Genomic DNA, 72089 nt, shown 5'->3' on the forward strand with positions numbered 1-72089 from the left:
CCTTTCATAATAATGATAATCATAAACGTGTCAGGTTGCGGTACACTAGCGGTAGCACTGAAAGCTGTTAAACTGAATGGGCCCTGTCTGTTATAGCGCCTCTGGTCTCTGTGGCCCTAAGTGGGTGGGAATCTACCTCAAACCCACAAAAGACTATCCCGTTTCCACACTCACAGACTCCTACCAGGAGAACAGAAGGCAGTCCTAGATCCATCGTCACTATGGTAAAGCCATCTAGTGGAGTTGGCCATACACCATCAAATCAGGTTCCCAATCATGTTCCCTTCTCCGGCGAGGTGGAAGTGCCCTATAGCAGAGGCTCAATATACCTACATAGGGTCACTAGGGCTCCTTGACTGTCTGCAAATAACTATGAAACCAAGGAAGCCTTGATGAATACGTGTACTCGCTGGCTCAGAGCTGCATGGGGCTGCCTTTTCATCACATGGGAGAGGATTTTAAGGTGCCAGGGGGAAAGTTCCTATGAGTATGTGAAAATTGACTTCAGGGAGCCAAGTGTGGGGAAAATATACTTAACTTTTTTAGGAGATGTCACTCCCCCCTCAACACTGTGATTGAAGTTAGAGCCCATCATGGGGGTAAAAAGGGCACTCAAACTTGGAAAACAGCTCCTGCTGGCCTGTGCTTACTGGTACAAACTCAGTCCCTTTGGGGAAAAGGACAATGGGTAATTTTTACTGGGCCAGATCGCTGTAGTATGTGAGGAGATTGTTCAGCTACCCCTCTTAGGTGAAGGAGTCACTAATAAGGCAAGAAACCCCAAGGCTGCGAGCCATTACCGCATAAGGTAATGCCCCCGGGGACCATAGTTAAATGCCCGAGTGCCATTAGTAACCCGGCCCATTAGACTGGGATACTAATGGTGTTTTTTTTGTTCCGGCTGCGAGACGCGTTGCGTTTCACAGCCGGTAAAAAAGTAAACACATTGGCTGGCGTGGACTGTAAAACATAGTCAATTTTCTCTTTCCGTGGTGGCCATACTAAACAAAGAAAATGGACAACATGGAAGGGGAGAAGGGACTACACTGGTCCCTTCTCCTGTTCCATGTTGGCCATGAAAGTAAATTGAAATTGAAAAAAAAGTTTAAAAAAAATACCCACCAAGGAAGAGGGAGAAGGAACTATGCGTAGTGCCTTCTCCATTTCCATGGAGGCATGGAAAAAAGCAAGCGGTGCGAGGGTCACCTGAAAGCATGAGTGGACTTACCGTAAGGTAAGGCTTGCAAACAAACAATAGGTTTTTTTGTGAGAGTAAAAGAAACCTGCACGGGGTACTAATGTAAAAATATGGATGTATTGTGTAATTTAATATTATTGCTGTTGTCTGATTTGTGTCATGATGTATTTGTATGGCCTAATAGACGAAATAAAGGTATTGATTGATTGATTGAAAGTACTTAACCATTTTTTTGAACAAGTTGAATTTAAAAGGAGCATGCTTCTGACACTAATGTTTGATTGGTGCCTCGTCCCAAAATACACTGTTAAAGCGCTTGTCATTTACAATGAAGCCAAAAGGCAAACACATCAATAGCGCTTCCCTAAGGATGTTTGTGCACATGGAGTAGCAGTGGTTTCTTAAGTGGAAAAGATCTTCTACTCAACAAAATGCCAGAAAGGGTCTAACATTACTCTGTCCACAGTCTCGTCACGCTGCACCTGTTCCTGATCAGCGGTGAGGGGATGATTTTTTGTTTTCTCAGCATTTCCAAGAGAAAACCAATTGTAAATGTGCGATGTACTTTGAAACACACAGACACACCCTTTCAACAGTTTGCACTGCACAATTCAATAGAGGAATTGTTGGGGCTTTGCATCCGCAGATCAAATATAGGCACATACATATGTCATTTATGAATTGGGCAACACTTTTTCCACACTATTGAAGGAAATGTGATAACAAATGCATTTCAAGACTTGATTACAAAAAGAGTGTTGAGAATTGGGCTCCTATTTTTAGGTCTAGCTTGAGATAGAACAACTGTAGTTATACAGAAAGTCTGATCTGCTGTTCATTGAAGTGTGTATAACTTTTGGTTAGGGGAATTGTAAGTTGGACCATGTGTTCATTACAGCCAGGAAACTTGTCTGGAAAGTCAATCCTCATTACAGCCCTGGTGGTAGCCGTGCTTGTAAAACAGGCACGGCTGCCGCCGCAGTTGCATTTTTTCTGGCGCCCAGAAATGGGCAATTTCCGGGTCATTACGTCCTTGACAGACCCGATATTTGCCCATTCCAGGGCACCAGAAAAAATTCTTCCCTATTCCCATTGAGCCACATAGGGCTCAATGGGAATGGGGAAGCCGGATGCACAGGCACCGTTATCGACAATGCGTGTGCATCCAAAATGCTGTGCTCGCGGGTGCTTTTCATTCCGCCAGGTCAGACCTGGTGGAATGAAAGGCACCCACGAGCACAACTCGAGTTTGCCGGTCCGGATAAAACAGTACAGCCAAGCTTACCAGTACCGTTCTATCCAGACCGGCAAACTCGTAATGAGGCCCAATGTGCCTATTAAACTCTCACAAATTCACATAGCATGCACAATCATTCCTAAGGAATCGAATACTTATATTTCTGAATGCTAATCCTAAACAATACAATACAACTTCTAAGAAGCACATTATAATTAAATGTTTACATTGGCACTTGTTGGCCAATGCGTTTACACATTTTGCACTGAATATACATTAAAACATAACTTTCATTTAATGAATGACAGATTCTTCAACTATGTTATTTTCTCCAATATCAATGGTATTGGTATTTGAGAAAGGTTACATAAACATCACCATTTATACAAATAACATTCAGTGTGAATTCCTCCATGCATCGATGTAATGCTGTGGGTTCCAAGTGAACTACAAACTATGGTGGGTTGTAGCCAAATCGACAGGCTTGGATTTAAGGAAACTGTGCTATCAATTCAGAATCTACAGAGTATTAATGAGTCTAATTTACAAAGGATTATTTTCTTAACATTTTCTGGTAGTGTAATAAATAGCCCTCCCCCTCACTTTGCAGAATGGGTCTTACAAGCAATGGGTTCTCCCCTTTCTGAGAAGTTTGACGAGAGAGAGATGAGAAATGTATATATTATCAGGTTAGCCTTAAGCTACTCCATTTTGTCTCCTCAGAGGAATCCATTTTGTCGTATGTATGCAACTGGAGAGGACTTGGGAACTCTAATTCTGGTGTGTAGGGATATGTGGGTGCTAATTCATGCAAATAATAGCATATGTATACCGATTCTAAGGGAAGCAAAATGGGTGTTTTATTGGCAGTGTTTAAAAGCAGCCATTTCATAATGGGGGCAAATGGCAGCTTTTCTCAGATGCAGCCAGTAAAATGGATGTTCATTTTTAAAATACTCAGCAAGATTTTTCAGTAGCAGCCAGTGAAATGGATGTTCATTTTTAGGAATACTAACTGAACCAGGCAGTCATTTTAAAGTGGGTGCAAATTAGGGGTACAGTTCAGCATGGTAATGGGATTAGCCTGGAGGTAGAGAAGAGTTGGGACATTACATGGAGCAGGTGAAATGTCACATTAGGGTTACATAAAAAAACAGAATGCAGAAAAAGACAGGGTTTCAATGTGTATTATTACAAATTAAGTATTTCTATCTGTGACAAACTACATTGTGGAAATAACCTATATACGAGAATATACTAACCAAAAGCCCATTAACAAGTAATTGTCCCAAATTAACATTGTAATGCAGTTGGTAAACTCGGATGAAAATTCATTCGGTTTTAGTGCTCTTCTATGGAGAAGAGAAAAATATGCACAGTGGAAACTAGAAGGGTAACAGTTTCTTGCATAACTGAAGCTCCCATTGTTCTCGTCGGAAGTGAGGAGTTACATGCAGGCCCTTGTAATGTGATTGGTAGAAGTCTGGGGGTGTTAAAACCACATCAGGGAAGGCTGAGTTCATTTGTGATGGACAGCCAGAGGATATATAAGCAGCTGAGCTGGGGGGGGGGGTGTAGTGAGAGCTTCCTGAGAATCAATTTCTACCAGTGCCACCCTGGGACACTGGGCTCCGGGGGCTGCAGCTTGAAGAGAGCTTGAAGACATGGCAGAGGGAGTGTCGTCTTGGGTTCAGAGTGACTGCAATTCCCAGGGCTGTGTACGTGGGCTGTGTGAGGTCGTGCAGATAAGCTGCAGCAGCAAGAGATGCAGGCGGAACATAGAAACAGACTTCAAAATAATTGTAAATCAAGATAATTGAGGAGTACCTTGCATCAGTGACGTGATCAAGTAGCTTAGGATGCTAGGTTATAAAAAAAAATGCTTTATTTTTGTTGCTTTCTGTCTGCATTTGTTCGAAAGAAAAAGTGCACACTTGTGTACAGACTCTTCCATGTTGCCCTGTGCTTCTTTTCTTCTCTCTTTCTATCTTTTAGAGGGTCACGTTGTGATTGCTGTTGGTAAGAATATATGTAACTGTAATATTATGAAATGTAACATTTAACCCTTGATTGTGTATAATAAAAACAAATATCATAATAAAAGCAAAGCTGGTGCATTTGCATGCCTCTAATGATTACTGTTTCAAGGGGAAGGAGTGGTTGGGAGGTTTTGATGTTTATACCACGGTGGTAAAACATTTACCACTTTTGTTACAGCCAAAGGTAAATTTAGGCAACACAGAAGAATATAAATATGCAAGATAGAAGGTTGTGTGTGAATGGGTTTTCTCTGCATGCTGAAGAGAAAACAGTGCCCTCCAAGGCACATAGGTTACTGATGTTAATAAATCAGTAACATGAGCTACATGCAATAAGGTGCATTGTGTATAATCTTACTGGGTTACCTGAAAGTGTGCCTGGTCCAATGTTTCTTTATCGTCAGCCAACGGTGGGTCATAACTATAAAGAGGGAAGGTTTGTTTTATCATAGGGCTGTATGATGGAAGGTATGCTGACCACTAAAATTACCACCATACCACAAAAAATAAGATACTGCAAAAAATTACCACCAAAGTAAGCTAAAACTAGATTACCACCAGAATAAGATAGTTCTAAACTATTACCAAAATAGGGAAATACTGAACTACCACCAACGGTAAGGCCAATTTACTGCCAAAATACCACGATACTAAAATACTGCCAAATCAAGAATTAACCCACAAAGACAAAATCTCCTACATAATATGGTGTGTTGGCCCTGTTGGAATGGATGGTAGAGCGATTTCTGGGCATGGCAAGTCTGTCCCACACCACCATACGTGCATTAAAGGGAACTCATTTTGTGAGATTAGTTTAATGCTGGAAATTGAATTCCATGATGTCTCAAATTGAAGCCACATTCCCGGAATTGGTGAAGTATTAGAGGCAAAATAATATGCACATGGAATATGGTTGTCAGACAATGCCATACAGTGCCACGACCGCCTGTGTGGGGAAGTTCAGAAAGAACCGCTGGGCAGCATTTTTGAGGAGGGTAGCATAATGCAGGTGTGTCTTTTGAAATTATATAGAGCTGATAAAAGTTCTGAGAAAGACTGCTTGATACGGCTATGTGCCAAGATCTGGTTAATTTGAAATAGGTCTCCGTGAATAGAAGAAAATGATGCAGAACTGATTAGCAGACTAAAAATCGAATAAGATGGATCTAATGAGCAGGAGAAAAAGTTAATATCAGAACTATAATTATGTCAAAAAGAGATGCAATCAAAATGCAGTGAATTTGTTACCCAACTGTCTCAGAGAAGGAAGCAGTTTGAGGACAGTGAACAAGAATTAAAACACCTAAAAGAGTTGGTAAGCAACATTAGACAAGACGAAGAGGAGGTTATCTTGGAGATGCGAACTCTCCAGAGAGATAATATACACAAAGAAGGCAAACTCCAAGCTATTGAACAAGAAATCGCAAACATGTTTCGAGAAAGGGACAAGCGGGACAAAGAGTTTAATCAATGCCAAATGAAAATAAGTCAGATGCAGGATGTGATTAATAAAAGTGGCATTGAAAATACTTACCTATGTCAGGAGGCAGACCGGCTCCATAAAAAGTGCAAAGATTTGGAACAGCAGATATGCGATTTCAGGTCGCCGGACAAGTGACAAGGCACCACATTCAATGGGATTCAGGTTAGCCCCATGTGTACACAGGGTAATAATACCCCAGTGGCTGTACCGGTGGCCGGGCCTGGTTGTGATGCCCTTGGGGGTTTGACTTATCCACTAGTGGTTCTCACCAATCCCACCCACCTGAAAAGAGGAATGAACAACAGAATAATGCCACTTCAAGCATCGCGCCAAGTAACCCTATCAAAATAATTACAGCAATCAAGGCACTAATTTGACCCTTCAAGAAAGGGGGTGATGGCTGTATAGGGGACCACCTGGAAGCACTGCATTATATATTTAAAGCCTTAAACATACCCAATGAACAATATAAACAATGGGGGTAATTCATAGAATTCAGCGCACAAGTGGCGCATGCGGCTGGTGCACAGTGTGCGCGTGCGACAGTCTGCGCCAACCGCGTGTGCGAAAATCCATTTCCGCGCACAGCGTATTCATGGATTTCAACATCCATTACTAGCCGTGGCGCAGAGTGGCGCAGCGACCCTGCAGCAGCGCCAGTTACGCCCCCAACCCCTCCCCGTGCGCACAAATCCCGTACATGGCGCACAGGCCCCCAACCACGAAAAGGCCTGTAAAACTCCCCGCGCACCCCTCTGAATACACGTACCCCGCTGCGCAGGAAGTTTCACACACAATTGGCCCTGTGTGAGCAGTGTACGTGAATTTCGGGGGTGCGCGGGGAGTTTCACATGCGATTGGCCCTTTGCAAGCGGGGTATGTGTATTACTGTGGTGCGCACAAAGTTTCACATGCAATTGGCCCTGTGCGAGCAGGTTACGTGTATTACGGGGGTCCGCTTGAAGTTTCACACGCGATTGGCCCTGTTGCGAGTGGGGTACGTGTATTTCGGGGGTGCGCGGGAAGTTCCACACGCGATCGGCCCTGTACGAGCGGGGTACGTGTATTACTGGGGTGCGTGGGAAGTTTCACACGCAATCGCCCCTGTGCGAGCGGGGTACGTGTATTTCGGGGGTGCGCGGGAAGTTTCACACGCGATCGGCCCTGTGCAAGCGGGGTACGTGTATTACTGGGGTGTGCGGGAAGTTTCACACGCGATCGGCCCTGTGCGAGCGGGGTATGTGTATTACTGGGGTGCGCGGGAAGTTTCACACGTGATTGGACCTGTGCGAGTGGGGTATGTGTATTACTGGGGTGCGTGCAAAGTTTCACACACGATTGGCCCTGTGCGAGTGGGGTACATGTATTAGGGGGTTTCGCTTGAAGTTTCACACGCGATCGGCCCTGTGCGAGCGGGGTACATGTATTACTGGGGTGCGCGGGAAGTTTCACACGCGATCGGCCCTGTGCGAGCGGGGTACGTGTATTTCGGGGGTGCGTGGGAAGTTTCACATGCGATTGGCCCTGTGCTAACGTGGTACGTGTATTACTGGGGTGCGCGGGAAGTTTCACACGCGATCGGCCCTGTGCGAGCGGGGTACGTGTATTACTGGGTTGCGCAGGAAGTTGCACACGCGATTGGCCTTGTGCGAGCGGGGTATGTGTATTACTGGGGTGCGTGCAAGGTTTCACACGCGATTGGCCCTGTGCGAGTGGGGTATGTGTATTAGGGGATTTCGCTTGAAATTTCATACGCGATTGGGCCTGTGCGAGCGGGGTACGTGTATTTCGGGGGTGCGCAGGAAGGTTCAACAGCGATCGACCCTATATTAGCGGGATACGTGTATTTCGGGGGTGTGCAGGAAGTTTCACACGCGATCGGCCCTGTGCGAGCGGAGTACGTGTATTACTGGGGTGCGCGGGAGGTTTCACACGAGATCGGCCCTGTGCGAGCGGGGTACGTGTATTACTGGGGTGCGCGGGAAGTTTCACACGCGATCGGCCCTGTGCGAGCAGGGTACGTCTATTTCCGGGGTACGTGGGAAGTATCACATGCAATTCCGCTGTCAGAGCGGGTACGTGTATCCAGTGGGCTGCGCGGGGAGTCCTGCACGTGAATTGGCAGTGTGGGTCCTCCCAGGTGTGCCCTCTACCCCCTCCACGGCCCTTGCACCTGCACCCCATGTCATGTCCCGCACGCAGCCCATCCACCATGGGCATGCCCCCCAGCCAGCCCACATGTCACCTTCCACTAGTGATCACAACCCATGTCTCCCAACACCCCCAACCCCCAGCAGTGATGGGCACCTGCCAGCAGGCCCCGACTCATGTCCCCCTGCACCTCCACCCCCCAGCATTGATAGACACCTGCCAGCAGGTCCCGACTCATGTCCCCCAGCACCCCAAACCCCCAGCAGTGATAGGCACCTGCCAGCAGGCCCCGACTCATGTCCCCCAGCACCCCTACACCCCAGCAGTGATGGGCACCTGTCAGCAGGCCCCGACTCATGTTCCCCAGCACCCCCACCCCACATCAGTGATGGGCACCTGCCAGCAGGCCGCGACTCATGTCCCCCAGCACCCCACCCCAGCAGTGATGGACACCTGCCAGCAGGCCCCGACTCATGTCCCCCAGCACCCCCACCCCCCAGCAGTGATGGGCACCTGCCAGCAGGCCCCGACTCATGTCCCCCAGCACCCCCACCCCCCAGCAGTGATGGGCACCTGCCAGAAGGCCCCGACTCATGTCCCCCAGCACCCTCACCACCAGCAGTGAGCCTCAGGCTCCGACTCATTTCCCCCGGCACCCCCACCCCCAGCAGTGATGGGCACATGCCAGCAGGCCCCAACTCATGTCCCCCGGCACCCCCACCCCCCAGCAGTGAGCCTCAGGCCCCGACTCATGCTCTCCAGCACCCCCACCCCCAGCAGTGAGCCTCAGGCCCCAACTCATGTCCCCCAGCACCCCCACGCCCATCAGTGAGCCTCAGGCCCAGACTTATGTCCCAACTAACCACATGTCCTAACAAAACAGATCCATGTCCCGAAAGCCAACCCTAATCCCCCTTGCCCCCCAATCTAAGCATGCAACCATCCACAGAACCCACTCCCAAATTACCCATACCATGATAGATGAAATGAACCACCATGCCCATGCAGGAATGCACAACGTAGCCACACAGTGGCAACACGTGACTGAGGAAATGTTCAATGAGACATGCACAAAACCAATTACAGAACACAACACCAATTCTGAAGAAATAAAAAATGTATTAAAAACATAAAGAACTGACTCTGAGGAATAGTGAACTGAAAATCAATGCACAATGACCAAAGTAGAAAAATATTATTGTAAATCCAATGAAGTTAAAAAAAAGAAAAATCACGTAGAATAAAAAAGTGGTCCTTTGCCAATGTCCATAAAAAAAAAACATAATCCAAATTTTAGAAAAAAAACATTGATCCATGGGAATATAATAAAAGAAAGTATGTACAAGTCTGCAACTATATACAATGTAAGTCCAAATGGTCCATGATCCACAAACAAAAGGAAACCTACAAAAAAGTCCTAGGAAGAAAAATGTATATACACACGAAGTGGAACAATGTCCATTAACTCCAAATTAAAATAAGAACAAAGGAAACCTAACACTATCTAACTATATACAATGGCGGCGGGCAAGTCCTGCGGCTCACTCTGTGATGTCCAGGGCCAGGGCATCATCGAACTCCATGTCGAGGCCCCGAAGTCTTGCAGGGATGCACTTGTGGCCTGTTCCAACTCCCTGTGAGTTGCCTCGAGGCACTCTGCCCGCCTCAAAGCCCGACGCATGGAGAACTCCCCCCTGACCATGGTGAGCCGTGCCTTGTCCGCCTGCCGACGCTCCGCATCTATGCGCTGGCCCAACCGCAGCCACACGGAAGATACACCCATTCCAATGTTCTCCAGCCCTCTGGCCGATGCCTGTCCCTCTGATGTTGATGGCCCCGAGCCATCATTGCTCCCACCTAGAGCCTGCTGCTGTTGCTGCTGTCCATGTGCCCTGTCCGATGCCTGCACATCTTCCATCTGCTGGACTCCAGTTGTAGGGGTGTCCATCCCTGCTGGACCGCCGACTCCCGACTGTGGCAGGGATGGGATCTACACCAAGATGGCTGTGTTGGTCAGGCCAGGTCCACAGGGGGCCCTGGTGGAATCTGGGCCAGAAGACGGCAGGGAGAACGACTGGCGCATAGTCTCCACAGAGGAGGAGAGGTTCGCCAGAGTGTGCGACACATGTAGGAACCCACCGACCAGGGCCCCTCCCAACAGTGCCAGGTTGCGACGCTGCTGTTCATGATGGCGTGCGTACTCCGCCCAGGAAGCATGCACGTCATCACGAATGTCACGCGTGCGCAATACGACACCAACCAGGACGGAGCCCATATGGTTGTGGGATCCCTCGTCCGCAGGTAGTGGATAGGCAGATGACGTGGCAATCCCCCGTAGCTGCGGACGGGCCTGGGATGCAGCATCCCTGCTGGTGCATGGTGGTGCAGTCACAGGGTCAAGGACAGCGACATGCACAGGCCCCTCCGCTGTGACCTGTGCTGCCTCCTGACCCTGGCCCTGGACTGCACCACTTGCACCAGTGGTACTACCCCCACCAGGCATCAGGGTACAGTACAATATTCCCCTAGACAGGAAGCAATAACACATGAGATGTCACTTCCATCCTGTCCCTGCACAACACATGGGTGAATGCACGCAACACACATGCAGAAACAGTCCTGGCACCTACAATCAACATCAGCATCCATGTAGAAGGGCCTTTGTAACCAAAATGATGACTTCAAACTCACATGCATCATGGCTCACACTGGTCCCATGCACACAATTCACCGGAGGATCATGCATCATGGCTTGTACACCACAGACACAGTGGATAGACACAGTGGATATAACGGTGACCGTACTGCATTAGTGAATCTACACATCATCACGGACATGTGACATGATATGATATGATATGGCATTAATAACGCGCCTATACACAAGTGTTTCAAGGCGCGACGAGGCAAGGGGGGGAACAAAGGGAGGACAGATAACGATCTTACTAGGTCACGTGTCATTCAGATTGTGCAAGTGCATGGGAAGGTAGGGCAGGAAGAGTGCAAGGGGGGGAAAGGGAGAGGGGGAAGTGCAGTTCATGGGAAGTGGAAAAAATAAGATAAATAAAACACATAAAATAAAACAGGCAAGTGCAGGAAGTGCGGACAAGTGCTCGAAAGGGAACTGAAGGGATATAGAAACAGTCCCCAAGTGCAGGGGTTGCCAGGGAGGGAGTGCAGGTGGGCAGTTGACAGGGCCTGGCCCAGAGATCAGAGGGTTGGCCAGGTAACCAGTGCAATTTCAGTCAGGAGTTCAGCAAGGGAGGGGAGGGGAGGAGAGAAAGCAGAAGCAAAGTGGAAGGTTTTGAGGTGTTTCCGGAACCGGAGGTGATTCTCCTCGAGTTTCAGGGAGGCAGGAAGGCTGTTCCAGAGAGAGGCCCCTGCCGAAGAGAGTGATCTGCCACCAACTCGTGTGACCTGCCACCATGGCATTTAAAAGTCACACACACACACTTCTCAGACACACACACATGTGCACCATACATGTTCTTGACAGCAGCACTCATCCCTCACCCCCCCTCCATGTCCAAGAACAGAGACAGGCATGCATTCATGTGTGCATTCCGCATACAGCGCCCCATGTTGCATTGGAACGCATGCACCATCCATGTGGTTCACACATTACTGGTCTCACATGCATGACCATGATGTCCCTGCACACACACATCCATACATGGCCTATGTCACACATACAGGCACATATAAGACTATCAGCACACTGCAACATGCCCTGTCTCACACATCAATGCTTTCCCACTTACCGCTCAACTCCAGACGGGTCTGCCTCTGAAGGATCTGGGCGTGGAGCGCCAGGGCTACGTGTTCCAGGACCCTCATCTGGATGTTACTCATGCTGCCCCGGCCCCCCTCCGCGAGGCGCCGGGCCTTGTAGAGGGTCTTGGACCTCAGGTCCTCCCAGCACTTCTTGATGAGCTTGATGTCGTGGGTTGCCACCTCCTCCGTGTTGATGGCAACCACTGCATCCTCCCAGATCCTCAACCGTCCTTCCTTGTTGGCGCACAATGTTCATAATGCCCCAGGACATGCTCCACCAGGACACCAACTTCCTTCTCACTGAAACCTCTGCCTCTCTGACTGGGGGTCGCCAGTGGTCTCAGATGCCCCGAAATGGCGACCCACGAGGCAGGTGTGGGTGGGCAACTGGGTCCTGGGGCTGGGCTGTGGAGCGATGTTATCCCAGTCGGGAGTCTTCTGTTCCAGCAGGGGTGGACACAGCAACTGGACACCTGCAGATGGCTGACGTGCAGGCACCAAATAGCAGGGCACATGGGCAGCAGGCAGACAGCAGCAGATGGCTGGTGGGAGCGTGCTCGGGGCTCTTGGGGGCAGGAAAATGGCCTTTTGGGCAGGAGCGTGGTCTTCCATGTATATTCGCGTGGCCAGCTTGATACGGAGTGATTTGGCACGTGAAAAAATTGCACGTCAGCGTGTAATCCAAGGAAAGGCCCTTAGCGCGTAAGCGCATCAGTGACGTTACACGCGCAGGCGTTGCCCACAACACGGGTGCATAGTGAATCAGTACATGAGAAAACTGCACGTCACCGTGCTATTGTAGGAAGGGCCTTAGCGCGTAAGCGCGTAAGTGAATTTTCACGTGTAGGCTGGCTTAAAAGGTACGAGTATCACGCAATTTCCTTGTACCTGCTTTTTGTGGAGAGCGAGCGGGTGTATCTTGTACTTCTTGTCAGTTCACACACGATTACTTCACAACGTTTCCAGTTCGTACTCCCTGTTTCCTCAGACTGCGTGTCTTTTTCACGTTCTTTTTCAAGGCAGACGGTGATTCGCGCACATATTTCCCAACTGTGGTTGCCCCCGTGTGTTGCGTACCCCTTCAGTGGTCATTGTAGGCTGTGTGTAACATGCGTATGCTTATTTTTGTGTGTCTGGGTGCCACAGCGTAGTGCGGGTCTATTTTTCCACACACGTGGTCTACCAGGGGTTGCGTGCACATGTGCTTTTGTTTATGGGGTGCCTGTGCGTTTGCGTAACCGGTCATCTTCCCCCAGGGGTCACATACAGCCTTGCCAGAGCACTAGGGTACGAATTCCATCTAGTACCCTACCCCTATCACCCCAATTGCCCAGGACAATTGTTTACTGCAACTCCTATACGCACAACAACATCAGTGCCAAGGATGGGGGGCGACCAAGCAGTAAGGGAGGCAAAGGTGGCCGACCTCCAAAAGGTGGGCGTGGTGGGCACGGTAGGGGACGTGGCCAGGATTTGCAGGGTGGCCTAGGCCCCTGTGTGTGGAGGACCAATCAGGGACACCCATGCCCCCCATGGTTGTGGGAAACGTAGCTGACACCATCCCAGCTTAGCCCTTGTTGGACTGGCCCATTTTGGCACCTGAACCGGCACAGGATGACTCCCAGGCTGACTTCCAGGTCAGCAAGTCTAAGCCACGTGTGGCGGTGCAAGTTGCTGTCAACAGGCCACGTGGATCTGGGGCAGCAATGTCATCTGCTGCCCCAAGTAGGCAGGGTGGGGAGGCTGCGGGGGCAGCTGCAGCTCTATCCACCCCAGCTCTGAGTCTCCCAGTCGGGACAGTGTCGGTCCAGGTCCATCAAACCGACGTTGGCCCTGCCAATATCACTCTGCAGCCAATGCCTGTACCAAGACCTATGGTCATTATGCCTTTGCACACTTCTAGTACCCAGTCCACCTGCGCTTCTGCCCCTACTGACCAGAGCGGCGTAAGCCACTCAGGATCCGCACCATCTTTGAAAAAGAAGAAGAAGGCTGCTCTGGCACTACATGCTGAGACCCCAGACACGGCTACACACTCCAGCATGTCAAGGAAGCCTAGCTTTAATGATGCCAAACTTGATGCACTTGTGGCCTATGTGTCGGCACATAGCCGCGAAATGGTGTTGACTGCAGGGTGCAAGACCACACCTGGTCAACGTAGGGCACACTGGCAGACCATTGCAGACCACATTAGTGCCCTTGGATTTGTGAGGCGCACAGCTGATGATTGCTACAAGCGGTGGAATGACCTGAAACGCAGAGCAAAGAACAAGCTGGCCTAAAATCATGCCTCTACTGGTGGTGGGTCTCCACCAGAGTACAACCAACTCACTGAACATGAGTCTGTTGCTGGAACCTTTGTCACAGAGGAACAGATCCAAGGCGTGGGAGACCTACCAGATTACGACGCATTGTCCGGTGAGTGCCCATGCATGTGTGTGTAATCCATGTGTATGTTGTTTGGGTGACGGTTTCTGATTGAATGCCAGGTGAGGGTGTGTACTCCTGAGTGGTATGGGTCACCCATGTGCTTCCTCCAAAACATTCAGCGGCCTTGGATTTGGGTATGACAATATCCCTTCTGCCCACAGTAGCCAATTGGTGCCACATTACTGCAGTTGCCCTTGAACTGTCATCTTGCAACAACATTGTTCTGAATTTTTCAGTGTTCATTCAGGCTGATTGTTTCAATTTTCCCATTTTTGCAACGCATTTTTCATCCCTAATGCCACATATGTGACATGCTTCTGTCATTGATTACACCCCACACTGGCCCACATTTGTTACCTTGTTATGTGAATAATTAGACCATTCAGGCTGATTGAGTATTGGCCTGCTCACATTAATTTTTGGGGCCTGTTTGAATGTGGAACATGCTAGTTGTTTCCTGTCATGTTGAAGTAACCAACCATTGATGTGTACATCTGCCTGCAATCACTGTATTATTGTACACTGGATGTGTTGCAGTGTGTGGCACATGCGTATTTTGTCACACTATTTAGCATTTTTCATCTCATCATGTCCATCTCACATGGATGGGTGACAGTACTCATTCACTGACATATGGCTGTATTTGTCAAATGTACCATGGCTAGGCTACATGCCATCTGTGTGCTGGCATGTGTCATGTATGTGTATTGGACATGCCACTCACAGGCTAATGTGTGATGCCAGTGCTACCCAGCATGCAGCAAATGTGTTTCTTTTCCATCTTGGTGTCCTCAGTGTCTGCTTTTTGCCTCCCCTTCCAACTCATTGACAGTGCATTCATGCCAGGGTTATTGTCATGTGGGACATGTGTAAATCATGTACTGGATCTCTGGCTTGTGAGGCCTATGTGTGTGCTATGGTGCTCATGCCTGTTTCCATGTGTTGTATTTCATGTTTTTGTAGGTGATGACGCACTTGATGCTGTAGAGGCGGAGGAGATGGTGCTGACCCAGGAGGAATCTCAAGCACAACCGGGCACCAGTGGAGGACGTGGTGTGGTGGTGGGTGAAAACCCAATCTTATTGCAGACCATACTGTCCAGGGGTGTCTCAGGTTGCACCTCCCCAGACCTCTATAATTCAGGTGCTGAATCGGATGATGAGACTAATGTGCTGTCGCCGGTGAGTGTTTCTGGCAGGGATTCTGTTCTGTCCATCCCACCTGCACCAGGGGTAGAACCCTCTATGGGGATGTCATTGTTGCTAACTCTGCCTTTGGCGGTTACGGATGCAGGGTCACACTCCACAACATCTGATCCTGTTCCTGGGCCAGCAGATCAGAGGGGGAATGCAGTCCTGCAGCCTCAGGCAGTGCCGGCACAGCAAGGTGCAGATCGCCTTGCCCAAACAGGTGTGGTGCCCGCCGACGCGGTGGCCGTGCGCCACCAGGCAATACTGTATGGGAAAACTCCATGTACGGTATTGCAGCACAACAGGGAGCATCAGTTGAAATGATGGCTCAGGCAATGGAGAGGATGGCCACTTCCATTCTCCCCCCTGAAAGGCAGATGGAGCAACAATAGCAGGCAATAGACTCCATTTGCCAATCACACAGGGAAGACATCTTGGCGTCCAACAGGGACCGACGGGCGGCACTGGAGACTCTGCGGGAAGCCATTTCTGTGGAGTCACAGGGCCACAGGGAAGCCCTGAGATTAGAACTCCAGTTCCTCAGGCAGACTCTAAGTGAACTTGAGGCTTCCTGAAATTTAAGGTCAGAACAGCAGCTGGAGCAGCTCACACGTTCGCTCTCAGCTGAGCTGCAGGCAACTCAGGAGGAGATCCGGGAATCACGCGAGGGCATGCGTGCAGAAATACAGGCAACCCGTGAGGTGCTGCATGGGGATCTTCGCACTATCATCCTCCAGAATCAGACCTTCAACACCCGCATGCTTGCTGCCATGGAGGACCATACCAGGGCTTTGCGTGGACTGCATCCCATAGCACCACCACCTCCTGAAGCAGAAGCAGAGGGTGAAGAGAGCGACAGCAGCAATTCTCCCACAATAGCGTAGCCGTGCAGGCCATGAGCCCATGGAGGTATTTTTTTTCTCGCAACATCCACGCAGGTGGGTGTTGTTGTGCACCCTGTCCTCAAACCTCCTGGGTGGCCTCCCCCTCACCCCCTGACCCCCAAATGGCCATTTATTTTTTTTATTTTTTTACAGTGTGATGCCTTGTGTGGCTCCCGTGGGCATCACTGTGTATTACAGCTGGGCACATGCAGGCTTGTCCTGTGTTTGGGTTAGATGCTTGGGTTCCTGACACACACACCCCTCCTGCTTCCCTTTCCATGGGCTTGCAAAGGGTGTGACCAAGTGACAGTGAATTACACAGTGACAATGGGCTCCCATGAGCTGTGTGGGCAGTCTGTAGTCAAAACTGTGTGTACATCCCTAGTGGGGATTGTTGTTGTATTGAACACTGCATGGTGTATAGATATGTGCTTGTGCATCCATGTCTTCCTCCTTATTCACAGGTACCTTCTTGATTTCTTCACAAGGCCGTCTCCTTTGTGGATGCAGTTCATGTTGTATGCAGTACACTGACACATTTGCCTGACGTCAACACTCTGCAGTTGGAAGGGGTGTATGTGCTGGCTTATTCAGGTTGTAAAACTTGCACTACTTTCATTTGGTACTGTCATATTTTGGCAATTTTTCATCCTGTGTTGCTGTATTGTGTTGCTGGTAAGTAGTTGCTGATAAGTATTTGGTCATGTGTGCTGTTGTTATTGATTACTGGGAGCATATTGTCTGTGGCCTGTTTCCATTTGGGACAGTGCACTTTGTGACACTTGTGTCATTTGTTGTGCATTCCTTTGTTTGCTTTCACATTGCATGACATGCCATGGTGTGTTGGGTAGCGGAGATGGGGAGGGGTTGGGTGACATGGCGCTGTTTTCATGTTATATTTTGCAAGGGGGTAGTCATTCATCTAGCATAAATGTGTGTCTTTTTGTGACACAGCATTAGTTGTCTTTGGGTAGGTAGGGATGCACACAATGTAACACTTCCAGGTGACCAATCTCAGGCTGGTATGGTTGTGACAGTTGACTGTCCCTTCCGTCATCATCATTGATTGTCAGCTGGTATGTCCCAGGGCTGTGTGCACTCCACAGGGATGTGATTTTAGGTGAAGTAATTAGCCACCAGCTGCGTAAGGGCTGCCTCACCACATGCCCTTTCCCCTTCAATGCGGCCGTGCATGTGGTTGGGGATGTGGGGGAACCACCATGTCCATCGGCAGGCCCTGGTGGGTTGCAACATTGTGCAGGACACATGCTGCCACTATATTCCTGCACACTACTGGGGGCGTGTATAGCAGCTGCCCACCAGAGCGGTCAAGGAAGCGAAAGTGTGACTTGAGCACTCTGAATGTGCGCTCCACTATGCCCCGGGTTGCAATATGGGCTGTGTTGTATCTTACCTCGGGTGGTGTGGTGGGGTTCCAAATTGGCGTCATCATGTGGGTGCTCAGAGGGTAGGCACTGTCCCCTTGTTGTGACATTACTCAGTATCTGACATGCATGCATGTGCAGAGGCATTTATACTCACCAAGCAGCCATGTATCGCCATGCCGCCCAGCTTCTAGGTCCCGGTTTAGGGTTGACATTCTGTAAATGAAACTGTCATGGGTGGACCCTGGATAGTTGGCATATACTGAGGTGATGATTCCCTTGGCATTACATACTACCTGCACGTTGATGGAATGCCAGTGTTTGCGGTTTCTATAGATGTGCTCAGTTGCCCTGGGAGGATGTAGAGCCACATGGGTGCAATCAATGGCGCCTAGCACTTTGGGGAAGTGTGCCACCCCGTAAAAATCCTGGATGGCAGCCTGCCTTTCTGCAGGTGTTCTGGGCAGGTTTATGTGCCTGCGGACTGATGGGCGTGCAGTCATACTGGCAAACACCTAGTGTAGGCAGCGTGACTGCGTGGCCTGTGACACCCCCCCACTATGGCACTTGTCCGCTGAAATGAACCAATGGCCAAGAAGTGCAGTACATTGAGCACCTTTTCCAAGGGGCTCAGTGCTTGGAAGCACAGGGTGGGTGATGTGAGGTCATCCTCCCACTCACTCACCAGATCGAGTATAATGTGAGGTGGAAACCTGTAACTCCCATACACCTGGTCATCAGGCATCCCAAAAAGGCTGGTCCTGGGTGTAAAAATTCGGGCCCTGACTATCCTCCTCCTCCTGCGGTGTCCCACGACCACTGCTGCGAGGAACGGTATATTCATCGTAGCGTCTGAGCTTGTTTTTTGTTTGCGCGCACTTTAATGCTGCTTCCTGCTGGCGCACGTGTTTCCGGATTAGCGCATCTTTTTTGGCGCATGCTTTTCCCCTGTTCGATTCCATGAATACGTGTCATAGGCGCGTGTGTGTGCGTTCCACGCATTTGCCTCCTGTACTTCCCCCGTAACGCCCACATTTTCACGCGTTGTTCCCCATTCCGCATGTTCCGCCCCGTGTTCCGCCTACTTTTGTTGTGTGCTCCGCGCTATGTGCGCTTTCACTGTGCGCGTAGCACATGCCGTTTGATGTCGTGTGCGCCCGCGTGCACCACACAGGATTTTAGCCCACATCCCAGTATTTACACGTGCACTGACTTCCATGAATCGATGTGTGCGGCTTTCGCACGCTTGCACTGCGATTTTCGCACTTGCGCTGCGATTCGCACATTTTCGCACACTTGCGCAGAGATTTTCGGTGCACATTAATTCCATGAATCGGCCTGCATATTTTCAGTTAACTCTTGCATTATCAGAGTTTTGAATGAACAGGAAAATATGTGATGTGCAGAATTTGAAAAGGAGGTTAGGCACCATTTTTCTCCTTATCAGTCATTGCAGGATGCAAAGAAAGCTGCATATACAATGACAGCTCAGCCAAATGTGTCACCTCAACAATTTCTCCAAGAGCTGAAGAGAGCATTCTCTGGTTTTGATGTATCCTTTAGTCCCAGCTCCACTGAGTTTAAGACTGCTTACTTCTATGGATTCCAAAAAGATATTATATCACAGTTAATTTGTGAATTTGATTGTGAGAAATCACTGGATTGGATTGTAGAACATGGTACTAAATTATATTAGGTACTCTATTGCCAGAGTGGAGAGGGAGATACAATAAAAGAAACAAGGTCAAAATCTAAAGAATCCTCAGCAACAGTAATGGAGATAAGATCTGCTAAGATGTCACTTCAGTCAGCACAAACTCCAGGCAGAAATAATGTGGCATCCGATCAGAGGGTGCACCATAAAGGCTGCCAACCCAGGCGCTGATGTTTCAATCACACGATCCAAGCAATAGAGAGAGTTACATTAGTCCTAGGAACATGGGAGATAGACCCAGAGTGGGATACCGGGCTGATATGTCAGGTGTAAATAACAATCAGAGACAAAATCAAGATCCAAGAAAGAATAGTCCCTAGCAGATATTGGGGAAACAGAGCAGATTTGACCCCAATAATATGGTGTATGGCAACCAGGACAGACCACGATATGTTGATAGATTCATTGAAAATGGAAACCAGCATAGGGGACAGTACCCACAAAACGAAAGACAAAATGTGAACTATGCACCACTCCACTATAATCAATCACCACCGGCAATGGATCGCAACCAAAGAATGAGCACATCACGTTCCTCGCCATCCATGAATCAAGAGTTCAGAAACAATTCAAATAGAAATCAATCTCCTGAGAGATACCGGAACAGATTTAACCAGGGTGAAAATAACCAATACCGGTGGAGGCCACAAAGAGAAGATTCTAGAGAAATGGACAGATTTCAATGTCTTGAGGCCCAAGTAAAAATGTTGTCTGAACAGATAGGGAAGCTCTGTGCAGTTCAAAAACAGTCATAAAATGAAGGGGGAAAAAGTTGCAGAAGTGATCTGGCGGTCGCTCATAATAAGGGCCAAAATGCTAATGGCACCTGTAATGATAAAAATCCAGAACCCCATAAACCAATTTTGTGTAACGGCGCTGAGTTGCTTGCTGATTTAAACATGAAGATGCCTGCAAATGGGAATGTGGCAGGGATTGCAACCACACCTAAAAAAGAGGTTTGGTTTGACCTAGCATTGAATCAAACTATGGAAGTCTGTGCAAATAGAAAAAGATAAAGGAGAAAATAAACATGAAGGTCCAAAAGAGCAAAGAAACAGATTCAGAAAAGACATCATATGCACTGATAAAATAACTGATGGAGGAGCAAGTGTGACGGCTAAAACATCCTCCCTGAACGATCAGAATGCCTATAAAATACAAACAGGAAAAATAAGTACTAAAAAAGAGGGTACAGTTCAGTCACCTGAAGAGGTCTTTGAGCCACATATTTTTGAAGAAATCAAAAAGGCTGATACTGTGCCAGACAACAATAGGTGCTCAGAATTAGCAAGTGACAGCTTACCATGTGATGTTTATGAGCATGTTCAGTTGAAGAGCTGCAGTGTGAACGCTGATCATCCCCGGGCAGAGGGGCGAACAGTGGCTACTGAGCGTGACAAGACAAACCAAATTTTCCAAGATGAGATGGGCAAAAAGGAGGGAAAGATATCTATTCATTTACCCCTGTGTTTGGCAAAAAGTGAGAAGGGCCTGAGAAAAGTGTGTCCTGAAATCAGCAGAAATTCCCACTTTTTGTGTGTATTGGAGGAAGTTGAGGACAGATATTATGCTCCCATTAGTGTGGAAGATAAGTGCAATACATTTGCAATGATTGACACAGGTGCACAGGCCACGATTATGTCCAAAGAGTTGGTAAAAAGTATTAATGAAGGCAGATCCCCACAAAATCAGATCAGAGTGAGAAAAAATGAAGGCCAAGTACATAATTTTAATGGCGAGGAGGTACCTATTGAAGGTATCACTGAGGTTGACATAAAGATAGGAAAACACAGAATGAGACAGGAGGTATTGATTACGTCTATCAGTAAAATTCCATTCCTAATGGGAACAGATTGCCTGAAAAGGTTGTCACCCCTCATTGATGGAGTGAATGGTGCCCTGTGGTCTCTGACAAAGAAACCATTAAGGCCTAAGAAAATAAAGTCACAAAACAGCAGTGTAAATGAATGTCATACTGTTGGCAAATCAAATGATGGAGTGGAGGTATATCTTTAAAATGGCTGTATACCTAGTGTCAACGTCATCCTGATGTGTCAGGGTGAAAAGCAAAAAGGAAAAACAATCCGTGCAGATTTATTTGGATCATAGGAAAGAATGGCGAACTGAAATAGATGAAAATACATTGCGATTTTATCTAAAGGAGGAGAAGTGCAAGCAAAATACTGTTCCTGAGGCAACCACAGAAAAACATATCACAACCCTTGCTGAAATACACATGGAAGAGGAGCAGTCATGGATCCATATTGGTGTAAATGGCCATTCTAAAATGATAAAAGCCATGTCAGTGCTTGAACAAGAAAGGAGTTTTATTAGTGCGAAGTTACTTCAGAAAATAATGGAAAGGGAGAAGATCACAAAATTCAGAATTAAAAACATCACTGGATTGGACAATCCAGATTTTCAAAATAGAATTGCAGGAAGGTGTATGTTAAAAATCACTGTTGGACAAAAAACTACCACAATGTGTGGATAGTGAGTGGTACACAAAAAAAACGATTTTTACCTGGGAAATGACATTATGCACAGGATGTGTATGGTGTTAGATTTCCTTAACCAAAACGTATGGTCCTGGCTAGGTGGACATGCACCCGAATTTGAAGACAAAAGAAAGGGGTATCATTGCGCAGAGCTGGTGCCATATGCAATTGAGCTACAGGTGAAGAAGGATGTTACCATTCCTGCATTCACTAGACAGGTTACTATAACATTAAAGCGCAAAAGTGGACGACAACAGATGAAGGATTCGGATGCCTTTGTATGCATAAGTGAGTCCATGAAGCAGCAAGGGCTGGACTGTGAATATACCCCATTGGCAGATATTGGGGAAGGGCCATTCAAAATCGTGGTGGATAATAAAGGGTGTCAAGACATTTATTTAGAGTAAAATTCTGTATTAGGAATGGCAATAGAAAAATCACTTTGCACTGCAGATTTCAGCAATACAATAATTGGGAACATCCCTGCCAGATATATGGAACCACAGGGTGTGTTACCAGAGTCAATGGACTCACAACCTAAAGGGATGTTCAAAATTCAGTCTGTGTATCCCTACCATTCTAATGAGACAGTATGCTGTCACCAGGAGAATCACATATTGTTTGATTTAAATGAAGGTGAAACAGAAAATCAGCCTATTGAAGTGGAGGCTGATGAGCCAAAATATTTAAAAGTGGCAACTCTGCAACAAGATACAGCCACACAGTTAGAAGAGAGGACAGAGGTACCTCCATTAGAGGATTTTTCAGAATTTTCAAAAATTGCAGAGGAGCAGATTCTGTCAGCAGATGCATGTGATAGTGAAGAGGACAGGAATTAATTGAGAAAAATATTTATGGATTTTCAGGAGGTGTTTGCCAAGGATGCATATGATTGCGGCCTAACTGATCTACATGTTGCCACATTACCAGAGGGATGTGGTAGAAATCCAATATTTGTGCGCCAATATCGATTGCCATTGGCATGCTTGGAGTCACTAGCAGAGATAATTAAGAATTTAGAATTCAAAGGAATTATCAGACCCATTCATAGCACCTCCAAAACTCCGATTGTAGGGGTATTGAAGCAAAATGGTAAATGGTGTTTGTGCGCAGACTTAAGAGAACTAAATAAAAAGGTGCCAGTGTCTAGATGGCCACTTCCATTTATTGATCAAGGCCTCGCTCAGGTTCATGGATCGAAAGTATTTACCACATTAGACCTTACATATGGGTACTGGTGTGTGCCATTGGCTGAGGATATTCAAAATGTATTTGCATTTTCATGTGATAAAATGTAATACGCTTATTTCAGAACACCATTTGGGTATGTCAACATTGGGAGTGAGTTAGACATATTTCTGAGAAAGGCGCTTCCAGATGCAGCAGAAAGAGGGTCCATAGTTTATGTAGATGATGTCCTGATAAAAAAGAAAGCTTAAGAATTAATTTTGATGAAATTAGACATGTGCTTAGCCAATTTCAGAATGCGGGTGCTAAGGTTTCCTTGCAAAAGGCTGAACGGTGCAAAAAGAGAGTGAATGTATTAGTCCATGAAGTAACAGAACATGGGTTAAATCCACAAAATAAAAAAGGTAGAAGTGATAGAGAAATTGAAAAATCCTAAAAATATGAAAGGTTTAAAAAGTTTATTAGGGATGACAGGATATAACAGGAAATGTATTGAAAATTATGCTGAAATCACTCAACCCCTGACTAAATTGTTGAAGCAGAATGTCCCTGGAAATGTGAAAACGAGCAATCTGAGGCAGTTGATAAATTGAAAGGATGTCTGATGAAGGCACCATGCTTGGCCTATCCCATAAAGAATAAAGATGTATTTGTAGAAATAGGATTCACTGAGCAGAGTATGTCAGCTGTGTTATCTCAAAAGCATGATTCAAATCATAAAACTATTGCCCATGTGAGCAAGGCGTTATCTCAGGTTGAAACTAAACTTTAAACTTTTAAACTTCAGTGAATGTGAAAAGTTACGATTTTTACAAAGGTAATCTAGTGCAGTCCAGAATTACTTCCAGGACATTGGCATTGCAGGGATTCCCTGTGGAAGTAAGATATGGACAGAACAAAAAGAGCCCGATTTCTCAAGGGATAGCAGATCTACATGACTGTGCAGCTGAGTGTGCCTCAGATGAGATAGAAGTGGAGACCAGTTTGGATGAATTTGAATAATTACCACACAAAGCTTTTAATGAAAATATGTGCAAGGATTTGTCAACCGTGTATGTGGATGGGTGTGCTTATCATATTGAAAATGACAGTGATAAACAGCTGGTGGCAGGGAAAGGCAATGTCTGGAGAAAATGTGAAGGCATTGCTGACAAAGGGGATGAGAATTGGTGCCAGGAGTAGCCAAGTAGCAGAGTTAGGTGCCATTTATAAAGCAATTAATATCGCAGTTGGCATGCTCACATATAACAAAAAGCCCCTCAAACATGTGAAAATGATTCAAGCTAGAGACACAATAGTGTCAGAGAATGATTTATCAATACACTGGAGGAAAATTTGTGGAAATTTAAAAGTACTAGGTGAGGATATGGAGGGAAATGATAAAGCAGATTAATTGGACAAGATTGGGTCTGTCATAGGAGAATTGTTGCCCATTGAACACCTAATTGGTGTAATACAGGTGGATGCTGTCACACGCTCCAAATCTCCAAAAGTAGTTGAACAACCTGTAGTACAATGGAGTTATGATATGCCAGATCAGAATCTGGTCAATGCACAAAAAGAGGACCCAAAATTGGGTGTTTTTTATAATCACTTAACAGACCCCGAACAGAATTCCTTAACCGAAAATGATTGCACCAGAGAAAAAAGGAAGAGCTGGGAGTGTTATTAAGAAACAAAAAGAGGATCAAAATACAGGATATTTGATCATTAGGGAGATTGTAACAGGGCAGATACAGTGGGTAGTGCCTCTTTCATTCATAGGACTGATGATACACCATGCGCATGATGCGATAACTGCAGGAAACAGGGGTTCACTAAAAACTTTGGAAATACTGAAAGACTATGCTTACTGGCCACATATGTCCCAGGATGTAGAATTATACACGCGGGGATATCTGGTATGTGCACAATTTAAACCTGCTTCACCAATGCATAGGGCTCCGTTAATGAAAGAGGTTTGACTCTTCCATGGCCAGATTTGCAAAAACACTATGTTGGGCCTGTAAAAAGATCAGCCAGGGGAAATAGATATTTATTGACAGTGGTATGTTTAATGTCGAAATGGGTGGAGTGCATTTCTGCACCAGACTGTAGTGCACAAACAGCCGCCATATTGTTGGTAAATCATATATTATTAAGATTTGGGTTACCCCAAAGGATAGAATCAGACACAGGAAGTCATTTTACGAGCGCTTTGAAGAGCAAGGTGTGGCAGGTATTGGGGGTAAAAAGGAAATTACATATTTCCTAATGGCCTGCTTCTTCTGGAAATGTTGAACAAAGCAATAGGTCTATTGTGGAGTGTTAGGGACAATTCTGAAGTATGGCTAATTTCCCTTACCTAGTGAGTCCCCCGGCATCTTTGCTGGATTTCTAGGATTGATTGTTTCCACCTGGTTAGAAGGTCAGCCCTTTTTCCCACTTTTACATGTGTTTTGCTGTGTGTTTTTAACATTTTTGTGTTCACAGACTGTGGAGCCTCACCTACTCCACAAGCATCATCTTTTTACTGTGTGTTACAAAGCACTTTCTGTGTAGTGACACAGGGTTGTCTTTTAGACATCCCAACTCAGGCTCAATTTTTCTGGGACTGACTACTGTCTCCCACGAGAGGTAAAGTTGCCATTAACTTTACTAGTCTTTTAAAATCCACAGACCCCGTACAAACCATCTTACATGGAGTACTGGAAAGGGTTAATACTTATACCTTTTTGTCTGTCTCTCTTGGAGCATTATTTTACTCCCTTACCATTAAGACTTAGCTGGTGGCCGTGGTAACTACCCTAATTTTCCTACCGCGGTTATCTTAAATAACCATGGTATAGTTTTAGGCTATCCTGGTAGCCTTGAACTTAAACTCGCTTGACCATATTGTTTTTAATATTGTTCCGGCTGGTTAAGTCACATTTCTTTCTGGAAAAGTCTTTTTCGTGTTCGACTCTATGCGCCAAACCAGGTTTGGTTCCTTTGTTCACCGTCTTTCGTGGGCTTCTAAAGCCCTCCTTTAGGAGCCTGAAAGTCTGGGCAGGCAGGATGTGAGGGAGGGGTTTTAGGACCCCTGCCACGGGTTCCCTTGGTCACCCAGGTCGAACTCCTGTTTGATTGGCTGGTGACTGTCCCCGCCGGGACAGCCACCCTGCTGTGTGATTGACAGCCAGGCTGTGTGAATGGGGGAAAACAGCATAAAAAACAGGTCTCGGGGTCTGGAAGAGCAGAGTCACCACTGGAACGAGAGGACTGAAGAGGAGCTGGCAGAAGAGGACCCCTACCATGACTGAACTGCCCGGTGAAGTATTGCTGCAGTTCCGAATCTTCAGACTCCAACGACAGAGAGGATCTTCCAAGAATCTTCTTCCCTTAAGCTGGTGGGACCAACCAGTTTGCCCAAACTCCAAGCCAGGACCCCCTCTTCTGGTCGAATTTGCTGTACAGAGCTACAGTGGGCCGGATAGCCAGGAAGGACGGACCCTGCTTCGATTTTAAGGAGCGCACCTTTTATCCGTGGCTTTGCCCTGCTGCTGGTTTCTTCCCTGGGTGGTGCAGGACCCTCCAGTCTTCCTACTTCATGTCAGTCCAACAGTCGCTTCAGGAACCGTGAGCCTGCTGGAACTACCAGGAACTTCTGCCTCAGTTACAGCTTCTTCTCCATTTAAGGTACTGTTCAACGTCCGGTTGTTCGTTTCGTCCAGCTGCCGTGGAAAGGTGTGAAACCTTTTGCCAATCCGAGGACTTGTCCTTCTCTTCTCTTTCAACTAACTATTCTGCTGACCAATTGCGTTCTGAACTCTTGGAAAAGACTTAACCACAAACTACCCTGAACTGTGTGACCTTGAGCAAAATACTTTTGTCCTATTGACTTTGGCCCTAAGCCTATTCAACTTGATTCTATCACTGTAGTTCCCCTTTTTAGATTGCCCTGCCCACTTACCTGTTGGTACTGTTCCATTTCTACCTAACTTTGTCTTTCCCTCCCTTTTTAATTAACGGAGTGCCATTTTGCTCCCACTTCATTTTGTGAGCTTAACTTGTCTGGAAACTATTGGGAGTGTTGTGGTGTATTACGAATGTGATTTCTGAACTGCTTTACTTTAGTGAAATGTTATACAACTGAAGAGTAAATAAATGTATATTCTTTTACTTGAAAACCTTGTGTCAGTGTTTGTTTGTCCTTTATGTAACTATTTGATACGGCTCACTTGCTCTTGAGATAAGTCTGGCTGCTCAGCCATTGCTATCACTTTACTGTTTAGTACGGGCTTGTACCAAAGGTGAATTTGTGCTGCCACTTGTAGTCCTAATTGTGTGTAGTGTTCCCAAAGGGTACTGCATATAATTCTGCCTAACATAGAGATACTAAAGAAGTTTGCAGCAGAGGCAGGTTCTAGTTGGGATCTATGGCTACCTTTAGTGTTAGTGGCCATTAGATCTACTCCTGCTAAATTAACAGGTATCAGTCCTCATGAGGTATTGACAGGAAGAAAAATGGTGCTATCACAACATTTATTGTACAGGACACATGAGCAAACACTTGTGAATGCATCCACAGTTCACGAATATGTGGAAGAATTGAGGAAGCACTTACAACATGCATTTGCATTTGTACAGCGAAATTTGGAAAGAGCTGCTGAAAGTGCAAAGACCTATTATGATAAAAAGACACCTGGGAAAGAGTACAAAATAGGTGATCAGGTGTATAAATATAAGTTTGGAAAGAGTAGGCAGAAAAATTCAACATTTCTCGCAACACAGCAAGGGCCATTTGAGATTGTAGATAACATATCTCCTGTGGTGAATAGCATAATGAGGACAAAGGGTGAGATGGTGACATAGCAATTTGTACATGTCAACCAAATTAAGCCCTGCCACCCAAAACATGAGATTAAGAGACTGGAGCAGGTGGAGTCGGGTTGAATGTACTGAGTGTATGCAAAAGAAAACTGACAGTAAAGAATAATAATACAAGCATAGTATGTTTATATATCGGCGGATGCATTGAAGAACTGTTGGCTATTTCATAATGCATGAGGGCAAGTACAAGGTGGGGTATATTTCATTCTATGAATAATCATAAACATGGTTTGGTGAGTAAGTGAAAGCAATCAGAAAAGGCTAGATATAGCCTGTGACAAAAATGTGGTGTTATGCGTTCATAGAAGGTGCTGAATCATATTAACCTGTTCTAGTACAATGTGGTAAAATGATTCTGCATCGAGAATTAATATGAGATATGATGATGCAGGGTATAAAACGTTGTTTTTTTCTCTATGATATATGTTTAATTGCAGATGTCAAAAAATGGCAAGTTCTGGAAGATACGATTTTTGGGCTGCAATATTTTTTTTTAACCAAGTAGGGAAAAAGGGATTGACTATTGTTCCTGGAGATGATGGAGTCCACGGGATCAGAGTCCATGGGATTGGAATCCACGGGAGGGACTCCAGGAAAGCCTCTGGACCGAAGTATGGAGGTGAAGATAAAAGGCTGGGATGCCAAAAGAGATGACTTCTGTGGAGAAAAGTCTATGAGCACCAGGCCGGAGAGATTCCACTGGGAAGGATGCTGTGATGGAAGTCTGGTGACCAGGACATCTCAGAGGTGTGCTCCTGATGATTGTGGATGCCAGCAATGGGACTGTGTTCAATTGATTTTAATTTCACAGTTATTGCTGTTGGAGCATAGTAGTGTGTTGTGATTTACCGATGGAAACTCGAACTGGGACAGTGGAAATAGTTTATTTTTATTTTAATTAATTTTGTTATTTTATTTAAATATTTTATTCAATTATTTTATTTTATTATTTTATTGTTGTGCACACACAATGATGAGAAATGTTTACTCCATGAAATACATAGACAAAGACTATAATTCAAAAATATTATGGAGTATGAACAGGTATGGGCACATGGAGAAGTGTGCTTCATTTGGAAGTATGCATGTATGTTATTCCATCACACATGCACATGCATGTGAGGACTGATATGCCCAATTGGGGTTCTGCTTCATTTCTGATTTACAGTTAAACAGTTATTTATTGTGAAATGCTAATATGTTCAAATTATTAAGATGTTATTATTTCAACCGTTATTCATCTGGAGAATGAGAGATATTCTGTGACACATACATTTTAAATATTGATATGCGTTTGATTTTATTTGATTTTATTTGCTCATAGAGCGCGCTGAACCCTAAGGTAGCTAGGCTCTTGACTTGGTAAGAGTCACATACATACATACATGTTTATACAAATGCATGGTATAGTAAATAAAATAGTCCCTGTGGTATATGGGCACTTGAAGGCTGGTTAATTTTACATACAGGTTATTTACCAATGGGGTACAATGGTTACACTAGAAGGCGTAGATGTTGTATTAGGTGCAGTAGCATACGCAGATACAGTAATATACAAAAGGGGTTTCCTCCAATTATGACTTTGCTAGCAGTCATATTTGTATGAAAAAGGGGGGTATATGTAGGAATATGTGGGTGCTAATTCATGAAAATAACAGCATATGTATACAGATTCTAAGGGAAGCAACATGGGTGTTTTATTGGCAGTGTTTAAAAGCAGCCATTTCATAATGGGTGCAAATGGGAGCTTTTCTCAGATGGGGCCAGTAAAATGGATGTTCATTTTTAAAATACTCAGCAAGATTTTTCAGTAGCAGCCAGTAAAATGAATGTTCATTTATAGAAATACTAAATGAAACAGGCAGTCATTTTAAAGTGGGTGCAAATTAGGGGTACAGTTCAGGATGGTAATGGGATTAGCCTGGAGGTAGAGAAGAGTTGGGACATTACATGGAGCAGGTGAAATGTCACATTAGTGTTACATTAAAAACAGAATGCAAAAAAAGACAGGGTTTCAATGTGCATATTTACAAATTAAGTATTTCTATCTGTGACAAACTGCATTGTGGAAATAACTTATATAGCAGAATATACTAACAAAAAGCCCATTAACCAACTAATTGTCCCAAATTAACATTGTAATGCAGTTGGTAAACTCAGATGAAAATTCATTCGGTTTTAGTGCTCTTCTATGGAGAAGAGAAAAATATGCACAGTAGAAAACTAGAAGGGTAACAGTTTCTTGCATAACTGAAGCTCCCATTGTTCTCCTAGGAAGTGAAGAGTTACATGCAGGCCCTTGTAATGTTATTGGTAGAAGTCTGGGGGTGTTAAAACCGCATCAGGGAAGGCTGAGTTAATTTGTGATGGACAGCCAGAGGAAATATAAGCAGCTGAGCTGGGGGGGGTAGAGTCGGAAGTTCCTGAGATTTGATTACTACCAATGCCTCCCTGGGACACTGGGCCCCCGGGGGCTGCAGCTTGAAGAGAGCTTGAAGACAGGCCAGAGGGAGTGTTGTCCTGGCTTCCGAGTGACTGGAATTCCCAGTGTTGTGTCTGTGGGCTGTGTGAGGTCATGCAGATAAGCTCTGGCAGCAAGATATGCAGTCGGAACATAGTTGTGATTGCTGTTGGTAAGAAAATATGTAACTGTAATATTATGAGATGTAAATGCTGGTCCTTTTTCTGGTTTCATTTCATGCCTCTAATGATTACTGTTTCAAGGGGTAGGAGTGGTTGGGAGGTTTTGATGTTTACACCACGGTGGTAAAACATTTACCACATTTGTTACCGCCAAAAGGTAAATTTAGGAAACAAGGAAGAATATACATATGCAAGATAGAAGGTTGTGTGTGTGTGAATTAGTTTTCTCTGCATGCTGAAGAAAAAGTAGTGCCCTCCAAGGCACATAGGTTACTGATGTAAATAAATCAGTAACATGAGCTACATGCATTAAGTTGCATTCTGTATAATCTTACTGGGTTCCCTGAAAGTGTGCCATGTCCAAAGGTTCTTGATCATAAGCCAAAGGTGGGTCGTAATTATAAAGAGGGAAGGTTTCTTTTATCATAGGGCTGTATGATGGAAGGTATGCTCGCCACTAAAATTACCTCTATACCACAAAAAAATAAGATACCACTAAAAATTACCACCAAAGTAAGCTAATACTAGATTACCACCAGAATAAGATATTTCTGGACTATTACCAAACTAGGGTAACACTGAACTATCACCAACGGTAAGGCCAATTTACCACCAAAATCTGCCAAAATACCATGATACTAAAATACCACCAAATCAGGTATTAGCTCCAAAGACAAAATCTCCAACAGGTGTTTGTGGTGCGAGAGATAGTTAAACATTCAATAGGTTTATCTTAAACAAACTATTGTTCCAGCTGCAGAGTAGCCTTCAGTCGCACAAAGATAGGATAAAGTGGAACATCTCCTCATCTGGGAATTGCCTGTTATCTTGTAAGGTCAAGGTGTTCAAGAAAAGAGCTGCTGACAAATGTAGGTTTCTCAGAATCTCTGTACATAGCAGGAAACCATAAACTGTTTTGGCCACTGACAGCTTCAGTCAGCCGATGTGTATAAAAGAGGAGATTTCTCTTCTGTAAATTACTCACTTCACTACACTCCCTGAGATACGGGTTGTGGTTGAACCTTATTCCGCCCCAGTGAAAATAAAATGTCATATTTGCTTTACTACGTGTCTGATGGTCTCATTTGCTTTACCGATGAAAATAGGGTCTTTCAGAGGTTTGAATGTTCATTTAAAATTGCATCATTTTCTATGGGAGGAAATGGGCCAACTAAGCTTCCTTTCATCCCACTCTGCTTTTTTAGATGACTAGGCCTTCAGAGGTCTTGATTGATATATTCTCTGTTATACTTTTGACCGTTGACCACTGGTTCACAGTCCCAATTCTTAGGTATACATCTGAAAACACAGGGTTATATTTACTTGGCTATGGCTTAACATGACTGTGTGGGCTGTGCAGAAAAGATATGATATGATATGATATTGTATTAATATCACGCTTGTACATAATGCTATTTGTTCTTCACAGACTCAGATCTTACTTGGCTTTGAATATAGTAAGAAAGCAGAGTGCATTTCACACTCAATTGCTAAAGCATTATATTTTTAAATCAGCCCCTCTTAATTGCTTTCCTTCCCAATTGCACCTATTCCAGGTACCTGCCAGATAAATTATTCTGGAGGGCATATATCTAATTGCATCAGGGATTTCATACTCCTTTGGATAGTTATTCTAAGGCAGAGAGCCAGCCTCATCTCTCACAGCCCCCAGGTAAACCCACCAATCATCTAGACATCTTCCACACTCCACTTTATCTGCCTCTGTGAAATTCAGTCTGGCTCAGGGAAATCAGGTTTCACTCAAGGTAAAATCTGCTTCAGACTTCTTGTACATGAACCATGGTCTTTCTCATCTCTGAAGATGGTATCCCATCTCAATGTTCTTCCAATTAGAGGTTCCCCTTTGTGCAGCCTTCAGAATCCAGAAGCTATTTCTACTTTCTCTGGTTTCTGCTTGTCTACTCTGTACTTTTTCCAACATCCGTCATAAGAAAACACAATTTCTGATTAGTCAAATCTTCCCGTTGGCTTTTTTAATAGGTTGATGCTCTAGGACAATACACCTCTTTATTGCATAGGTTGAACATATTTTTGGACATGTGACAGAGGTGGTGCTGCTGGACAATTCGGACCCATAGTCATATTTTCTTCCATATCCTCTAGTAGGAGTTTTCACATCAATGAAGTACGGATTTCCATCATCAAGCGAAAGTCATAAATATGCAGCATTCATTTGTGCAATGCAATTTCATGAAATTAGTGATGCGTATATAATTTATCAAGTATTAATACATATTAATATATTGTGTTTGGACTCATTTTGTAGGGGACACCCTCACTATGCCAGAATGTTTTTGTTATAAACCTAATAATTGGAAATTATAGCCAAAATCATTTTTTTAAACACCAAATAAAGTCTCTGTACTTTCCGTGCAGGAACAAACCTATTAAATTATGCTCTGCTTATGATTATTTCAGAATTACTTTTACTTCAAGATTTAACAGATCCATAGATATGAATAATCAAAACATCAAAATGGTCCAGGCCCTACGTTTGCTGACCCTCTTTGTTCTTTCTATTGAAGGTCTGCCCATTGGCATGATGATCAGAGTTTATCAAACAAAAATAAAATCAATCGCAAGATATTGGGCATGGTTGTGGGTTTTTTCTTGGGTTTCAAATATATAAGTTAAGAACACATTTTTTAAATCAATACTTGGCCTACCAAATTCGTCACCCAATTTCTCAGTCCAAATGAAGCATGAACTGCCCCATCATGACGATGAAATATTGATGGTTTAGAGTTTGCTAGAATGGCAGAGCTACTCAACTCATTCTATTTTAAACCATGTTATTTCTTCTATGGCTACCTGGGTATTCTCTGGGTATTATAAATAAATACATACCTGGCTTTTGTAAACAGCACCATTTTTCAATCATATGTGGTTCACTAACTCTCGCTCGACTCAAGTGAGGCTGCTAGATTCAACAAAGGAAAGATTGTTTATGATCCGGGAAGAGGCTGAGTTGGGTAAACTCTTGAACCGTGCTTTTATTATTTTGTCTACAAACAATATTGCCAAGTTTCTAAACGGGTCTCAACACAGGTTTGAACCAGTCTTGATCACCATGGACAGTTTCAATCTTTTGCCTTTGAAAGCTGTCATATGCAAGTGGTCCTCTTGAATAGCTACTAACTCAGCTGACCACTTTTATACTTTTTTTTATGAGGCCCAAGAAGACATAATGAACTTCTTATTCTTTAGTCCCACTTATACTCCCATTATTAAAAATACTTTAAAACCGTTGTCAAAACAAATCAGTATTAGACAATGGGCCTTATTACGAGCTGGCCGGTCTGGATACAGCGGTACCGGTAAGCTTGCCGGTACCATTTTATCCAGACCGGCAAACTCAGAGTTGTGCTCGTGGGTGCCTTTCATTGAAAGGCACACGCAAGCACAGCATGCACAGCATGCCTGTAGCATAGGCACCGTTATGAACGTTGCCCGTGCTACAGGCATCCCCATTCCCACTGAGCCCTATCGACCTCAAATGGGAATCGGGAGCCCTGATTCCGCCACCCACGAAAGGGCAATTACCTGGTCCGATGGGGCCAGAATACCCTAGTAATTGCCCATTCGCGGTGCCGGACTTTCTTGCAGGTTTGGAGGTAGCCTGCCGGTTTTACCAGCAAGGCTACCTCTAACATTGTAATGAAGCCCAATGTAGGCCAGCATTGACTTGCATACTGATGGTCACAACCACATTAGTAGGGCCTCATTATGACCCTGGCGGACAGCCGTGCCGGTAATGCAGGCACGGCTGCTGTCTGAGTTGTTTTTTTCCGGTGCCCTGGAATGGGCAATTACAGGGGTATTACAACCCCGGCGGACCCGGTAACTGCCCATTCCAGGACGCCGGAAAAAATTCTTCCCCATTCCCATTTGAGCCCCAGATGTCTGAGTTAATTGTGCAGACAAGGTTTTTTTTACAGTGGTGGTAGTCTTTGTGGGAAGGCTGAGTGAGGGTGACCAGGGAATAGGATGGGGAGAGGGGAGTTTTTCCGCATAACATGATTTCCGTCGTACCTGGGTTCAGAAGGAGGTGATTAGTGATCATCCAGCGGTCAATGTCTGAGAGGCATACTACTACAGGGGTGGGTTCTGAGGTTGATTTGGGAATTCTCATGATGATTTGTGTGTCATCCTCACAGTTGTAGCAAATGAGGTTGAGTGAGTGGATGATATTGGGATGGGGGTCATGTAGAGGTTGAAGAGGAGGGGAGAGAAGCAGGCACCTTGGGGTGCTCCGATGTTTACTGGACATGCAGCAGAGAGGAAAGGGGAGAGGGGGTGATTTGCTGTCAGAGAGGAATGAGGCTATCCAGGAGAGAGCTGACTCACATATTCCATATTGCACTCTGTCGAGGAGAATTATGTGGTTGATGGCATCAAATGTTGCAGAGAGGTTGATAAGGATAAGAGCTCTGCATTCTTCTGAGTTTTCTGTCATCCCAGATAGAGATCAGCATGGTTTCTGCTCTGTGGCCTGGACAGAATCCTGATTGCGCAGGATCTAGGAGATTGTTAGATTCCACTAAAGCATTAAGATGTGAGTAAGTAGTGCAATCGATGCGTTTGGCCTGTAGTTGATTGGTAGTGGAGGGGTGAGGGATGCTTTTTTAAGCTGAGGTTTGATGTGTGCAGTTTTGAAGGCATTTGGGAAGTTGCTGGAGGTGAGAAAGACGTTGAGGATGTATCTTGCCAGTTCTCCTGCACAGGTAGAGGTGAAGATTACTTGGAGGAACGAGGAGGGATAAGTATCAAGCGGTGAGCTGGAGGGTACTCTGCTTGATAGTAGTTTTGTTACCTCTTCAATCGAGGTGGGGTTGAAGGAGCAGAAAGAAGGGTTCTCGGGTTAAGGCAGGTGAGTCAGCTATAGCAGATGTACAATGGGTGGAGAGGAGGGTGAGTTTGGCATTGATGGTGGCCATCCTGTCTAGGGTTATTTTGTGGAAGTGTTCAGACAGGGAATTGCAGTGCGTTTGTGAGAAGGCATTCAGGGATGTGGTGCACGGTGCATTCAGGAATTCAGTGATGATCCTGTGGAGTTTTCTGCTGCCGATCTGGCAGTTCAGGATCCATTTATTGTAGTAGGCTTTTTCTGGCCTTTTGGATCTCTGATTTGTAGTTTCTGTGGTGGTGGGTGAGCCCTTATTTGCTTTGCCGTGTTCAGGAGGCTTGCCATTTTTGCTCATTAGAGCGGTTATGTGTTTTCAGAGTCTTCAAGAGAGGGGTGAACCATTTGGGTGTGGGCCCTTTGCGGGAGGGAGCAGACCGGAAGGGGTTAGGGGAATGAGGGAGTTGTTTAGCCAGGAGACAAAGAGTTATATGTGTAGCAGTCTATTTGTGGTCAGGAGTGACGGGAGGGTGCTTAGTCGCGATTTGGCCAAGTCCAGTTGTACCGTGACCTTGTTCCAGCCCTTGACTTCAGATTTAGGGGCAGAGGAAGACATGGGGGTGATGGTGGTGTGAGGATGGAGAAATAAATGGTAGAGTTCTCTGTCCAGTAGATGGGTAAGAGTGTGGATGAGGGCGTGGACGAATGATGCTTAAAATGTCATTAATGATGCGGCCGCCGGCAGTATGTGTTGGTCCTCGACCAGTGGTAGAGTCATGGAGTTCGAACCAGATGTTAAAGTCTCCCAATAAGGTGAGTGCTCGGTGGCTATCTAGAATGGCTGCCAAAGAGTCACATAGGCTGTTGGCAAAGTGTCTGTCATAGCCTGGGGGTCTGCAGACCAGTAAGAAGCTGTGTGAGAGAGTAGGCAGGAGAAAGAGTTTGACTGGGAGCGATTCACATTTAGCTGTGTTGGGTTGTGTTTCATTGAAGGTGATAGAGATGTGAGGTTTGTGCAGGATGGCTACACTGCCTCCTCTGGAAGGTATGTTGTGGACAATGAGTGAGTAGACAGGTGGGAATAGTACACTATCCTTATAATCCAAGAGCGCATTTGTTCTGCAGTGGTCCACTGTGCTTATCTCGATTGTTATCCACCTATTATGTATTGCATTACTCTGCCATAACCATCTCCCATGTTAACCCAACCTGCTCACACTTAACCCAAGAGCAGCTGCAATATTGGTTAGTGCCTACAGTAGTTAACAATTACACCTATATTAGTAGAACGCTGTGATACTGTGATTAATCATATCAACTGAATGCTACATGCATGACTGCTTGCCTGTAATTACTACTATTTTGTGATTGCCTCAGGGCTGTACCTTCAGCTTGCCTAATGTTTTGGTGAACCCTTCTGGTCTTCAGTACCTGCCTGCACATGCCATTCTAGCCTACCTGTGAATTTTGCATTTTGGTGAACCCTTCTGGTCTCCAGCACCTGCCTGCACATGCCATTTTAGCCTACCTGTGAATTTACATTTTGGTGAACCCTTCTGGTCTCCAGTACCTGCCTGCACATGCCATTCTAGCCTACCTGTGAATTTTGCATTTTGGTGAACCCTTCTGGTCTCCAGCACCTGCCTGCACATGCCATTTTAGCATACCTGTGAATTTTACATTTTGGTGAACCCTTCTGATCTACTGTACCTGGTTGCACATGCCACGTCGGCCTTACCTGTGAATTCTGCATTTAGGTGAACCCCCTCTGGTCTACTGTACTTGCTCGCTCATGCCATTTTTAGCCTTACCTGTGAATTCTGCATTTAGGTGAACCCATTTGGTCCACTGTACCTGCTTGCACATGCCCTCTGCATCTGCTCATGTACCCACCTGCTAGACTAGCTGAACCTCGGCCTTGAGTCACTGATTGCATTTCCTCACCTTCCTTGCCAGACTAGCTGAACCACTGCCTTCTGATTACTATCTGCACATGTATTCACCTAGCAAACTGCACGTGGATTGCCATCGCCTGGTGGATTCAACCGCTGACCAGTGCAGAACCCCTCCACATACCTCCCAGTGTTCCCTTACTCCATTGCACAGTCGGTTAGGGGACTTGGCTCACGATATGCGGCCACTGTCATCTGCCAGCCACCCAATTCTTGCTACCATAGTAGGGTTCACCATTGCCACATTGCTCTGCCCCCCCACCCACAGTACTGCTAAGTCTAACCACTGTTACGCCACCCCACTCTCTCTCACTATGCCCCTCAGCAACCCATACCTTAATGACCCTGCCTTATGGCTTCATCACTTTGCCACCAAACCCACACCCAATCAACCGTGCACGCTCCAAGTCAGGAATCTCAGACTGGGATCCAGATTGCCCTGTGCCCCTCGTGCCGCGAGCACCCAGCACACTCACAACACTCCCACTACACAGAATATACCACCACCCCCTTGTACCTTCTCTGCCAAAGAACTCAAGTGCGCCCTCATCAATGCTTGCTAGATCTATCACAGCCCACGCGTTGGACATCTCCGACCTTATCAACACTCAAAACCTCGACTTCTTAGCCTTTACGGAAACCTGGCTCCATGCTGCCTCTGGCCCACTCCTTGCCCTCGCCATCCCCATCGGTTACTCTATCACTAGAGCGGACCGTCAAACTACATCTAAAGGAGGTGGAGTCGCATTTATACACAGAAATAACATCACTCTCAGAACCATCCCAAACATTGAGCTCAGCTCCGCAGAATGCCTCTCTGTGAAACTCACCCTATCTCCTACCAACACTGCCACCATCCACCTTATCTATAGACCTCCAGGACCACTTGGCTCTTTTTCGTAGATGAGATCACGGCCATTCTGACCGTCAATACCAAACCCAACTCGAAGGTATTGCTATTAGGCGACCTCAGCTTGGGCCTTCTCGACACTAAGGATCACTTGGCCTCTGAAGTAGCTACCACATTAGCTAATTTAGGCTTCCAACAACGCATTGACGAACCCACCCATATTAAGGGCAGGACGCTCGATTGGATTACTGACCCTAACTTGTTAGGCGATCATCAGCACATCAGGCCTCCCGACATCAGAACACTGCTCACATTCCCCAAACATCTCCACCCCAGCTTCGAGGCTCAAGGGATTCGGTGAACCCACAGAACCGAAGACACCGTACCTTCTTTGGTGTACGGGCTCGTTTACAGCCTTTCCTGCACTGGCAACTGCCTTGGAGGATGTATCGCAGAAGGGACGGCGTTACGTCATCACGTCGGTCACGTGATACAGTGTGGCGTTCCTCACGTGATCTTGGTGGACGTCACATGGCCCAGAGACGTCACATGACCCAGGGACACACAGTATAAAGAGCTGAGAGGCAGGACGATCATTGCTTCTCAGCTGGCTTCGGACCCTGTTTGGCGTTATTACTTGCTCCTTGCTACCTCGACCACGGAACTCTATCTTGGACTCTCTTGGACACCCCTTTGTACCTTTGCCTGGAACTGTTTACCTGTTGCCGGATTTTTGGACTGCACATCGACTTGTCTTTGGATCATCCCTGAGTATCTTGCAGTACTTCTACGCCCGAGTCAAGCCCTATCCTACAGGTGGCCTACCTGGATCCACGCTTACCTGCGGTTCTACCACTCCAGGGACCGCTGTATCTTGTTGAGCCTCGAACCTCCCTACTAGGTTACCTGGGTTTCCCTTACACCAGATAGGTAAGACTCTTTAGATTATTTTGTTTACCTGCCTGTATTGTGATTGCCTGGTGCTTAACCTCATTCCTTCTTGACAGCAGCATCGGTGTTCCAGAGGCTCCGTGGATCTGGGAAGACATCTCTCACCTGTGGCCTCAAGGGTCGCACAGCGGGTTTCTATTTTGTTCCCCTGTGCGTCACTTGGGGACGGAGGTCTCATCGGTCTACACGACACTCAAGTCAGAACAGACTGAGAAGCCGTATAGTCGTGTTAGACGATGCAGGGATCCACGGACGAACCCATAACTGCTCTAGTTCAGGCAATTACAATACTAAGGGCAGATATGGCCGCCGCAAACACAGTGATCCATCAAAGGTTGGATACCATACAGAGCGTTCAGCATTCTCTTCAGCAGACCCTGAGTTTGGAGATGGCAGCTCCTCCACTACACCCCCTCCCTTGGCTGCTTCTACAGTCCCGACTCCAATAATCCTCCCAACTCCTTCCCCCCTGGCTGCTCCTGAACGTTACCAGGGTGATCCCAAGAAATTCAGAACCTTTGTTAACCAGTGCAAGTTACATTTCTTATGCAGGCCGTTGGCCTTTCCCACGTCCACTGCTAAGGCCGCCTTCGCCCTTTCCCATTTAGCTGGAACAGCTGCCGCTTGGGCTAATCCCCTGTTAGAAAACAATAGCCCAGTTCTTTATGACTTCGATTTGTTGGTCCTAGAAATGTCCCGAGTATTCGATACTCGACACAAGGCACAGTCTAGGGATTTGGAGTTGTTGGAATTGAATCAGGGCAAAGGAACTCTGATAGATTACATCACCCGGTTCAATCAGCTAGTTGCGGAAACATCATGGCCAGAAAACAAGCGGGCGGTGGTCTTTTATAGGGGGTTGAGTAACACCATGAAAGACGCTTTAGCAGTGATCCCTTCTATGCCTACTCAGTATCAGGAATTGGTTGATCTCGTCCTGCAGGTAGATGCACGCCGATCGGAGCGTAGAGCTGAATTGGGGGCCCCATCCTCTCCCACTCTTGTTAATACTCCCGCTTCCGGTACTGAAGAACCTATGCAAGTGGGAGGGGTACGCAGTCCTATTACAACATCTGAGAGGGAACGTAGAAGGGTAGATAATGCGTGCTTTTACTGTGGCACCACTGGACATTTCGTGAACGAGTGTCCTCGACGTCCCAAGAAGAGTCAGGTTTTTCGGATGGCTCGACCTTAGAACCGGAGACCAGGTCGAGTTTCCCATCTTCTTCTCCGGGAACCCCTCTTGTCTTTGCTCATGTTCAACCCATCTCCGTAAAGGCTACTCTATGTCCCTCTACTGGCCTTCTACATGCAGTCAATATCGTTATTGATTCCGGTGCCACTGGTAATTACATAGATATTGATTTGGCCCATTCCCTCAATCTACCCTTAGTGGCAAAGACACGACCGGAACATGTTCAAGCCGTAGACGGCTCCGCATTGGTTTCTGGCCCTGTTAGACATCAAACTGCACCCCTTTTGTTGAACATACAAGACATACACACAGAAACCTTATGTTTTGATTTGATCACCGCACCTCAATTCGGCATCATACTAGGGATTCCCTGGTTACGTGAACATAACCCACTGATCAATTGGCAAGCAGGCACTGTACTCTTTGAGTCCGACATTTGTCAGAATTATTGTCTCCCGATCCATCAAGCCCCTGACACACCCTCTCGGGTCTTGGGAGCCTTAGCACAACTCACACTGACAGTTGACGATCCAGAAGTCATACAGTCCCATACTGTTGGGGGGTTGGTGTCTGGGATTCCACCAGAATATCGGGCTTTCGAATCGGTTTTCGATCGAGGCTCGTCTGAGGTACTTCCTCCACATAGAACTTATGACTGCCCAATCGAATTGCTTCCTGATTCCACTGTTCCTTCGGGCAGGATCTACTCTTTGTCTCCTTCGGAGGAACTGTGTTAAAAGAATATGTACAGAACGCCCTGCGTTTAGGACACATCCGCCCCTCCACTTCACCAGCGGCAAGTCCTATCTTCTTTGTACCCAAGAAGGAGGGGGATTTGCGTCCTTGTGTGGATTATCGGCGTCTTAACGCGATCACCAAGAAGGATAGATATCCCATCCCGTTAATCACTCCACTCTTAGATCATTTAACACATGCTTCAATCTTTACCAAACTTGATCTACTCGGCGCATACAATTTGGTACGCGTTCGCGAGGGAGACGAGTGGAAAACTGCTTTCTGTACTCGTTACGGCTTGTACGAATATCTTGTCATGCCTTTTGGCTTATGTAACGCCCCAGCCACGTTCCAACGATTCATGAATGACATTTTCAGGGATATTCTGGATGTGTACATGGTTGTGTATTTGGACGACATCCTGATCTTCTCTCGTGATCTGGATGACCATGTAAAACACGTCCGAGAAGTATTAACTCGTTTGAGCAAACATTCCTTATTTGCCAAACCTGAGAAATGTCAGTTCCATAAGACCTCTGTTGAGTTTTTGGGTTTCCACATCACCCCTGGGGCGTTATCCATGAACGAGTCTAAGGTCAAAGCAGTCTTGGATTGGCCAGTACCTCAAACACTCAAGTCCTTGCAGGCCTTTTTAGGATTCGCCAACTTTTATAGGCGTTTCATTTCTTCTTTTTCCACGATTGTAGCCCCACTCACGGCCCTGACTAGTCCTCGGGTACCATATCAGTGGCAGAGAGAACAGCAGGAGGCCTTTGAGACTTTGAAAACCGCCTTTACTACCGCACCGGTACTCCAACATCCCAATCCTGACCTCCCGTTCATAGTCGAGGCAGATGCCTCTTCCTTTGCCCTCGGGGCGGTATTGTCACAAACATGTCCTAATACAGGCAAATTACATCCAGTGGCATACCACTCCCGTAAGTTTTCCAGTACTGAGTCTCATTATACCGTTACGGAAAAAGAACTCTTGGCTGTCATGGACGCTTTCCGTGTTTGGCGTCATCATCTTCTGGGGGCTAAATATCCTATCACAGTATACTCCGATCATCGGAATCTACAGGATTTGGCCTCTCTGAAATGCATTAATAGCAGACAGGTCCGATGGCATCTCTTCTTTTCCTCTTTTGACTTCCGTATTATGCACCGTCCTGGAACGGCACATGGGAAGGCGGATGCCTTATCGCGTTCCCCGGGGGGGGGTTCAATTGCCTACATTTCCCGACACTGTTCTCGGAAAGAGTCATGTGATTTGTCTCTGTACTCCCTCATTGTCACTGATAGACTCGGTTCGATCCTGGACTAGCGATCATTCTGACCAGTTGCGAGAATGGGACCCAGTGTTTTCTGATGGGTTACCGTTCGTACATGAACGCCTGTTCCTTCCCACACCTGACACACGTAATCTGGCCCTTGAGTGGTCTCATGACGCTCCCTTTAACGCTCACCCCGGACAGGAGCGCACTTTAGATCTTCTCAAGCGTTGGTGTTGGTGGCCTTCTATGAAGCGCGATGTAGAATGCTATGTTAGGTCATGCGCAGTATGTGCTCAGGCTAAACATCAAAGGGGTCGACCAATAGGGTTGTTGCTTCCGCTTCCGGTACCTCCCAGGCCCTGGCATACGTTGACGATGGATTTTGTTACCGATCTCCCCAAATCGAAGGGCTTCGACTCCATCTGGGTGGTGGTGGACACGTTCACTAAAATGGCCCGTTTTGTTCCCTGCAAAGGTATCCCTTCGGCTCCTGTATTAGCGGATTTGTTTTTTGAACATGTGTTCATGCTATTCGGCCTTCCTTCGGTCATCATATCTGATCGAGGGTCACAGTTCACCTCTCGGTTTTGGAGATCCCTGACGAAGCTATTGGGCATTGATACCCGGTATTCTTCGGCCTATCATCCTGAAACCGATGGACAGACCGAAAGGACGAATCAATCTATGGAACAATATCTTCGTTGCCTTATATTGCAACATCAGACCTCTTGGTTGGCCGCTTTACGGCTTGCGGAGTTCGCATATAACAATGCGGCTCATTCAGCCACTGGTTATTCTCCTTTTTACGCCCTCTATGGCCAACATCCCAAGGTCTTGCCGGTCCCTGATGCTTCTGATTCTGCGAACCCTGCGGCCACGACATGTCTTAGGGATCTTTCTGCCTTACACGCTAGTACCGTGGTTCATCTCACTGAAGCTAAGGCTGCTATGAAGGCCCGTGTGGATGGCAAACGTCGGGCTGCTCCCCCTCTGGTGGTGGGTTCCAGGGTCTGGTTGTCTTCCCGTCATCTTCGCCTAGAGGGTTGTCGGAAGTTGCTACCTCGCTTTGTCGGTCCTTATGTGATATCGAAGGTTGTTAATCCGGTGGCTTTCCGTCTAGTGCTTCCCAGCTCTTGGCGCATCCATCCTGTGTTTCATGTCTCCCTCCTCAAGCCGTGTCCCGACTCTGTCCGACTTCGTACCCCTGTTGCGCCGGTGTCCTTGACCTCTCCTGATGTTTTTGAGGTGTCAGCCATTTTGGGCTCCAGGTGGTTTAGGGGGGGGATCCAGTATCTGGTAGATTGGAAGGGTTACGGCCCGGAGGAACGTTCATGGGTTTCCACCTCTGACCTGAACGCCCCTCGCTTGGTGGCCCGTTTCCATTTGGACCATCCATCCTGCCCACGGGGTCGTGGGCCGTTGGGGAGGGGCTATGTTAGGCGATCATAAGCACATCAGGCCTCCCCACATCAGAACACTGCTCACATTCCCCAAACATCTCCACCCCAGCTTCGAGGCTCAAGGGATTCGGTGAACCCACAGAACCGAAGACACCGTACCTTCTTTGGTGTACGGGCTCGTTTACAGCCTTTCCTGCACTGGCAACTGCCTTGGAGGATGTATCGCAGAAGGGACGGCGTTACGTCATCACGTCGGTCACGTGATACAGTGTGGCGTTCCTCACGTGATCTTGGTGGACGTCACATGGCCCAGAGACGTCACATGACCCAGGGACACACAGTATAAAGAGCTGAGAGGCAGGACGATCATTGCTTCTCAGCTGGCTTCGGACCCTGTTTGGCGTTATTACTTGCTCCTTGCTACCTCGACCACGGAACTCTATCTTGGACTCTCTTGGACACCCCTTTGTACCTTTGCCTGGAACTGTTTACCTGTTGCCGGATTTTTGGACTGCACATCGACTTGTCTTTGGATCATCCCTGAGTATCTTGCAGTACTTCTACGCCCGAGTCAAGCCCTATCCTACAGGTGGCCTACCTGGATCCACGCTTACCTGCGGTTCTACCACTCCAGGGACCGCTGTATCTTGTTGAGCCTCGAACCTCCCTACTAGGTTACCTGGGTTTCCCTTACACCAGATAGGTAAGACTCTTTAGATTATTTTGTTTACCTGCCTGTATTGTGATTGCCTGGTGCTTAACCTCATTCCTTCTTGACAGCAGCATCGGTGTTCCAGAGGCTCCGTAGATCTGGGAAGACATCTCTCACCTGTGGCCTCAAGGGTCGCACAGCGGGTTTCTATTTTGTTCCCCTGTGCGTCACTTGGGGACGGAGGTCTCATCGGTCTACACGACACTCAAGTCAGAACATAACTGCAACACAACCATAAGCTCCAACCACGCCTGCGCCTGGTCCGACCATCACATTATCATCTTCCACTTACCAGCGACCAACCCCCACACTGCTCCTACCATAGCTCCAGCCATTCCCACTAGGAACAAAAAAGACATCACTAAGGATAAACTCCTCCCTCTCATCCTTCCCATCCTGAACAAATGCGTGTCCCAACATAACGACCCCACAGCTCTAGTAGACATCTTCAATCAAACACTGCTCAAAGCCATTGACAATATAGCACCACTCAAACTACGGAAAGCCAAACAACAGGCCCACCTGAACTTTTGGTTCACACCGCAGCTAAGAATTCTACGCAAAGAAAAACGTAAGGCTGAATCACTTTGGAAGAGTCTCCCTTGTGACCTTAACAAAGATCGCCTCATCATTACTACCCATAACTACAACGAAGCGATTCTACAAGCCAAAAAGGAGACCTATAACCAACGCATCGTTCAAGCGAAATCCAACACTAAGGAATTATTTAAAATCCTTAAAGAATTGGAATCACCATCCCCAGCGCCTGACACCTGCACTAAAGACAGCAAATGGTGCAATAACATCCAAAACGCCCTCCTCACCAAAATTACCACATTGCAATCTAAAATAACGCCAAACAAAATACCCTACTCTCCAACCCCCTCACCAAACCCTCCCATATCCCAACGGCCCCATTTACTCACACCCCTTTTAGTTTCACCCCACTCACCATCCTTGAGGTCGAAAACAGCATTCGCAATCTAAAACCTTCCAACTGCCAAGGCGACTCCTGCCCAGCATCCATCATCAAGGAAAAAGCACACGACCTTGCTCCCTTTACAACTGCCTTCATTAACTCCTCTTTCCTAACAGGTACGGTACCTAACAACTTAAAGGACGCGTGGGTTATCCCCCTCCTAAAAAAAACAACACTAGACCCTGAAATACCAACTAACTATAGACCTATTACCACCGTACCGTTCCTACTTAAAATACTTGACAGAGCAGCTTACTTGCAGATTCAGAATTACTTAGAAACGAATAACCTCCTTGGCTCAAGACAATCCAGCTTCAGACCTAAGCATGGAACTGAAACAGCTTTACTCGATCTCAAAACTCAAATTGATGACCTTAAAGACAATGGTAAATTGGCCCTTCTACTACTACTGGATCTATCAGCTGCCTTTGATTTGGTCAATCACCAAATACTATGCAGGCATCTGAAGTCAGCGGCCCACTTCTCTGACAATGCATCCAATTGGATCAGGTCATTCCTTGACAATAGGCACATGAGAGTTTTCTCTCCTACCGCATCGGCCGATCCCACACCAGTCCCGTGTGGAGTCCCGCAGGGTACTTGCATCTCCCCAACTCTTTACAATGTCTTCACCAAACCTTTATTTGACGTGCTTTACTATCTGGGTGTCACTTACACTAACTACGCTGATGACACCCAGATACTCATACCCAACACTGGTGACTACATTGCTGATTCCAAAGCCCTTAATGACATTTACCTTGTCATACAGGCGTGGATGGCCCAGCATGAACTGTGCCTCAACGATGACAAGACTGAGCTTCTCATCCTAGGCACACAACAGAGACTTAACAAACTAAGTCACCTGTTCAACTCCTTCAACATTGATGGCAATCTGATTAAAGTATCCAAAGACACCAAAACTCTGGGTATATACTTGGACGCTTCCTTGACACTCACTAGACAAACCAATGCAGTGGCCTCCCCGTCTGCTTACACCTGCAAATTGATCTCAGCCTGCCGCCTTTCCTCATGGCCCAGAACTCCATCACCTTGGCCAGGACATTGGTCATGTCCAAATTGGACTACTGTAATGCATTGTACCAGGGCACCAACCAGGGTAATCTTAATAAACTCCAGACGACCCAAAATAATGCCATTAGAGCAGCCCTTAACATTCCCCAATCTGCCCACATCTCAGAAACCAGAAAGAACCTCAACTGACTCTCAGTCACCCAAAGGATCTCCTTGAAAGCACTGGCCCTCACCTACAAACGCATCAACCACCAGGCTCCCTCATACCTAGCCTCGCGCTTCACTCATTATACACCAGCACGAGCACTCAGATCTGTACAAAACCAAGGTCTTGCGATCCCCAGATTTAAGCTTCAATCTGCTGGAGGCGCCAGCTTCCCTGTCCTGGCAGCCAAGCTCTGGAACACTGTACCACTTCTGATCAGAACCCTACCTTCATTCAACCAATTCAAACACAAAGCCAAGCTTTGGTTAGTCACTTCCTACTAACAACTGCTCCTCTTTATTGAATGGGCCAGCTGGGACCCTACTTGCACTGATGATCTATATCTGATCTGTAACGCCTACTGTTTACCTGTTGCAACCGGTCAGGACTATTGTGATTATATGTAATGTACTGCTCCCTTACTTGTAAATATTATGTAATTGTTTGACTAAGATATGCGCCCGGTTGCCCTTGGGCCTGGCCTGCGCTATATAAATAAATAAAATACAAAATACAAATACAAATGCTTTGTGAGTGATAGGCTTGAGGTTGTCCGAGAACCAGGTTTTGTTGATGAAGATAAGAACAGGATTCTCCTCAGTGAGGAGATCAAAGATGCTTTGTTTGTTCTTGGCTACAAAGAGGGCATTGAAGAGGAGGCAGGTGACTTTGATAAAGGTTGAGGGAGCAGTGTTTGTCACGGAGACTGGAGTTGGCCAGGCTGGGGTGGTTGGGGTTGTCGGAGAGAGGTTGATGGTGGTGGGGAAACATGCGGTAGGGGCGGCAGTGAGATCGGACGGGCGGAGATGGTCAGGGGCAGGGGTATTTTAGTGGGTGCATGAAGGGCTGGAGGTTGCTGGGAAGAGAGGGTAGGCTGTTGTAGGTCTTAGATTCAGGTGTGTCGTGGGAAGGGCAGTTTGGGTGATGGTGAAAGGCTGGGGAGGTTGGGGTGGGTAGGTGAGGGGTGGTGGATAGGGATGGTAGCAGGAAGGTACATGGGGCCTGGGAAAAGGGGGAAGATGGGGTAGAAAGGGAGAGAATGGGGGAACACCAGCTACACCAAGGGGGATTTGAGGGGAGAGTTGACAGTGAGGGTGGTAGAGGGAAGGAGGCAGATAATGTGCTCCTTTGAGTGCTGGATAAGAGTATCTTGATTTTCAGATAGCTGAGCAAGTTCCCGTGGGCCCTAGAACCTCCCCAATTTCATCTTTTCCCATGTAAGTTGCACCAATGTTTTCCTAGCATAGACCTCACTGAAGAACCAGCAAATACAAGTGTTGGCAAAACCAAAATTGGGAAACTGTCATTTGACATTTAATACTTCAATATGCCTTGTTCCTAATAAGTTAAATAATTCCACTTCTTTCTGGTGTGATTTAACATGTCTATGTCTTCATTTATAAATAAATCACAGTGATTTATCTCCAATAATGGTGTACAGATAATCACAGTGGGGTGGGGGCAGGTGGCACTGTGCAAATGTATTGCTGTCAGAGAATAATAGATGTTTTAAATGTAGCTATTATTTCACATGCTTTGAATGAAATACATTACAGAAAGAAAAAGTAACTGTACATTTTAAAATATATACTGATCTTTGAAGCAGTACATTTAGGATTCAGTGGAGAAGTCAGTTTCTTCACGTACTCAATGAATCTGCACACTGAAAACACATGGTATATGCACTTATGAAATTAAAAGGTAAATGACTTTGATTGTTATGCTACATTTCAAGTCCATTTTGATGGTGTAAAATATGGTTTCTTTTGTACTTGGCAATATTTTTCACAAAATACGTTGAAACAGGCACACGTTCTGTTAGATTTCTTCTTTTATCGTTTACTGAAAAAACTCATTGAAACTGATTTTGTTTTATTTTTGGGGGTTTCCACCAATCCCCAATCCCCTATTGTTTTTTTTAACTATTCCAGACCCCGCCACTCCTTATTAACACTTGCACAACCCCCTATATATTTTGATGAGTCTTTTCGGTAAAAAATACTCATAAAAAACCTATCGAAATTATAATTGTCGATGAAAGAATGCAATACTGCTACACACACATACAATCAATAACAGGTTTTTAATAGAAAAGTGGTTTTCCGCAAATGTTTGCTGTTCATTGGGCTTCAACTCTGGTACAGTGTTGAGATGCTATTCACCATTGTAATTATTTAATTGACGTGTTATGCATTAATTTATGTATCAGCAAATGGCAATATAAATGTGTATACCATGTAAACACAAAGTTTGGCAGACTGCTTGTTTAGCATATCTTTATATACAAGAGCTGTTTTCTCGCTCTTTGTTTAGTGACAGCATCTACAAAGAAGCTTTAGCAATGCAGAATATCAACCCCTTAGTTTTCCTTCCCCCATACTCCCTGTTTCGACAGGCAGCGCGGGACACGCTACATCAAGAGATACTGAATAAACAGTAACCAGCGTTCACAAGCAAGGTTGTGCCATCATTGAAGCTTCCTAGCAGCATGCTGGGGTAAGTTCTACATTGATGCGTCTTTGTATCTAATTGACTTTATACTCTCACGTTTGTTCATCAATGAATACATAGGCCTCAATCAAAGTTCGGCGGTAGCTTTGCTGGTAAAACTGGCAGGCAGCCGCTGAACTTGCAAATTTTACCGGCCCCCGGGAATGGGCAATTACCGGGTCATTACAGCCCCGCCGGACCCGGTATTTGCCCATTCCCAGGCACTGGTAAAAAATGCTCCCCATTCTCATTTAGCCCCATAGGGCTCAATAAGAATGGGGAGGCCGGATGCACCGGCACCATTCAGAATGATGCCGGTGCATCTGATATGCTGTGCTCACGGGTGCCGGTCTGGTAATAACGGTACCGGCAAGCTTACTGGTACCGTAGTTACCGGACCGGAAAACTTGAAATGAGGCCCGTAATCTTTTGTAGATGAGGGTCTGTGATGGTACTACACTAAGAATTTAATACATTTGCCCAGGTAAGGGCTGCGAGCCGTCATGTGTTTTCTATTTTATCATATTAAGGGCCAGCACTATGTCACACAGCAATCTGGTAATTCTTATTTCCATTATAGATGCATCTATGGGCATCATGATACAAGTACATTTCCGATGTATCTATTAAGTTGTGTTTAATTGTCAGAAGAGATGTATATCGTTTTTTAATTGGGATAAAATTACTTTAGCTCTCTTTTTTTATACATTAATGATGTATTTGAACTAATGCCTTGCGGGAATCTAAATAATGTGCACTTACTTGTCGCACTTTTAATTAACGCTGTGATATAAACAGTGTTCAGCCCTGATGATGGAATGGCGCACGATTGCACAAGTGTGATTGCTAAGTGTTATTGCTGTCTCGCTGTCGGACCCTTTCAAGCTGCTTCTCCATAATTGCCTTGTGAACGTCTTGGGCACCAGCAACCCCTTACGCTCCACGTTTGACGAACGCTTTCACAGCCAGGACTTGATTGGTTCAGCCTGTGAATCTGCCCCGCCACTGCCTCGTTACCATCTACAAATACTTTGTGCTCGCACGAATGCGCGCGTGCGATTGCACAAGTGTGATTGCTAGGTGTTATTACTGTCTTGCTGTCTAGCGAGATAGCAGAGGGCGGGGGCGCTCCCTGTATAAAGCGGTGGGTGTAAAAATTCTGCCTTTTGCTGAGTAAACCTCAGGATTGTAGGATCCTGTTACTGTCACCTTTGCTTTGCTTTTCTATTTCTACTTTGATATACATTTGTGTGAAACCATGTCAACCGGTATATACACATTAAGAACTAGCATGGCAAGTTTGACAAGGATCAATGAATTAATGGAAGTTATAGATAAGGCCCCCCAGATGTTGCAGGAAGTACAGAGGCCTCTCAACAAAGCCATGTCTCACGAGATCATTCAAGTCAAGTTACTTCCATCAGCATCTGTAGCCACAGAAGCATCACAGTGGATGGAAGGCAGTTCCACTCATTCATCCTGCAGGCAAGAGGAGAAGGGCTTTAAGGACACTCTCATTCCGACAACGGATGAGACTGTCGATAAAAATGAAGTTACCACCGTCTTACCCGAATTGAAAGTGGATAACCCGGTGATTGAGTCTGTTGTAGAAAAATCATATAATACATTTAACATATTTTTCAATACCAATACAGATCAGAGAGACGGGTCAGTGGCAAAAGCACAAACTGATGACAACATAGCACAACTGAAACCCAACCGAAACAAAAAGAGAAAACCAACCAAGGCAAGGAAGTTTACAAGAATTGCAACAGTGGCCACAAAGATAAAGGCCCTGTAAGTCAGCCAAAGTCAGGTCCGGAGTGTTGCCGCCAAAACCATACAAAGCACTGGACGATTTGGTGGTTTTAACAACATCCACAGTAAATACAGCAAATGTAGCTAGTTCATTAAATCAGCAATAATCAGCTCCATCCCTGATAATACATGCTGTGGTCTATAAACAGCCAGCCCTCACACCCCAAATAGTCCATGTAGAAAACTTAAGACCGATATTTGCTTCAATACAGGGATTGCGGGAAGAGATAAAATCGTCTATAGCACAGTACAAAATGTTAAATCAGGATGTCCCCAGTTTGAGAGCAATGGGCAAGACACACTATACTATAGACCACTGATCCCCAACGTGTTGCTCAGGAGCAACATGTTGCTCGCAGCACACTAAAATGTTGCTCGCCAGTTGCTCTGGACTGCCGTATGGAGGCCAAGAATGAGGAGGTGCTACAGTAAAGCAAAAAGAATGTGAGTGTAGGATGAACTAGGAAAGCGAGGGAAGGCTAGCAGAGGGATGACATATTACATGTTGTGGAGGCATCACAGTAGACTTAAGGCCAGGGGATGGGTGGCACATAGGTTTACATAGCATAGAGAGCATGGTAGGAAGCTCATGAAGTGAATGTTGAAGCTGTCGATAAGGACAGCCGCATGAAGATCTAACTATTAACATCAGAAGCCATAACCATCTCCTCCTGTACCTACATTGCCTGGGTCATTTGGGTGTGCAGTTTGCATTAACCAATTGAGGTGGACAATCAGTTGAACCCGGGTGCCAAACCTAGGGCAACCTGTTAAGACAGGAATGAACAATGCTCCTGCTGCTGTAATCATCAGTAAAACCATCCATTTAACCTGCATTTACAAGGCCTGCCTATCTTGGCCTCTCCACCATCGCTACATGACTTGGAACAGGAGCACTGGCTGGAGAAGGTACTTCATTTGTCCAGGAAGCACTTTAACCAACTGGGCCTCTTCTTTTCATATGATATGATATGATATTTTATTACATTGTGCTCATACACAAGTGTTTGATACCATGTTTTGGGGGAAGTATAGATGCTAACAGATGCTGGGCAGGTGCATAATGGACAAATGAGTGAACATTACCCAAGTTCCAATTGGCCTTTTTGTACATGGAAGTTGTGGGTTTGTACCCATCATTCACATCATTTGTTAGAAATGTTCCATACTCCAATTAAATTTTATGCTGGTTGTATGATAATTGGTTTTCATAAAGCCAATGTACACTTTGCCAAGGCATCTTGGCACTGCAAAAAAACAAAACTCAAACTAGATACATGGTCCAATTGCTGTCTGTGTAGGTGAAGGTACTTTTGTGTATGAAATGTATTTGAATTTATGTATGTGCGCGTGCATGGTTGAGTGCTTATTTTTATGTATGGATGCACGCAAGGAGTTGTTTGAATGATGTCTGAATTTACGGGTGAATGAGAGAGTGTATGTTGTATGAATGCGTGTGTTTGAGAGCATGTGTGCCTGCATGTATGAAGGGGGAGCACCACCAAATTTAGGTTTGGGGCTGCTGGGGGCGTGGAATTGTTTTTTGCTTTACCCTTGATGCACAGTAACGATTCTTAAGGGTGCATCAAGGGTAAAGCAAACATGATAAGTGTTATTACATGGCTTGTCTGGCATAAATTGGTGGTGCCAGTCTACATTCACTTTCTTAATGTGGCATGGCATTTTGTACTAGGCATCAAAGGTAAAACCAAACATACTAAGTGCTATTAGTTGGCTAGACTGCCCTACATTGGTGGTGCCTGTCTGGTCATATATTTCTAGTGTGGCATGGTGTTTTTGCACTGGGTGTCAAGGATGAAAAGCAAGCATAAGTTATTATGTGGCTAGACTGGCCTACATTGTATAGCCAGTCTGGATATACCTCTTTCTGTGGCATGGAATTTCTTTCCTAGCTCAGAGTTCTGATGTGGTAAAACTGGCATATATTGGTGCAGCCTGCATGAACATGTACGGGAAGGGATAGCATGAAATGGGTTCTTATACTGGCATTACGTTGGGCTTATTCATGTACTTCATACAAAATATATGAACTGTGTTGCTTTTTATCCAATTTCGCAAATAAAGTGTACTGTAAAATGCACCATTTTAACCCATTATTTTAAAAATGTTCTTGCAGTGGATAAACCAAAACCAACCTAACCACCTGTTGGTTGGTTGGGGCTCCATCTCTATGCTCGGTGACACCCACATATTCTGAGCTAATATTTATTCCCCTCCAATTCAAAAACTCAATAGCCGCCACTACTCATTGCAGTGTTCCTGTGAAAAAACTGTCATCTGATGCTTTGCCCATATGGCATTTAGATAATGCACAAATAAACAAGGGTCTTACCACATTGTCCCTGATTGAATACATTGCATAGGAAAATTCATTTCTTGTTACTAATCTCTAGTGAAAATGTCAATACGTTTCTCCAAATAGCAAAGGTAGAACTACCAAACCACTCTGTACAGCGGTATGTGAATGCTCCATTATTTGACCAAAATGACTGGCCTAACATGATCACAAATGCATCATTTGCCACCGTTTCCCAAATATTTCTTGGAAAAATAACCCTAAAGCCTCAGTAATGTACACTTTAAATCCTATATGTTTTGACCAGTGTTAATGGCCTTTTGTGATTACAAATGCTCCATTTTCGACTTGCACTCCTTGAAAACATCAGCTTAATTTCAAATTCAGTTAATAACTATTGCAAAATCGCTTGGCCTAGATTTGGACCTAGACTTACTATTTAATTGTTGCACATTAACATGTTCTATTTGTAAAATTCCATTTACTACCACTGCAATTTGGGTTGCAATAGTTTTGCCATCACCTGAAAGACAATATGTTCCGTCGTGGTACGGCTGTTGCTCACCATTTCAGTTGATAAGCAAATATTGCTCACTGGCCACAAAAGGTTGGGGACCCCTGCTATAGACAATGGACCCCCCTACAATTGATGGCACGAACATTAACTCACTATTAAATGGCCCTAATGCCGACTCAAGGGAGTTAAAGAATGGGTCTCTGCGAAGTGATATCAAAGGTTACAGACCTGTAGGGCATGACACAAATGCCAATGGGGCAGTTGCCTCAGCAATCAACTCAGACAGAGCCTTAGACAGGAAATGGGCATTATATAAAAATTATCACCGTTTGGTGATAAAATGCAGGGCGCATGCCCACCACAGTTATGACCTGAACTGTGCAAAAAGCCTGAAATGCCGAACTACGGAAGAATATAGGGAGACTAAAATGCGTCTCATCTCACACCAGATTTGCACAAATTAAACAGCTGAAAAATACCTATAAAAACTGGCAAAAAGAGAGACGAGCCATCCAATACCAGAAAGAAGGTGAAATAATGATGAAGCAAATTATTTTAAAGTCATCCGGTGGGATATGGGCCCTTCTTAATGGACACCTATGTCAAAATCAGATAGTAATACAAACAAATCCCATACCCGAAAGTACTTGGCAATCATACTACACTAATATATATCAATCTCCTTTTCCACAAATTAATATGGACATCATAGATCCGGACTACAAAATTAATTTTAAACACGAGAGACATACAATACTGTATCTCTAAATTGAGCAGGTCTCGAGCTGCGGATCCGGATGGCCTACATAACAACATGCTCAAGAGCAATCCTGAAGTTTGGGCACAAATACTGCATATGATTTACACAAACATTATGACAACCGGGAAGATCCCTCTATCCTGGAAGAAGTCGATTATTCTGCCGATATTCAAGAAGGGCGACCGAGATAACGCAACATCATATATGCCAATCACCCTTCTTGACTGTCCTTGCAAGGTGTTTGCACATCTTCTTCTATTTGAATTTAACAAATGGCTGGATGACAAAACCTTGAGAGATCCCTATCAAACTGGATTTGTTCCAGGTTTGGGCACAGGAATTAATTTAATCACACTAAGCTCTATTATACATCAAGAAAAACAGCGTAACCAGGCCATTTATGTGGCTTTTGTTGATTTTAGGTCCGCATTTGACCTTGTGCCAAGGGAAATATTGTATAAAAAAACTCCTGGATCAAGGATGTCCGTGGCACATCATGAAATGGATAGTGGAACTGCACACAGCCAACACCATTCAAATCAGATTGAGGAATGATGGGCTGCTATCTGAGCCGATATAAACACAGCGAGGACTAAAACAGGGATGTGTATTAGCCTCTGCACTTTTTAGTTTTTACATATCTGATGTAGGCCAATGGTTTAAGGGCTTAATTTCTGATGCTCCAAGAGTGCGTGGGACAGCAATTAATTAGCTGCTTTATCCTGACAATATGATTCTCATATCCAAAACACCAAGTGGGCTAACAAAACTGTTGGAAGCATTAGATAAATATGCTGTAAAGAACTGCATCAGCATTAACACAGTGAAAACACAAGTAATGCAATTTGGAAATGTATCACAAAAAATGAAACAGTCCAAGTGGCAGCTACAGAATGTGGACGTAGCCTGTATTAAATCCTATGTATATCTAAGCGTGTGTGTAAATAATCATTCCCGTGATCTCCCCTATGAGGAACACATCAAAACTAAACAGATCAAGGCATTGTCTCAAATGACTATTATAAAATCTAAGTTTTGTAAATGTTCCATCCATCCACTAATTGCGTATTATAGACAGAAGTTGTTCTACATGGTGCTGAAACAAAACAATGTCAAACCTATGCTTACCGGTCGAAAATAGTTTCATTTGGACAAAAACACTTATGTTAACTATGTCAGAATGATTGAGCATTATCAGGCATGAATTGGGTCTCACATCATTATATGCAATGTGCAAAAGGAGAATGTGTATGCTGTGTAGGAAATGCATGATGATTGAAAGTAATAATGGCCTATTAAGGTCAATATCTGAAAATCTTCAAAATGCTTAAGACCGACTTGTGACTAACTGGCGTAATACCGTACAAAAAATGTTGCGCGGAGCTGGCATATCATTGTTATTGCTGATAGAAAATCCGAACAAAGCCAAGAGTAAGCTGTGGATGTATAATTGGATACGAACTAGGGAAAGTTGCATGAAGCGACACAAGGTCAAACAAAACCCCTTTTGCCTAAAACTACAGGGAACCATTGAGACATATCTAACTCAGTCCCCAAATGCCAGCCATTGCACAGACTTTTTACGTTACAGAATAAACATTTGGCCGACCAAGGAAGTCCTATTCAAACGTAAATTGATAGGAAAAGTGGAAATTAATTACCGATTCTGCAATAAGATTACCGAAACCATTAAGCATCTATTAGTAGAATGTGGCGAGCTAATTTATTTGAGAGTGAAATATTTGAAACACTACTTTGAGGGATATGCATCCCTAACAGCAGAACAGTTGTGGTTCGACTTGTTCCACGCACACAGAAAATTATTGAGATATGCAATTACAAATTACGTAAACTGTTTAAAAATTACAAAAACAAAGATGATTCCATCATAATTCATCCCAATGCAGATCTTTATAATATACTTTAATTGGATGTGCTACAGATGCATAAATGAACTAATGGACAAGATTGTGTTTATGTAAAGGACAGTATATTGAACTATGCATCGATTCTTATTATTATATGTTAGTTGGAATAAGTAACTATTGAAGATGCGAAAGAAGGCTGAACAGCAATCATTTCAAAATGTATTAGACAGCATGTTAATTGTTAAATTAATAGAATTTAAGTATGTACTTTTTATATATGTTGTTTGAAGCTGAAAGGTTAGAATGTATTTTTTAACCAAAACAGCTATAAATAAAAAAAGGAATGAAATTCTGAAATGCATTGGCACACCATAGACCACTGACAAGAATGTCACTGCCTTTCATGAAATGATAATTAAAAGCACATTTGGGTATTTTTTACGAATGGTCAACTCAATTAACCTACAATATAATGAAAGTTGTTTTGAAACACATGATATAAAGTTGAAGCTTATATATTTAGCACATCGAGAGCACTGGCCAATTGATTGGCAAAGCTCAGTTTCTTTTTTGCATATATTGATACTTGGGCCATAGGATTTCATTAGTCGTGAAGCTACACTGAACCTATCAATTTTGTTAATAGAGTATATCTTATTTATTCAGGAATTGTTATTTCTATGAACTGGTTGTGCCCACCTTAGTCCACACTGTAACTTGGGGTTAGTGGCCAATACAGGTGTCCACCTGGCCCAACCCTGACTGCTAATATTATTGCGACAAGGAATAGTTGATGAACCTTTTAGTATAATGTAGAGGAGCATGCCTCTGAAGGCAATCCCACCCACCTGCCTCCTCTATGTTGGATGTCCGCAGCAAGTGTTTGAGAAAAGGTATCCTCTGAGAAAACCCTATCAAATGTATCCACGAAGAGATGACAATCTGAGGGAGGAACTCCCTGAAGGAATATGAAAAAAGTGAAAGAGAAGCCAGTGACATCACAAGAGACGAGTGTGACACACTGACAATACTGGCTGAAGAGAACATATGAATATTGTGGAAACTGATGATGAAGTTAAGAATCGAGTAAACTTGAATATGCAGAAAAGAAGATTTCAGGCATTCGAACTGCTATAGAAATGCAACCGTTCAGTGATTGTAAAGACGCTGAAATGCAAGTAGACTAAGTGGTCATCGAAGCTGGCTATACGTAGTGAATAGACAGCAGGCAAAGCCGCATTGTATAGAAGCTGGACATTGGTGTCATGAATTTTAGTAAGCTGAAACCCATGAAGAAGAAAGGCGGAGAATTGTGTCACAGCACGAATAAGCTGAAATCCCGGAAGGGCTTGGCAGGGCTGTCTGGCTTGGCATCAAAATAGAAGTAGCCATGGTTGGCTATCTATTCTCGAAAGCAATAAACGTTAGAAGGATGAATCATCCCTTATAAAGCGGCAAAGAAAGAATGCCAAGAGATGCCAAGATTTATTAATTTAAGACATTTAAATACTGCAGAATAGACCAGAATAAAGGTCTCTTGTGACATGAGCTGAGGATGGAGTTGAGCTTGGAGTTCTAGAACAACGATAATGAAAGCCTGTACTCCCATACATTCCCATAGACAAGGATACTTTACAGTACCAAGTTCAAAGACAATCTGCATGGCAGAAGGCATGGGTAATGAGAAATGTTGTGCTAATTGGGTAGTGGGGTAAAGTCAAGTCGACCTCCTGGCAACTGGCTATGAGCTTGTGTGCTGCTAACTGAACCAAATGTTCCAGACATAGCACGAGCATGCCAACCAATTGTAGAAAGACGTATAAAGAAGGGCCTTATAGTTTGAGATCTAATGATATACCGTGTACTTAACAGTGTTGAAGATGCCATGTTTTAGAGGTAGGCATAAGTTGTCAACCTGACAGTAGATAGCCAATTACAATCCCAGCCCTTATAGAAAGTACACTTAGATGTTCCCCTTTTACGTATCACAATCCCTGGTAGGGATATAAGGATGTTTTTATGTGAAACTTGTTGAGAACTGAATGAGCGTCCATTGATGTCCATTGTAACCTCCCTGTTTCAGATAATTGTTAATAAAACTGCAATCTTTGTCATCTTCTTAAGTTGGTTTGATTATTTGGACTCAGACTTATTCTGTGAACCCCATCCATTGCATGCACGATTCTAAAGAACCATAAGTTCACATAGTAGCGGTGTGGATTGTATGAAAAGATCCAAACCAGTTTGTCCCCAGTCTTTCGGATGATCGAGTATTCTCCGCCAATAGCCGGAAGATCACAGGGTTTCCCGTGGAGAGCGGCCGATAGAAATAAACTTGCAAGAAGAACCAAGACAGTGGGCTGGCTCCCCTTTGACAAAATCCCTGCCGGGTTTCCATGGGCCCTCTCCGGATGGAATGCGAAGTTGTTGGATTGAAGGAAGAGTCGATAGCGAAGGCCTTGAGTCGGTTAAAGAACGAATGGTGAGTAGACTAAGGAGAATGGCAAATGAAGGGTATGGGATTGTGATAATTCTTTCAGTAACTGAAATATTGAGTGAAGAAAAGGTAGTGCCTAGAAGTCCTGGCTCAAGAGTCCTGGCTCAAGGGAGTCTTAGAAGCAGACATTTCAAATCCCAATGGGGTAGATCAGAAACATATAACGCGTAAATAGGTTTACTTAAGGTGACTTCTGAAACCCTGTATAATGCATAAAGTAAAGACGAGAGAAAAAATGGTGATCACTGTTTATTAATGTGTAATGTCGACCGATCTGTATGTTGTTTGATGAGAAAAAATATCAAAGAGTGATAAAAGTTGTGAAGTCATTAAAAAAATTGAGGAGAACTAGTGATTAAGCATAGTGATTGGTGCCAATCAAAAGATAGAGATAGCCAATCAAAAAATGAGAGGCTTGAGCAGTGATTGATGGTGCATGCTCATATTTGTTGCTTTAAGGGAGTTGAAAAAGTGGTGATTTGAGCAAAAGTACAAAGGCTATTTCATAAGGCTGGTAAGTTTTGACAGTCAATTGAGACTTGTCATTATGTGAGATACTCCTGGGATGCAATATTGTAAAACATTACCAAAGCATATGCCCAAAGCTTAAACCGTATAGTGTGGAATGAGTGAAAGGCACGACAGATAAAATGTTCATGCCATGGCCACATGGGAGATTATTGTCAAAAGCGGTATTGCAACACATGATCACATACTTGCATGCTGCATACACTGAGAAGAAATTAGAGAAAATATTAGCGATTTCAGAGCTCTGGAAAATGTACCAAGAAGAAAGAGGAGACCCTCCACCTGAGGGGTGGATGCTTAGTCAGCGAAAGGAGGAAGTTGTTGAGCCTTCATCTCCCCTTACCTCGACTGAAGTAAAAGGAGCTAGCATGGAAGATATAGGGTTGTACCCTTTAAAGGAGTTGAAAGCGATGATGGGGTATAGTAATCCGATATACGAACTCCCAATTTACAATAGTGGCGATAGTCCAGAGGAGAATACGAGAAAAGAAGAGATCTATAAGATCATACAAGACAAAGAAGAAAGGAGTGAGCGATTGAAATTGCCGATAGAAATAGACGGGGAAATTATTAAATGGAAAGAAGAGAAGGATAAAGTTGACGAGATAGAGATTGTGCAGAACGAATGGATGGGAGGACGGATCTTACTTAAAATAGATGGGAAGAGTATTGAGGAAGTTAGGCAAAGAGAAGACAAGGACGAACAAGAAAGACAAGGATAACAAATGAGAGAAGAGATTGCGAGAAGATGAGCAAAAAAGGAAGAGCAGAGAGCAATGAGAACAGATATACCAGGAGGAGCAAGTGAGAAAAGAAGAACAGGCAGAAGAACAAAGGAAGTATGACAATAGGCAAATAGTGGAGCCAGGAAAGGAAGAAAGAAGAGGAGGAAGTGCAAAGACTAAGGGACAAAATATTAGAGAGGGAGGGAAGAAGAGGAAAGATGGGAAGGAATAAGGAGAGAGGAAGAACGAAGTCAAGAGGAAGATAGAATTAGAAGGGATGCGAGCAAGTGAAGAGAGATAGACAAAGAAGTGGAACGAAAGAGAAGGCAACAGGGTCTTGATATCAGTCTCACTCATAAAGAACGTGGAGTGCCAAACCTAGAAGTTTGATGGATAGAATATAAGAGTTCCTTCCAATAAAGAAAGCAATGCCAGGGGCATCTAGAGTTATGTTAGATGAAGAAAGGTTTGATGCGGAAAGCAGTTGAGATGAAATAGCAAGTAATAAGATGCTCGATTCCTAGGGAAGCTTGATCACTGATGAACGTCGAGCGTTGTCTTTAAGTAGATTGAATCTGGATAAGGGTGAAGGGGATCATAGTCACAGTAGTTGGGGACAAGACATGTCAGATGAGGAAAGAGAATCTACCCTCGAGGTAAGAGGAGGGAGCACATGTGCCCCTGAAGAAAGTTTGCGAATGGACAAAGATGTGAGTTGGTCTGATCTGGAACAACCTAGGGATAGGATGCCATATCCATAGCATATCCTGATCATCCCCGAGGACGATTTTACAGTGAGAAGGGAGAGTTGCCACCATATGTGAGCAGGTTAAGGTCATTATCTACAAGAAGAGAGACAGGGACGATCGTCCCGGCCAGGGATAGACTGAAAGTAGGATCTGACTGTGGGGCAGGGTTTATTCAGTTTACCTTATTGGAAAAAGGGGGAGCAAGACCACAGTATATCTCATGGCCGCAGATGGACAAGAATCATTTAAGGTGTAAGCTCCCGGGTTTGACTTCGGGCACTGGAAAATGGATATATGAATTAGAAAAAATCACAGAAGGAAATACGTTGGCCATAGGGGACATAAAAGGTCTCCTGGCAGATATTCTTGGGGAGAGAGCCAATGACATATGGAGAAGAGCGTGGGTATTCAAGTGTGTCCGCTCAGACTACAGTGCATGATGGGGCGCTGTTTAATAATTGGAGAGCAGATGTTTGGAGAGTGCTCAGGTTACAGTATCCCGAAAGATCAGATATGTGTGCAATTATGACATGCACAATGAAGGAAGATGAAGACCTTATTGCTTACATTTAGGATATTCAGGAGAAATGGCAACTTGAATCGCGAGCCGTGGAAAAAGACAGTGGCATTATTTTACCAAATTTTATGTCAGGGGTTGCCTGAGCCAGTACAGAGACAGATGAAGAAACAATTGGTGATAAAAGCGAAGCATTGGGCTCAGATACAGTTGACAAAGGTACACCACTGTTGGTTATTAGAAGAGAAAAATAAGAAGAAAGATGAGAATAGGAAAATTGAGGAAGCCAAGTTAGTTCAGAAAAAAATGTCACATTTTGCAATAGAAGGAGCGGTATTGACAAGCAGAGAAGGATTGGGAATGCAGGAAGCAGTGGTTACATTACAGGCGAGTAACTTGCGCCCGATGAACCACGGTTGATATGGGTTTGTGCCATAAGGCAGAGGTATAGGCTATAGAGGAAGAGGGGGATTTCAAAATAATCAAGGTGGGTTTGAAGGTACACAGAATGGGAGCCAGAGTACTCAAGGAGGGCTTGTCAGAAGGGCACCCCCAGTATTTTGGACTTGTGGGATGACAGGGCACATTGCATGTGTATGTGGGATCCAAGGGAATGTACATAAGAGCTAATTTTCAAGAGGGGGACAGCTTATCCTCCACCATAGAGTACACAGACTAGAGAAGGGTACAATCAAGATCAGACATTTTATCAGACACAAGTGCACGAGTGCAGCAGGTGCAACAGCAAGAATGAGGGCAAATGAATCCACCACAAGGGCAGTCACAACAAGCCCCCATGCAGGCAGAGCAGTATGCAAACACAGGGCAAGTACTGACACCCAGTACAGGAGTTGTCACTGTGGTAGGAGGGAATCCTTTCACAGGGACAGAGATGATCCTGTACCCTCAAAAGGACAGCGGACAGGCTGACTTGATGTGTTCAGTACTATCTGTGACACCAGACACCCAAGAGGAACCAAGGGTTGATGAGACGATAGGAGGCAAAACCTTTTCTTTTCTATTAGACACTGGAGCTACTGTTCATGTAAAAGAGAAGGGAAATATCCAATGTCAGGAATTGCCATAAATGTTCAGGGTTCTCTGGAGCTATGAGTTGAGTTCCTTTTACTAATGACCAACCAGTTTCTATAGGAAAGCGTGACATGTATGTTCCTTTGATATATTCACGACAGACACCGGTTAACATTTTGGGAAGAGATTTAATGACAAAACTTAACATGGCAATGTCATTCATTAATCGAGGGATAGTGTGCTCCACTCCAGGAATACACTATTTAAACATGGGAGAAATTATGCTGCCGTTTACAGGGCAAGTGGCTTTGCGAGGAGTTCCAGCAGATCCAGAGATTTTACTGTATGGAGTGAGCATTCTGTTGTCATGTCTACCTGGCTATGGACGAGAGTGGAGATAGAGTTGCCTATCGAATTGGAAGCAGCCATAGTACAAAAGGAAATGGCAATGCTTGAAGGAGTAGATGATGGGGGTAGACTAGTGAGGTCAGTAATAGTTCTCGAGGAAGGGTACAGATTGACTGACATCACTGATGATGACATGTTGAGAGAAGACCAAATAGACGATGAACTGGTGTTCTTTATGAAAATTACATACTGGATAAGACTAGAGAAAAGGGAAGTTCCACAGCAAATGGAGAATGTACCAAGTATACTTTGGACCACAGTCCCTTATGACGTAAGTTTATTGAAAGGGATAGGAGAGTTTAAAATAAAGCTTAAGTCAGGAAGGATTTTACCTGGAGCAAAGCAGTACCCCATGTCTCGAGAAGCTGATGATGGTATATTCCAGACTATCTCAGCTATGGTGAAACAAGGAATTGGTGTCATCGGAATCGTCATGTAATACTGCGGTGTATCCAATCAAAAATCTAAAGGAGGGTCGTGGACATTTATTCAAGATATGGGACAACATAACCAGATTGTATATGCAGAGTTTCCTTTAGTTCCTAACCCAACTGTGCAGTATCCTGGTGTAAGCTTGATATTTCACTCTGATCAATTTGAAAAATGTATTTTTCTCATTCCCCTTGGACAAGGACTCACAAAACTTAACGTCATTTACGTTTTGTAAAACCTGACTGAGACATACTCATTTGCCCCAGGGGTACTGTGAGTCCCCATCAATCTTTAATAGAGTCCAGATAGATTTAGGCAATATTGATCTTAAGAGTACAGTGATACAATACGTAGATGACATTTTAATATGTAGCACCAGAGAAGATGAGGGCAGACAAGATTCTGTTTAGTTGATGAATATTCTAGCAGACAAGGTTTATAAGGTAGACAAGGAGAAACTGCAATATTGTCAAGAAGAGGTGTTATGCATAGGTCAATTGATTTCACATGAACGAAAGAAAGTGATGGCTGAAAGAGCTGAGGCGATTATGAAAACGCCTAAACCAAACACATTGAAGCAGATGCTAAGGTTCTTCGGGTTGTGCAACTATGTCAGAGCCTGAATGTTTTATTATAGTACATATACAAGACCACTTCTGAAAGCTTTAAAGAAAGCACAGGTGGAAAAAGTAAAAATAGGATTGACTGAAGAAATGGAGTAAGGGTTTGAGGAGCTGTTTTGGGAATTCCCAATTATGCTGAGGAATTTTACTTGTTTTCGCACACAAATGGGACAGTCGTGACAGCAGTGCTTACACAGAGAAGTACATTGGGGTACAAACTTTTTGCATATTGCAATGGGATTTAAGACCCAGTTTTGAAAGGACATTTCCCTTTCAAACAGTCATTGACAGCTGCCGCGTTCACGATTGTTCTGGGCTGCTCTATGACTCTTTTTGTGGAGCATGCCCTGTTTGCTATTTTAGAACAACCCAAGGGTACATTGACATCCAAAAGAGCTTCAGCATATGAGGTCATGATTTTGAACCCAATAATTAAAATTGTAAGATGTAAAATAGTGAATCCTGCCACGTTTATAGCTGAACCAATAGAAGAAGATGATCATGTGCATGACTGTGCTAATTATGTTGAATTTTATGATATACCGCGCGTGAAGGAGAATTCTTTAGAAAGAGGGGAGATTCTCTTTATTGACGGTTCTTTGAAAATTGATCAGGCTAGTGGGGAAAGGCATTCAGGTGCGACAGTAGTGAGACATAGATTAAATGGAGAATTTGAAATTCTAGCAAGTACAAGGTTACCGTCTTACTTTTCAGCCCAAGCAGCAGAATTGTTAGCAGTCATTGTTGCGCTGAGAAACACGAAGGACAGGAAGTTACAGTGTACAGTGACTCCACCTATGTGATATCAACCACACATGCAGAGTTAGCCCGTTGGAAAATGAGGGGCTACCTCCACGCAGACAGCACTCCAGTGCAGCATGCATTATTATTTAATAGGCTTACAACTCCCAGTAGCCATAGCAGTCGTTAAATGTGCAGTGCACACTAAGCAAACACATTTTCAGGGTAATTCACAGAATTTCGCTGAAAAGTGTCGCAAGCGGCTGGCGCAGAGTGTCCGCGTGCGATTGACTGCGCCAGGCACGTGCGCTAAAACCGATTTCCGCGCACAGCGTATTCATGGATTTCATGCTCCCAAACCAGCCGTGGCGCAGAGTATCGCAGCGACCCTGCAGCAGCGCCAGTAACGCCCCCAAGAACGCCCTCGCGCAAGGAAAAGCCATCAAAATCGCTAAATCATCGCAAAGGGCTGCGCTAACCCTGGACCAGTTTACAGGGCTGCCAAACAAGGAACGCAAAGCGGGTAACGTGCATATCAGGGGTACGCGTGAAGTTATACACGCGATTAGCCAGGGTACGTGTATTACAGGGGTACGCGGGAAGTTTAACACGCGATTGGCCAGGGTACGTGTATTACAGGGGTACGCGGGAAGTTTAACACGCGATTGGCCAGGGTACGTGTATTACAGGGGTACGCGGGAAGTTTAACACGCGATTAGCCAGGGTACGTGTATTACAGGGGTACGCGGGAAGTTTAACACGCGATTGGCCAGGGTACGTGTATTACAGGGGTACTCGGGAAGTTTAACACGCGATTGGCCAGGGTACGTGTATTACAGGGGTACGCGGGAAGTTTAACACGCGATTAGCCAGGGTAAGTGTATTACAGGGGTACGCGGGAAGTTTAACACGCGATTAGCCAGGGTACGTGTATTACAGGGGTACGCGGGAAGTTTAACACGCGATTGGCCAGGGTACGTGTATTACAGGGGTACGCGGGAAGTTTAACACGCGATTGGCCAGGGTACGTGTATTACAGGGGTACGCGTGAAGTTATACACGCGATTAGCCAGGGTACGTGTATTACAGGGGTACGCGGGAAGTTTAACACGCGATTGGCCAGGGTACGTGTATTACAGGGGTACGCGGGAAGTTTAACACGCGATTAGGCAGGGTACGTGTATTACAGGGGTACGCGGGAAGTTTAACACGCGATTGGCCAGGGTACGTGTATTACAGGGGTACGCGGGAAGTTTAACACGCGATTAGCCAGGGTACGTGTATTACAGGGGTACGCGGGAAGTTTAACACGCGATTGGCCAGGGTACGTGTATTACAGGGGTACTTGGGAAGTTTAACACGCGATTGGCCAGGGTACGTGTATTACAGGGGTACGCGGGAAGTTTAACACGCGATTAGCCAGGGTAAGTGTATTACAGGGGTACGCGGGAAGTTTAACACGCGATTAGCCAGGGTACGTGTATTACAGGGGTATGCGGGAAGTTTAACACGCGATTGGCCAGGGTACGTGTATTACAGGGGTGCGTGGGAATCATCACACGCGATTAGGCTGGGTGGGTCCTCACAGGTGTTCCCTGTACACCCTCCACGGCCCCTGCAGGCAGCCTACAAAACAGGGGACTACCCTGCACACCTGCTCATGTCCCCCTGCACCCCCACCCCCCAGCAGTGCAGGGGCAGCCTCCACCAGGCCCCCACTCATGTCTACCACCACCCCCACCCTCCCGCCACCAGGGGCAGCCTCCACCAGGCCCCCACCCATGTCTCCCACCACCCCCACCCCCCCGCCACCAGGGGCACTCTCCACCAAGCCCCCACCCATGTCTCCCACCACCCCCACCAGTGCAGGGGCACCCTCCACCAGGCCCCCACCCATGTCTCCCAACACCCCCACCCACCAGCACTGTGGGGCACGTGGCCAGCAGGCAGTCAGGCAGCAGCAGATGGCAGGTGGGAGCGTGCTCAGGGCTCTGGGGGGCAGTAATTTGGCCTCCTGGCCAGGAGCGTGGTCTCTCGTGTGTGAACGCGTGGACAGCCTGATAGGGAGTGAAATCCCACACGTCAGCAAAGGCCCTTAGCGCGTAAACCCGTCAACAGCATATGCGCGCCTATAGTCACCTGCACGTGCAGGAAATTGTTGCGTGACACGTCCCAGTGTCAAAGCGTGTGATTGGTGAAAATGGATGTACACGCAGAAGTGACAAAGCGTGTGATTGGTGAAAATGGATCTACACGCAGAAGTGACAAAGCGTGTGAATGGTGAAAATGGATCTACATGCAGAAGTGACAAAGCGTGTGATTGGTGAAAATGGATCTACACGCAGGAGTGACAAAGCGTGTGATTGGTGAACGTACACGCCGCGTAAGTGACGCTGTACGTGTGGGCCTGTATATAAGGTACATGTAGAACACCATTTCCTTGTACGTGCTTTTCGTGGAGAGCGAGTGGGTGAATTCTGTACTTCTTGTCGTTTCACACGCGATTTACTTCACGGCGTTTCCAGTTCGTATTCCCTGTTACCTCTGACAGCTTTTTCTCTTTTTTCTCTTTTACTGGTTTACCTGGGCCTGTTCCCTCAAACAGTGTCCCCTTCTACTGTTGTCCTGTCTTCTCAGACAGCGTACACATCTTCTTTTGGCGGGGGTTTAGCCAGCCAAACGCGCTCATTCTTCACGCTCTTTTACCTGGCAGACGGTGAGTCACGCACGTATCCAACTTCTGTGCTTGCCCCGTGTGTAGCCTACCCCTTCAGAGGTCATTCTAGGCTGCGTGTGACACGCATACGTTCATTCTTGTGTTACTGGGTGCCACAGCGTAGTGCAGGTTTTTCTTTCTGCACACGTGGTCTAGGAGGGGTTGCGTGCACGTCATCTCCCTTTTTTGGGCCTCCTGTGCGTTGCGTGACCCGTCATCTTTCCCCAGGGGTTACAATCAGCCGTGCTAGAGCACTAGGGTACAATTACCATCTGGTACCCAACCCCTTTGACCCCCAATTGCCCAGGACAATTGTCTACAGCCACTCCCATACGCACATTAATATCAGTGCCATGGCTGGGAGGCGAGGATTCCGTAAGGGTGGCAAAGGTGGAAGAGCCACAAGTGGTGGCCGTGGTGGATCCGGTAGGGGACGTGGTCGTAACTTGCAGGGTGAGCCTGTCCCCCCATGTGTGGAGGACCAGTCAAGGGCACCCATCATCCCCCCCCCTCCCCCCCCTCCCCCCCTCCCGTTGAGGCTGAAGTGGCTGACACCATCCATGCTCAGCCCTTGTTGGACCAGCCCATTGTGGCACCAGACCTGGCTGACTCCATGGCTGACTTCCAGGTCAGCAGGGCTACGACACGTGCGCTGGTGCACGTTGATGCCATCATGCCACGTGGATCTGGGGCAGCAAGGTCATCTGCTGCACCAAGGAGGCAGGGCGGAGTGGCTGCAGGGGCAGCTGCGGCTCCATCCACCCCAGCCCTCACACACCCAGCCAGGACAGTGTCGGTCCTAGTCCATGCTGCTGACATTCCCCCTGACACCATCACACTAGAGCCAATGCCTGCACCAACTCCCATGCTGAGTGTGCAATCCCACACTCCTGATACAGAGTCCACCAGGGCTCCTGCCCCTAGTGTCCAGAGCGGCGCAGGACACTCAGGATCACCACCACCTTCCAAGCGGAAGAGGAAGAGTGCTCGTCCGGCACAGGCTGATGCCCCAGACACGGCTACACAGTCCGGCCCGTCCAGGAAGCCCAGCTTCACGGATGACGAACTGAATGCACTTGTCGAGTATGTGTCCGGACATGACAACGAGATGGTCATTGTTGCAGGATCCAAGACCACACCTGCACAACGCCAGGCACACTGGCAGACCGTTGCGGACATCGTAAGTGCCCTTGGAATCGTGAGGCGCACAGCCAATGATTGCTATAAGCGCTGGAATGACCTAAAGCGCAGGGCAAAGAGTAAGCTGGCCTCAAGTCATGCCGCAACTCTAGTGACTGGAGGTGGGTCTCCAGTAGTAGACATGGAACTCACTCCACATGAGTCAGTCGCTGGGACCTACGTCACGGAGGAACAGATCCAAGGCGTGGGAGATCTTGCTGATTACGAGGCATTGTCCGGTGAGTGCACATGCATGTGTGTGTCATCCATGTGCATGGTGTGTGTGTGAGGGCTTCTGTTTGGGTGCCAGGTGAGAGTGTGTGCGCCTCAGTCGTATGGGTCAGCCATGTGCTTCATGCAATACTTCCTGCGCAGCTGCATTTGGCCATAGCAGTATCCCTTCTGCCAACAGTAGACATCTAGCACAACTGCACGCCAGTTGCCCTTGAAGTGTCACCTTGACACAACATATTTGCTTATTTTTCACTGTTCATTCAGTCAGTTTGTTTGCATTCCACCACTTTCACTAGGCATGTTGCTGTCCACTAGTCACATGTCTGACATGGGTATGGTAAAGTGGAGTGACTTTGTTACCTGGATATCATTTGTACACACATGTCCCTGTGCAATTTGACCATTTCAGACTGGCAGCTCCAGGTGAAAAATCTGACCTGTTAGAATCAGAAAAGCTATTACATGCGGGAACTGGACTGAATGAATAGGTGCTGCCCTCCTCTCCATCTTCACTCAATAGCAATGGTACATGCCATCTGTGTGATGGCATGTGTGTTTCACCTGCCAATCACAGGCCAATGTGTGATGCCACTGCCAGGCAGCATGCAGAAAATTTGTTCATCTTCCATCTTGGTGTCATCAGTGTGTGCCATTTGCCTGCACTTCATACGCAGTGAGGGTGCATGCATGGGAGGGTTTTAGTCATGTGGGACATGTGTCAATCAAGTACTGGTTCTCTTGCTTCTCAGCCCTCAATGTGTGCCATGGTGCTAATGCCTGTTTCCATTACTTTGTTTTCATGTCTTTGCAGGGGAAGACGCACCTGATACTGCTGGGGTTGTGGAGATGGTGCAGACCCAGGAGGTGTCCCAGGGCCGACCAACCACCAGTGAGGGACGTGGTGTGGTGGTGGGGGAGAACCCACAAGTGCTGCAGGTCATGCTCTCAAGGGGTGTCTCTGGCTGCACCTCCCCCGAGCTGTACTCAGGTGTTGATTCGGATGAGACCTACGTGCCGTCGCAGGTGAGTGTTCCAGGGAGGGATTCTGTTCTGTCTCACCCACCTGCACCAGGGTCAGTACCCTCCATGGGGATGTCAGTGTTGGCAGCTACGCCTTCGGTGGTTACGGATGCAGGGTCACACTCCGCGACATCTGATCCTGTTCCTGGGCCAGCAGATCAGAGGGGGAATGCAGTTCTGCAGCCTCAGGCAGTGCTGGCACAGCAAGGCGCAGTTCGCCTTGCCCCAGACAGGTGTGGTGCCCGCCGACGTGGTGGCCGTACGCCACCCGGCAATACCGCATGGGAGCAATCCATTTACGGTATGGCTACCCAACAGGCTGCATCATCCGAGATGATGGCTCAGGCCATGGATAGGGTGGCCACTTCCATTGTCCCCCCAGAAAGGCTGATGGAGCGACTAGAGCAGGCAACCGACTCCATCTGCCAGTCACACAGGGAGGACATGTTGGGGTCCAACAGGGACAGGCGGGCGGCACTGGCGACTCTGCAGGAGGCCATCTCCATTGAGTCCCAGGGCCACAGGGAAGCCCTGAGGCAGGAGCTCCTACACCTCAGGACGACTCTTGTTGAGCTTGAGGCTTCAACACACCAAAGGACAGAACAGCAGCTGGAGCGTCTCACCCGTTCGCTCTCAGCTGAGATGCAGGCAACGAGGGCGGAGGTCCGGGCATCCCGTGAGTTGTTGCATGGGGACCTCCGCACACTCATCCTCCAGAACCAGACCTACCACACCCGCATGCTTGCAGCCATGGAGGAGCAGACTAGGGCCTTGCGTGGGCTGCCTCCCATAGTGCAACCACCTCCGGATGCTGCTGCACAGGGTGATAATAGCGACAGCAGTGATACTCCCACAATAGGGTAGCCGTGTCGGCCATGAGCCCATGGAGGTGTTTTATCTTCCCAGGATCCACGCAGGTGGGTTCTGGTGTGCATCCTGTCCTCGGACCTCCTGGGTGGCCTCCCCAACCCCCCCGGGCCCATCAATGGCCATTTTTGATTGTTTCTTATTTTTATTTTTATTTTGATTTCTTTTATTCCCAATTTTTTTGGGACGATCTGTTGGCTTCGATCTGTTGGCTTCGATCTGTTGGCTCCGATCTGTTGGCTCCGATCTGTTGGCTTCGATGTGTTGGCTCCGATCTGTTGGCTTCGATGTGTTGGCTCCGATGTGTTGGCTCCGATGTGTTGGCTCCGATGTGTTGGCTTCGATGTGTTGGCTTCCGTGGTTCCTGTGGGCATACGCTGCATTGTGGCTGGGCACATGCAGGCTTGTAATGTATTTGGTTCAGATGCTTGGGTTTGAGTCACACACACCCCTCCTGCTTCCCGTTTCCATGGGCTTGCAAAGGGTGTGCCCAAGTGACAGTGAATTACACAGTGACGTTGGACTCCCATGAGCTGTGTGGCCAGTCTGTAGTCAATACTGTGTATACATTCATAGTGCATATTGCTGTTGTGTTGTACACTGCATGTTGCATTGATGTGTAACTCTTCTTCTGTGTCTACCTCCCAATTTGCAGGTCCCTTCCTCAAGTCCACACAAGGATCTCTAGTCTGGCGATGGGGACCATGTTGGCAGCAGTGCACCTACAACTCTACATGGCGCCAACACTGCACAGTTGGTAGTGGTGGGAGTGCAGGCATTTCCAGGTGGTGAGACTACTAATATGTAACATTTTTGATGTCATGTTAATGGTACTACGTGCTCAAGTATGTTGTTGGTCCGGCATTGCTGTGAGCATTTCAGGTGTTGCAGGTTTCTAATAGTGCCACTGTACATAGTGAGAGTGATGTCATGTTGTGGGGATTACTTTGTTTACCTGCAATTAGCATGACATGGCACGGTGTGTCGTGTGGCAGTGCTGGGGTTGGGTTGGCTGACATGGCACTGTCCTCTTGTTGCATTTTGCAAGTGGGTATTCATTTTAGCTGCTTCAATGTGTAACTTCACAAAACTGCATTGGTGGTGTCTGTGTGGGTAGGGATGCACACATTGTGACACTTCCAGGTGAACAATCTCAGGCTGACATGGAATTCCCGGTTCATTCTCCACACATTCAGGATCAGTGTCAGGTTGAGTCATCATTGATTGTCAGATG

Source organism: Ambystoma mexicanum, chromosome 8 (genome assembly GCF_040938575.1).
Source record: "Ambystoma mexicanum isolate Mex_15411 chromosome 8, UKY_AmexF1_1, whole genome shotgun sequence".
Classification (NCBI taxonomy): Eukaryota; Metazoa; Chordata; class Amphibia; order Caudata; family Ambystomatidae; genus Ambystoma; species Ambystoma mexicanum.